We start from the raw sequence: 60,948 nt of genomic DNA on the forward strand, positions 1-60,948 counted from the left end.
TGACCTCAGGTGATCCACCTGCCTCGGCCTCCCAAAGTGTTGGGATTACAGGCGTGAGCCACTGTGCCCGGCCGATTCAATGTAATTCTAACAAAAATACCAGTAAGATATTTCATAGAACTTGGCAAACATTCTAAAATGTATAAAGAAGAGCCAATGACCAAAAGCTGAGACAAGGGAAAGTGTTCTGCCAGAAATGACATATTATAAGTAACTAGATTGTGTGTTATTAGCATGAGGATGAAAAACAGACCAACGGAACAAAAAGAGAACCCAGGAAGTGATCCACATTTAAAACAATGATATATGATAGATCTAGTATTGCAGATCAGAGGGGCTATCCATATAGGAAAAAAAAAAAAGTGAAAACGGATTTCTGTCCCATACCATACATAAAAATCAATTTCAGGTGTATCAGGAACCAAAACAGGAAAAGCAAAACTTTAAAACATTTAGAGAAAATACAAAAGAATATTCTAATGACCTGTGAGTAGGGAAAGATTTTTAATCAAGCAAGAAAAATACAAACCATGAAGAAAAAAATTAATAAAACTGACTAATAAAAAGAATGCTATTGAGTAAAATCACCATTAGGAGGGTAAAAAGATAAGCCTCAATCTGAGAAGACACTCGTGTTATAACTATGAATCATTGTACAGAATATGAAGAGTATGCTACAGAATAAGAAAGAAAAAAATGAAATGTACAGAAGGCTTAAACAGGCATATCTGTGAAAAGCAAATATGAATGGCCAAGATATCTACAAAGACATACTCAACCTCAGTATTGATCAGGGAACCGCAAATTAGAATGACAATAAAATAGATTTTCAAAAACAGAAGCCCAACAAAATCAAGCATTGCCGAAAGTTTAGAACCACAGATACTCTCATACATTCCTGGCAGGAGCTGGCTCAACCACATTAGAAATTAGCATTACTTCATGCACCAGATACTATTCACTGGTTTGCTCAACTTTTATTCCAACTTCTCCTAGGGTGCCTTCCTATATTTCAAAGGGCAGAAAACTAAAAACTCCACTTGCAAGACACCCTTATAGCTAGGGTTCCATATACGATTGAAGTTTGACCCATCCAATGCTCTCAGTGAGACTTGAACTGAGTTAAGTGAAGAGAGAGAGGCAGGGCTGAGGGTATTCGTTTTACTGGCAGGGATTAAAATGGTGGTTTCCCAATTTTAGAAGGTGATTTCAGAGCTGTGTTTGGTTCTGGAGCCAGCAGGTCTGACAGTGGCTTCTTGATTTAGCTGAAGTGGCCCCTAACTGTGCCCAAGGCACTGTGGCTTTGGAGTCAGATTGTATTGGCAGCTTTCCAATTCAAAACACAGCTTCCCATTGAAGGGAAAAGTGGCAGCTTTCTTGGTGGCTCAGTGTGGCTTTGGTGTGGCCTCGGGAATTATCACTAGAAGTTCAATCTTGAGTCTATTTCTTTAATCCTCCCAACAATTCTATAAACGATCAATCATCTATCATAAATCCCTTTCTACTTTAATGAATGAGGGTGCATTCTGCTGTTTGTCCTCTACCTGAATCAATACACCAGCAAAGTTGTACTTGTATATACTATGCAGCCCAACAATTGTTTTCCTAGGTATAGACCCTAAAGAAACTCTTGGATATGTAAACCACAAATACATACAAGGATACTTATCGCAGCACTGTTTGTAATGAAAAACTGGAGACAACACAATATCTATCAAGAGTAGCATGGACAAGTAAGTGGTAATATAATCAAGAGAATACTACACAAATATGAAAATGAATAACTTATCTGTGGATAAATTGCAAAAATAATGTTGAGTGAAAATAACTCGTAACAGGCTATACACAGTATGATTTGATGTATATAAGTTTAACACTAAACAATATATTATTTGGAGGCATAAACATATATATGTACCAGATAGATAGCTAGATAGATAGATAGACAGATAGATAGATAGATAGATAGTTGGAGGTACATCGGGTGCTATGTATTTGGAGGTACATCGGTGCCTATGTATTTGGGGTACATCGGTGCATATGTATTTGGGGGTACATCGGTGCATATGTATTTGGGGGTACATCGGTGCATATGTATTTGAAATTTTATCCCGGTGCATATATTTGAGAACTACATCGATTACATATCTATTTGAGATTACATCGGTGCATATGTATTTGAGGGTGCATCGGTGCATATGTATTTGGGGGTACATCGGTGCATATGTATTTGGGGGTGCATCGGTGCATATGTATGTGGGGGTGCATCGGTGCATATGTATGTGGGGGTGCATCGGTGCAATGTATTTGGGGGTGCATTGGTGCATATGTATTTGGGGGTACATTGGTGTATATGTATTTGGAGGTACATTGGTGTATATGTATTTGGAGGTACATTGGTACATATGTATTTGGAGGTACATTGGTGTATATAAATAAATGTAAATAAAATACAGGAAGCATTTGACACAGACTTCAGGAAAATCATTACTTGTGGCAGGAAGAGGCAGGGGTGTTACCAGAAAGGGTTATACAGGAGGCTTCAAGGGTACTGGTGGTGTGTCATTCCAAAGCTGTGAATGTGGGCTGGTATTCATTCAAGTTTGCAGGTATATCATATACTCTTCTGTACATATAATTTATTTGATAATTTAAATTATATTTAATTTAAATATAATTTACCATGTTAAAGAAAAATAATGAGAAGGCAAGAAAAAAATGAAAGTGTTAACACAACCAACCACATAATTTCAATTCTGTCCTAAAGCTATACCCACACATAAATGAAATGACTAAAGTATGAGGTTATTATTGCAACACTATTTGAAATAACAAGAGATTGGAAATAACATAAATATTTATAAATTTGGAACAATGGTACATTCAACATAGTGAAGTAGGGTACAATCGTAAAGTATATGAAAAAATTCTATCCATTGATGTGGTGTGATCCTCAGTGTGTGTTCAGTGAAAAATTCATGGTGAATAATAATGAGATTAACAGCTTTTTTTTTAAAAAAAGAAAAAATATATAATATAATGCTATTAAATAATATAATAGCATAATATAATAGTAATATACACATATAAATGGCCTTTATTTATAAAAAGAAATGCTAAAAGAATACATTAGAAACCGACAAAAATGATTACCTAGTCAACTCTGGACACATGACCTATGAGTTAGCCCTGCTCTGCAAGGAACAGTTTTTTTAAATAAAAGATAAAAACAAACAAGCAGAAAACGCTTACTTACAGGAGAGTGGCAGAATTGAAAAGAAGAGATTAGAGACAAGCTTCTCTAAGTATATGTCTTCATATAGTTTTAATTTTTAAACCATGTGAAGATTTTTACATACTCAAATAATAAACTTAAACCCTATGGGAAAAAAAATGAAGCAAATCCTGGAATTGAAAACAAACTAAACTAAATAAAACTAGTAATATTGTAAATAACCATCCAAAGGAAAGAGCTCCTTCTAGGGACTTTGAAGTTAGTATTTTATGCATGCTTGGTGGCATACTGCTGCAGACCAATCTTAAATTTCATTTAGCAGTTCTATTGCTAGTAAAAATATTAGTATGTTATTTTGAAGCAGTCTCTATTTCCCTCTCTTTCAGTGATAATTTTCTCTCTCTCTGAGAGAGTGAGAGAGAGAGAGAAAGAGAATGCAAACAACTAATTATGGTAATATTAGGAACTAAAATAACAGTATAGAGAGAAAAGAGATATAGGGAGAAAATCAAAGGTGTTAAATAAAACAATGCAATGTTGAATTGTTACATTTGGAAATATCGATACAAACTCATAATCTTTCAGCTATATATTTCCTCTCTCTGCCCACTGAAAGGGCCTGTGAAAACTCAGCAGCCATGAGCACACACAAAGCACAAGTTTTGGTAACTAAATACCATTTTTCCACTGAAAGGACGCAGAACTCCTTGAAGAAATGGCTAACCCAGGTGTGGGTTAAGGAATGCAGAACATGAATCTGGGCCATCTTGTGGCAGACACTAAGAAAACGTTCAAAAATTAGAGGGACATGTTAAAAGGACCCAGAAGCAAGCTCAAAGACGCTTCCACTGGATGCATTTTAGACAATTTCATATAAAAAACTACAATGACTGTAATTGAATAAAACACATTGAATATATTTTTTAAATCCATGAGCCCATATGACAAGAGAGTGACTATTATCTCAACTTCTGGCTCTGAAAATTGCAATTAAAGGGAAGGAAATAACAATTTATCTAGCATTTACAGGCAAATGCTAGCTAACAAATACAGAAGGAATTGTAAAATTAGAATTCCTTTTTTTTTTCTTGAGATAGAATCTTGCTCTGTTACCCAGGCTTGAGTGCAGTGGCACGATCTCAGCTCACTGCAACCTCCCGGGTTCAAGTAATTCTCGTGCCTCAGCCTCCCAGTTGCTGGGATTACAGGTGCCTGCCACCATGCCCGGCTAATTTTTGTAGAAAATCACCAGTAATTGTTTTCTCATAATTGATCCAAGCAAAAATAATCAATGGATGCTAAAAAGCCTTAAACACAAGTTGATGATGGTGAACTAGTTTTTCCCACAATAGCTAAGAATTATCCCACAGATTACTCCCCAGTCTCAAAGGTGAAAATGTAACTTTACAATGGAGATAGCTGGCTGTCAGCACCTTAAACCAATGATCATAACATCACTAATAGTAGGACACTGGTCAGTATGTGCCTCCTTATGTGGCACAGTATGAAGTGCACAGCATCCCCATGATGTTTCTCACCAAACAGGTTTAGTTTCAATCTAAGTAAGCCTTTAGTTTATTGTAACTTCCAGATACAGAACACAGGAGACAGAGGAACAAGACAAGTGATACTATGGAAAACCCATCAGACAAATCCAGAATGTGGACATTCTTAAGTAGCCCAATCTCTCTTCATCAAGTCGACATACTTGGGAGGAGGGGAAGGGAAGGAATGATTGTTCTAGAAAAAGAGGAATGCTCTTGATTAGATCTTGTTTTGAACAAACCAGATATATAAAATACTTTGGGGACAACTGGGGAAATCTTTTTTTTTGAGAGGGAGTCTCGCTCTGTCGCCCAGGCTAGAGTGCAGTGGCGCGATCTTGGCTCACTGCAACTTCTGCCTCCTGGGTTCAAGCGTTCTTCCGCCTCAGCCTCCCAAGTAGCTGGGACTACAGGCGCGCACCACCACGCCTGGCTAATTTTTGTATTTTTAGTACAGACAGGGTTTCACTATATTGACCAGGCTAGTCTTGAACTCCTGACCTTGTGATCCAACTGCCTCAACCTCCCAAAGTGCTGGGATTACAGGCGTGAGTCACCACACCCGGCCTAATGTGAGGAAATCTTATACACTGGAGCATAATTATTTAGTTGAGTTAGGTGTTATATTGTTATATAGTTATGCAGGAGAATATCATTTTGAGAGATATATGCTAAAGTATTTAAAGGTGAAGTTTTTTTATGTATGTAACTTTTAAATGTTTAGAAAAAATAGTATATACATGCATATATGTAATGTTTTCATATGAAGCAAATATGTAGCGAAATGTAAAAAAAATTGTTAAATATGGCCAGGCACAGTGGCTCACACCTGTAATCCCAGCACTTTGGGAGGCCAAGGTGGGTGGATTGCTTGAGCTCAAAAGTTTGAGACCAGCGTGGGCAACATGGTGAAATCCCGCCTCTACAAAAAATACAAAAAAAAAAATTAGCTCTGTGCGATGGTGCATGCCTGTACTCCTACTCCCAGCTACTCTGGAAGCTCAGGTGGGAGGATCACTTAAGCCCAGGAGGCAGAGGCTGCAGTGAGCCAAGATGGCGCCACTGCACTCCAGCCTGAGCAACAGAGCCAGAACGAGGGTTCTGAGTATAGATACATGTATGAACTAAAGAAAGCAGCTGGGCGTGGTGGCTCACACCTGTAATCCCAGCAATTTGGGACGCCAAGGCGGGCAGATCACCTGAGGTCAGCAGTTCAAGACCAGCCTGGCCAACATGGTAAAACCCCACCTCTATCAAAAATACAAAAAAAAATCAACTGAGTGTGATGGTGCACGCCTGTAGTCCCAGCTACTTGGGAGATTGAGGCAGGAGAATCGCTTAAACCCAGGAGGCAGAGCTTGGAGTGAGCTGAGATCGTGCCACTGCATTCCAGCCTGGGCGACAGAATGAGACTCTGTCTCAAAAAAAAAAAAAAAAAAAAAAAGCAAGCAAAAAAAAAAACCAAGTTATCAATAGTTAGAAAATGACACTGAAAACAGACCTATCTCACATTCCTGTGACAGAACCATTTCACTCTGAATCCACTGTCGGAAGCTTTGCTAGGTTGTTTGGACAACTGAGAGATTCTGAGCTTCCTGGAGACTGTCCCTCTCTCACTAGCAAGAATACACCAAAAAAGATGGCCCTCTGAAAATAGTTTTTAAAAGGTTCAAAATCGAAGCCCCCTCACAGGGGTTTAGCAATGACAGGTTCTGAAACTCAATTACTTGAAACATTTCTTCTACACCAAAGAAAGTTAAACCTCACCTTTGAAGGGTCTCAACTTTAATCATAATAATCAGTGATTCTGGGCTTAATCAGTCTTTGCAGAGTAATTGGATTTCTTTCTTTCTTTTTTTTTTTTTTAAGAGTCTTGAGTTCAAGTGGCCAAGGCAAGATGGGTCAAAGTCAGAGTGGTGGTCACCGTCCTGGAGGTGGCAAGAAGGATGACAAGGACAAGAAAAAGAAATATCAACACCCTGTACCAACTAGAGTGGGGAAAAAGAAGAAGAAAACAAAGGGACCAGATGTTGCCAGCAAACTGCCACTGGTGACACCTCACACTCAGTGCTGGTTAAAATTACTGAAGTTAGAGAAAATTAAAGACTATCTTTTCATGGAGGAAGAATTCATTAGAAATCAGGAATAAATGAAACCATTAGAAGAAAAGCAAGAGGAGGAAAGATCAAAAGTGGATGATCTGAGGAGAACCCCGATGTCAATAGGAACCTTGGAAGAGATCATCAATGACAATCACGCCATCGTGTCTACATCTGTGGGCTCAGAACACTACGTCAGCATTCTTTCATTTGTAGATAAGGATCTGCTGGAAACTGGCTGCTCAGTCCTGCTCAACCACAAGGTGCATGCTGTGAGTGGGGTGCTGATGGATGACACGCATCCCCTGGTCACAGTGATGAAGGTGGAAAAGGTCCCCCAGGAGACCTATGCCGATACTGGGGGGTTGGACAATCAAATTCCAGAAATTAAGGAATCTCTGGAGCTTCCTTTCACCCATGCTGAATATCATGAAGAGACGGGTATAAAGCCTCCTAAGGGGGTCATTCTCTATGGTCCACCTGGCACGGGTAAAACCTTGTTAGCCAAAGCAGTAGCAAACCAAACCTCAGCCACTTTCTTCAGAGTGGTTGGCTCTGAACTTATTCAGAAGTACCTAGGTGATGGGCCCAAACTTGTACAGGAATTGTTTCAAGTTCCTGAAGAACATGAACCGTCCATTGTGCTTATTGATGAAACTGGCGCCATTGGGACAGAAAGATATGACTCAAATTCTGGTGGTGAGAGAGAAATTCAGCAAACAATGTTGGAACTGTTGAACATGTTGGATGGATTTGATTCTAGGGGAAATGTGAAAGATACCGTGGCCACAAACCGAATAGAAACTTTGGATCCAGCACTTATCAGACCAGGCCGCGTTAGCAGGAAGATTGAGTTCCCCCTGCCTGATGAAAAGACTAAGAAGCGCATCCTTCAGATTCACCCAGCAGGATGATGCTGGCCGATGATGTAACCCTGGACGACTTGATCGTGGCTAAAGATGACCTCTCTGGTGCTGACATCAAGGCAATCTGCACGGAAGCTGATCTCATGGCCTTAAGAGAACTAGAATGAAAGTAACAAATGAAGATTTCAAAAATCTAAAGAAAATGTTTTTTATAAGAAACAGGAAGGCACCCCTAAAGGGCTGTCTCTCTAGTGAACCACAGCTGCCATCAGGAAAATGGATGGGAGATTTATGAATCCCTGAAAGGGATGAGGCTGGGGGAGTTGCCCAGAGGAATCCCTGTTCCCATTGATTTTTATTTGCAAAACATCCTGTGTCTTTTGGAGTACAATGTGTAAGTGCCCATTGGGTGGCCTTCTTCTGTTGGTCACTGTGCAGCAGTCTGCTTCCCAATAAAGTGTGTTCTTTCACCCCCCCCCCAAAAAAAAAAAAAAGTCTCGCTCTGTTGCCCAAACTGGAGTGCAGTGGCACAATCTTGGCTCACTGCAATCTCAGCCTCCTGGGTTCAAGCGATTCTCATGCTTCAGCCTCCAGAGTAAATGGGATTACAGGTGTGCGCCACCACACCTAGCTAATTTTTGTGTTTTTAGCAGAGATGGGGTTTTGCCATGTTGGCCAGGCTGGTCTCAGACTCCTGACCTCAAGTGATCCACCCGCTTCAGCCTCCCAAAGTGCTGGGATTACAGGTGTGAGCCACCATGCCCAGCCAGACTTCTTAAAAATAATATTTTCTGTATAAAGCAAGAGTAAGAAGGTGGTCAGGAGACTTATCAGATTGAAATGATCTCCATGAAGTCCCAGGAAGTGAAAGGAGACTTCTCACTTCCCACTCAGCTCTCCAGCCCGTGAAAACCACCCATCCCCATCATACATACTGCAAGGTAAACCTGAAGTCCAAAGTCCTGACAGCTTCTCACCTTTTATCCCCCAGGAACTGTAGTTAATAACAGCCACCCTGTATTAGTCCGTTTTCACACTGCTATAAAGAATTGCCCAAGACTGGATAATTTATAAAGAAAAGAGATTTAAATTCCACATGTCTTGGGAAGCCTCAGGAAACTTACAGTCATGGCAGAAGGGGGAGCAGCCTCATCTTACACGGTGGTAGGAGAGAGGGACTGTATGAGAGCACAAGAAAAACTACCATTTATAAAACCATCAGATCTCGTGAGAATTCACTCATTATCACAAGAACAGCACGGGGGAAACCACCCCCATCATTCAGTCACTTCCCTCCCTTGACATCTCAGGATTACAATTCAAAATGAGATTTCGCCAGGCACAGTGGCTCATGCCTGTAATCCCAGCACTTTGGAAGGCCAAGGTGGGTGGATCACCTGAGGTTCAGGAGTTCAAGACCAGCCTGGCCAACATGGCAAAACCCCATCTGTACTGAAAATATAAAAGTTAGCCAGGCATGGTGGCAGGTGCCTGTAATCCCAGCTACTCGCGATGCTGAGGCAGGAGAATCTCTTGAACCTGGGAGGCGGAGGTTGCAGTGAGCAGAGATCGCACCAGTGCACTCCAGCTTAGGCAATAGCATGAGACTCCATCAAGAAAGAAAGAAGAAAGAGGAGAGGAGAGGGGAGGGCAGGGGAGGGGAGGGGAGGGCAGGGGAGGGCAGGGGAGAGCAGGGGAGGGGAGGGGAGGGCAGGGGAGGGCAGGGGAGGGCAGGGGAGGGGAGAGGAGGGGAGAGGAGGGGAGAGGGGATATGGGTAGGAACACAAAGCCTAACCATATCACACCCCATTGGCCACCCACCCACCTCCTCCTCCCAGAAGCTCTTCCCTCCCTGTGAGTTGGCAGGTGAACTTCTGTTATTCCTTTCTGGCCACATCTCCCACCTCCTTTACTCTACTCTCTTCCTCTGGAAACTAAACATAAGTACTTCACAAGGCTCTCCTCTTTTCCTTAAAAAACTCACACTTTTTACACCTTCACCTCTCTCCTCCATACAGACGATTCTGTATTATCAGCTCACCGCTCACTTCACTCGAGTCCCAGACTCAAATTTCCAACTACCTGCTAGAAATCTGCACTTCATTGTGGCCGGGCGCGGTGGCTCAAGCCTGTAATCCCAGCACTTTGGGAGGCCGAGACGGGTGGATCACGAGGTCAGGAGATCGAGACCATCCTGGCGAACATGGTGAAACCCCGTCTCTATTAAGAAATACAAAAAACGAGCCGGGCGAGGTGGCGAGCGCCTGTAGTCCCAGCTACTCGGGAGGCTGAGGCAGGAGAATGGCTTAAACCCGGGAGGTTTCAGAGCTCGCAGTGAGCTGAGATCCGGCCACAGCACTCCAGCCTGGGTGACAGAGCGAGACTCCGTCTCAAAAAAAAAAAAAAAGAAATCTGCACTTCATTGGCCCATGGGTATTTTAAACTCCACCTGCTCAAAACTGAAAGCAAGACAACCCCCTGAAAAACTGCTTCTTCTGCACTTTCCACTCTTCTGTTCCTTCATATGAAAAAATATCCATATGAAGTACAGCACATATTCTCATCCCTGAGTGTACCATCCCCACTGCACGCAACTCAAAATGTCCATTCTCCTTAGCTGTTTTCTAGTGCCCATGCCACTGGTTCTGAACTCAGGGGATTATCTGCAAGCGTAAGTTCCAAGGCCCCATCTGCAGGTTTGCAAACCACTGCTCTCCGACACAACATTTTCTAGGTGAAATCAGACCAAGGGAATGCTTATACCACATCAGACAGTCCCCTGTTAAACTGTTTTCACTGGGCTGTGATTTGTTACGATACCCTTGGCTGCTTGAAGGCTGCTACAAACAGGCATATGATTAAAACTGCTGTTGTACTCATGCCAGAGGCGTAGCTAAGCGTGTTAACATTACATCACAGAGGGGGCCTTTTATGAGGCGGGGTCCCTGACTGATGAGCAAACAACCACAGGAGGGTCAGGCGAGAGGCCCAGTGGAGGGTAACACACACAGAGTTCAGTGACCTCCTTGTTCCTTGAGGAGAGAGGACCTATTCCTATCTAAGGACATTCCCGGAAGGCAATGGGTTTCAAACAACATCCTGGAGACTCATCTCAGGGAACTAAGCAGGTAGGAATGGAAAGGAGGAAATGGGAGGGGAGAGGAAGTCAGTCCGGGACCCCCATCCTGGCTTCAACCAAAAGCTTCACTCTCATATGCCTGATGGATGGAGCTGCAATGTTTTTGAACAAAAGATTCCATTTGAACAAAGAGCTCTGGGTTCTGTAACTTTAAGAGTTTGGGTCTGGTTTTTTTTTTTTTTTTTTTCCTTTTCATTTGTTTGTTTTTTGCCACATCAGAATTTATAGAGAATTTAAGAGTTTTAAAACTATAATTAGGCCGGGTGTGGTGGCTCACACCTATAATCCCAGCACTTTGGGACGCCAAGGCGGGCTGAGGTCAGGAGTTCGAGACCAGCATGGCCAACATGGTAAAACCCCGCCTCTACTAAAAAAAATTACAAAAATTAGCCAGGTGTGGTGGTGTACACCTATAATTTCAGCTACTCTGGAGGCTGAGGCACAGGAACCGCTTGAACCCTGGAGGCAGAGACTGCAGTGAGTCGAGATGGCGCCACTGCACTCCAGCCTGGGTGACAGTGAGACACTGTTTTAAAATAAATAAATAAAATAAAACTACAAATATAGAGGAGCAGACAGTGGCAAAGCAGATCAAAGACAGACTTCAGAAGGCCTTGAACTCTAATCTAAGGCATTCAGATTTTCACCTCAGGCTAATGGGGACTCGCCAAAAGCTTTTGTGGAAGGAACAGAATGGTGAAAGCAATGCTGAACAGAGACTAACTTGGTTACAGAGTTCAGGATGAAGACTGGAGTTGGAAGATAAAACAGAGGCACCAACTGCCAGGTGTTTTCTATAACAAGGGCCTCAATCAGGTTTTCTTAAGGAAAAGATGCATTCCATGAAGTCAAATATCCAAGAAAGAGGTATACATTGCATACAATACTTTATTTGATCCTTTCCACATTCCCCAGGGGTGTATTCCTGTCATCATGGGAGATGAGGAAATAAGGCCCTGAGACTCAAGTCATTTGTCCAAGATGACATAGTGAGCAAATGACTAAACTGTAATTCAATGCCAAATCTGTTTTTTGTTTGTTTTTTTTTTTTTAATTGAGACAGAGTCTCACTCTGTTGCCAGTGTGGAGTGCAGTGGTATGCAATCTCGGCTCACTGCACTCACTGCAATCTCCACCTCCTGGGTTTGAGCGATTCTCCTGCCTCAGTCTCCTGAGTAGCTGGGACTACAGGCATGCGCCACCACGCTAATTTTTTGTATTTTTAATAGAGACTGGGTTTCACCACGTTGGCCAGGATGGTCTTGATCTCTTGACCTCGTGATCTGCCCTCTTCGGCCTCCCAAAGTGCTGGGATTAGAGGTGTGAGCCATGGCACCCGGCTGTCTGTTAAACTTTTTACTGTACTGTATGACCTCCAGCCATCCCAATCCCTTACCTGGGCATTCAAGACCTTAAAAAATCAGACGTCTAAAATGTGTGCATTTTATCATATGCAGCGAATAATACCTAATTTAAAAGTTAAGCTGATCCTCAAAACACTTATTTTCTTGTTTTTTTTTATAGTAGTCATCCTAGTGGGTGTGAGGTAATATCTTATTATGAAACCTCATTTGTTTTTAACTTTTTTGTTCATTAGTATATTTAAGACTATAAATTTGCCTTTAAGTACTGCTTTAGATGTATACAAATTCAATCATGTAGTATTTTATTCAGTTCTATTTTTTTTTTCAGTCCAAATGTTATTTAATAGTATGCTATCTAATCTCTAAATAAGCACGACTTTATTTTAGCCATCTTTTTAAAAATATTAATTCTGTGATGACATTGCAGTTGGAAAACATTGTCAGAATGGGATTGATTCTTTGGAATTTGCTGAAGCTTCCTTTGTGGCCTAATATGTGATCTATTAACTGCAAATGTTTTAGGTATAATCAAAAATAATGTTTTCTGTTTATGTTGTGTACACATATATATTTATTTGAGACACAGTCTTGCTCTGTCACCCAGGCATGATCTTGACTCACTGCAACCTACACCTCCAGTGTTCAAGGAATTCTCATGCCTCAGCCTCCCAAGTACCTGGGACTACAGGTTTGTGCCACCATGCCTGACTGATTTTTGTATTTTTAGTAAAGATGGGTTTCCACCATGTTGTCCAGGCTGGTCTCAAACTCCTGGTCTCAAGTGATCTGCCCACCTTGTCCTCCCAAAGTGCTGGGATTACAGCTGTGAGCCACGACACCAGGACATGTATTTTTAATTGTATTTTTGCCCTTTCATATCCATGAATGAACGTTTCCAACTGCAACTGTTAATATTTGTACTTTTTCTATGCATCTGATATAGTCAAGATTGTATTGTAAGGTGTTATATGTTTATGATGATTATTTTGATTTTATACTGTTCCTTAAACATTTTTAAACCGTGAAATATAATTCACACGAAGAAAGTTTATAAATCTTATCTACATATTTAAAGCAATACTTATAGACACCCATATAACCACCACTAAGGTCAAGAAATAGGCTGGGCACGGTGGCTCACACCTGTAATAGCAGCACTTTGGGAGGCCAAGATGGGTGGATCACCTGAGATCAGGAGTTCAAGACTAGCCCGGCCAACATGGCAAAATCCCATCTCTACTAAAAATACAAGAATTAGCCGGGCTTCGTGGCATGTGCCTGTAGTCCCAGCTGCTTGGGAGGCTGAGACAGAAAGAATCACTTGAACCCAGGAGGCACAGGTTGCAGTGAGCCAAGATCACGCCACTGCACTCCAGCCTGGGTGACAGAGTGGGACCCCGTCTTAAAAAAAAAAAAAAGAATCAAATATTGTTAACTTTTTTTTAATTAACAGTTTTAAAAATAAACCCATCTTTCTAACCTTTTCTGGCACTAATCCACCTTCTCCACCAACCCTTCCATATACCTCACGCTTCTTCGGGATAAGGCTGTTTGTCACTATGCACTAATTCTGCTGTTCATTGCACCCAATCATTCTGTTTGTTTGTTTGGACAGGGTCTCACTCTATTGCCTAGGCTGGAGTGCAGTGGCACAATCTTGGCTCACTGCAACCTCCGCCTCCCGGGTTCAAGCAATTCTCCTGCCTCAGTCTCCCAAGTAGCTGGGATTAAAGGCACTCACCACCCCATGCTCAGCTAATTTTTGTATTTTTAGTAGGAGACAGGGTTTCATCATGTTGGTCAAGCTGGTCTTGAACTCCTGACCTTGTGATCCTCCTGCCTTGGCTTCCCAAAGTGCTGGGATTACCGGCGTGAGCCACGCACCCAGACGCACCCATTTTTATGGCTTCTCTTACACCTAGTGATGCCTCTCATGTGAGGGTCCCTTCCCCACCTCCCCCGCCAAAAACCTCCCCAGGCTTCAAACTGCAGCTAAGTGGTACCTCTGTAGAGTGTCCTTCACTCTCTCCTCAAGAGGGAACCTCTGCCTCTCTATTCTCTGTATCTTCACACCTTTTTAAAAAATTACTCTTAAGCCAGCTTTCATATTATTCTCATATTGTGGTTATTTTCTTTGTCACCTATTATATATAAACTCCTTGAAGACAGGACAAGGGTCTTAACCTCTGAATTTTCCTTAGCTTGACTCAGTGGGAGGCATATGGTAAGTGCTCAACCAATATTTTAAAGAAATGAATAGAATCTCTTCTTTAACCCAGTTACGTTTCATTAGTCAAGATAGCTAGCATTTTTTCCCTTTAAAACATCTCTTTGGCCGGGGCGCAGTGGCTCATGTCTTAATCCCAGCACTTTGGGAGGCCGAGGTGGGCAGATCGCCTGTGTTCAGGAGTTCAAGACCAGCCTGGCCAACATAGTGAAACCCTGTCTCTACTAAAAACACAAAAAATTAGCTGGGCGTGGTGACATGCGCTTATAATCCCAGCTACTCAGGAGGCTGAGGCAGGAGAATCGCTTGAACCTGGGAGGTGGAGGTTGCAGTGACCCGAGATCACGCCATTGCACTCCAGCCTGGGCCACAGAGCGAGGCTCCATCTCAAAAAACAAAACAAAAGCACATCTCTTTATGTTCATTTCTTTTCCATTTTGATTGCTGCTCTGCAGAAAGAGAGAGAGAGGAAGGATGGAAGGAAGGATGAAAGGAAAGAAAGGAGGAAGGGAGGAAGAAAGGAAGGGAGGGAGGGAGGGAGGAAGGAGGGAGGGCGGGAGGAAAGGAAAGAAGAAGGAAGGAAAGAAACTACATTTAGATCCCCTTCCCAGACCAATTACATGAGAATTTCTGGAGAAGGAGTCCAACATCCTTAATTTTCTCATGTGCCACCAGGATTGAGAACCACCACTTTTTTGGTCCCTTTTAATTTGACCAGTTTTATCTCTAAACCACTAAAACAGGGAGGGAGGGAGAAAGGAGGGAGGAACCCAGTGGCTTTCAGGGCACGTTTCACAGGCCCATCCAATCTATTCAGCTACTTCTTCCAACAGGTGCCTCTGCTCCTAGGCTCCTCCAGGTCCCACAGACACACTGTGCTCCCATCTTTATTCCCTGCTCCTTGCACCTGGATATTTCCCTTCTGCCCTCCCCTACTCACACTCTAACCATCCTTCCAAGCCATTCCCTCCTCCTCAAAGTTTCCCAGACCTCTGCTATCATCCCTTTCTAAATCCCTGTGTTGAAATAAGCATGATGACCATAGCTAATAACACTGTATTGAATGCTGGAAATTGGCGAGGAGTGTAGATATCAGGTGTTCTCACCACACACACACACACACACACACACACAAAGGTAACTGTCAGGAGATGGATATGTTAATTTGCTTGACTGTAGTATTCATTTCACTATGGATATGTATTGCAAAACATCACGCTGCACACTTTAAATATATACTACAAAAAAAAGAAATAAGACCTTCGAGTTGGCACAAAATCTAACACAATGGACTTATCCCCACCACCAGTCCACGCACTTGTCTCTCTAAGATCACAAATTCCCTGAGAACAGCGACCATGGCTAAGATTCTGTGGCCACAACCCTGGCCTCTTACCCTGTGGAGAGATGGTTTGCTAATTGAATGCTTTTTCCAGAGGAGGCCCTTTAACCTAACCCTCTCCTGCCACAGAGTAAATGAAGAAACAAGAAAGTTAAGTGACTTATGGGAAGTCACACATCTTGACCCAAATCTAGCAACCTCAAGGCTCTTCTCTGGTTGCTTATTCACAGCCATCTGTTTTTCTCATTCTCTCCACTGATTCCCCCTCAGGAGCGACAGAAGGCCCTTTACCCTCACCTTTCTCTCTCAGCCTTAAGAACTGTATTTTTCTCAGTGATAGGTCACTCAGCTGCCGTATTTGGTGGCAGAGCCCAGAGACCAGCACAGAACCTCAGCCCTCAGGGCAATTCAGCTGCTGCGGTTTTTTTCTGAAAGTCCTTCCCTGAAGAGTCATTCTTTGTGAGGGAGGGGGGTGGGGACCTTTCTGGAATTATTGCTGACATACACACCAAAGGTTGAGTTTGTCTTCTGGGTTAAACAGAGGAACCATGGCTCTAAATTGGCCAGGAAGAGGCTTCAGCTGAGGCTACAGGAGGGCAGGCCACCAGGGGAGTATAAAAGAAAAAAGCAGGCTGGGCACAGTGGCTCATGCCCGTAATCCCAACACTTCGGAAGGCTGGGGTGGGCAGATCACATGAGGCCAGGAGTTTGAGACCAGGCTGGCCAACATGGCAAGACCCTGTCTCTACAAAAAATATAAAAATTAGCAAGGTATGGTGGTATGCACCTGTAGATCCAGCTACTTGGGAGGCTGAGGTGGGAGGATAGCTTGAGCCCAGCAGGTCAAGGCTGCAGTGAGCCGTGACCATGCCACTGCACTCCAGCCTGGCTGACAGAGCAAGACTCTGTCTCAAAGAAACAAAAATGAAAGAAAAGAAAAAAATATATAACAGTTAAGTAGAAGCAGAAGCTTCCACCAGTTTGGAGGAAAAGCAACCTCTATAAACCAATGTGAAGCCAGGACAGGCAGGAAAGAGCACCTCTTGGGTAGAGAGGCTAACGGGGGCCCTGGAATTCAGGCTAGGAGCACATGTTCATGAGAGAATTAGAATTCTGCACTCCAGCAATAATGACTCTATAATCCCAAGTCACTGGCAGATGTTAAAGTGATTTCCATCCCCATGAGGTGCAGAGACACCAGGAATTCCCCCTGGATTTCTTCCTGGGCAAGGCTGTTGCCAAGGTCCCCAACTAAAGGTAGAAAGGGTGACAGTGGCCAGGGGAGTGAGAAAGACAGCAGGGGCCGGGCCCACACAGGTGGCCGCTGTTCCCATCTGCAGCAGTTAAGGCTTTGATTAGCAGCCCACAGCAGCCATGGCTGGGGACGGCCACCTCCCACCCGGGCACAAGCCGAAGGACACTTGTGACTGGGGACAGCTGCAGATGGTGAGTACTCTCATGCCCTGTGTCTTTCCACACTGGCATCTTCACTATCGTGTATACCCCTATTCACACCTGGAACCACTCTGCTAGTCCCCAAGAGGAAATTCAGACTGTTAGAATGAGATAATTTCAGAGCTTTAAATGGCTCCCATTTATGAGAAACTGGATGAGAGAGCAAAGCAAAGCATTCACGACTCACGTGCTACAGATGTTCAAGCCAGGAGAACTAGCAGGAAAGGGTTCTTTCCAGCCTCCACTCTTCCATTTACCAAGTATGTACCAAATATGTGGGCCTGGGCACTGTGGATGTGGCTCACCATTCCCACATCTGTAACATGAGGGGGTTGAGCAAAACGACTCTCTGAAAATAGCCCAACAATTCTGTAGTTACAAATCCTCATTTCACAATCATTAGGTGAGGGCTCCAATCACACAGCCAGTTGGGTCAGAGCAGAGCTGGAACCTGCCTCCCTGGATATGGCACTTCTCTGCCCTACCCGACATCTCCTTCCTTGCACCTGTGATTCCTAGCCACCTGCTGTCAACAGGAGTGGCGGGAGGAGGATCCTGGAGCCATAGGCTAGACAAAAGGCCCCAAGATGCAGGCTGCAGGCTACAGGCTACAGGCTAAAGGCTACGTAGGAAATTTCCAGATGCCAAGAGAAGGCCACTCTGCTATTTGTCAGAGCTCCCCCATGAAACTAATGAGAAGTCAAATTACATGGGCTAACTAAAGACCACTCAACTCTTATCTGTATTATTTGAATTTCATACAATCAAGCAGACATTTCAGTATGACTTAATTAAAAACTGAATACAGAGTCTTAAAACTTCTATCATTTAGTTTTTTTTTTGTTGTTTTTTTTTTTTTTTTGAGACAGAATCTCGCTCTGTTGCCCAGGCTGGAGTGCAATGACACAATCTCAACTCACTGCACCCTCTACCTCCTGAGTTCAAGGAATTCTCCTGCCTCAGCCTCCTGAGTAGCTGGGATCACAGGCGTGGGCCACCACACCCTGCTAATTTTTGTATTTTTAGTAGAAACTAAGTTTCACCATTTTGGCCAGGCTGGTCTCAAACTCCAGATCTCCAGTGATCCGCCTGCCTCAGCCTCCCAAAAGTACTAAGATTAGAGGTGCGAGTCACCACACCTGGCCTAGATTCATTTATTTTGGCTTATATTTAATAGGTAAATCACAGATATCCCATTGGAGGAACATTCTCACATAACTCCTTGTGGATAACAATCACATCTAACAGTGAAAGGATGCCGTGTGCCGGGAGTTTTGTGGATGTCATTTCATCTCATGCTTAGGGGACGTGTGGCTGTTACCAGCACCTTACAGATGCGAACACAGAGGGGTGGAGAGTGAGGTCATTTATTCATCCACACAGGGGAGGCATGGGGCCAGGATCAAACCCACGTGTGTTCGATAGACTGACTTCACAGTCCATGTCCCCGATCCCTTCACCACACTGTCTCTCGGTGGGTATTTACACCTGGCATTAATATGTCTCTCTAACACCATTACTGAAGTCAGGTTTTGACAGAGTAAGGAAGATAAGAGACAACATCAGAGCACCTGGGCTCCAGGCCCAGCTGCACCACTTATTACTTAGACGTTAACCTGTATGAACTGCAGTGTCTCATCCAAATAAGAACGATTCTAGATTATTGCTCACAGAACTGTTGTGAAGATTAAATCTCAGAACCCATGTACAATGCTCAGTGCAATGCCTGGTATATAATAAGCTCTCAACGAAAACACATAATCATAGTTCAGGACACCAAAGATCACCTGGGCCCCCGTCACAGCACTGCTGCTGGCCAGCCCTAGATTGAAGCACCATGCTCCTGGGCTGCCAGCTTCTGCAGATTTCAGCTACCCTGAACATTCCCTGCCTTAAAGGCAGCTTCCAGAAAGAGCACAGTTGATCCCAAGTTAAATTGTCAGGTAGACGACCAGCTGCCATTCATATGGAGCCGAGTGTGGATGCGTGGATAAGTTAGAGGATGAAGCTCTCCCTTTAGGGTCACACCACATGCTCCCCAGCAAACTTGAGGACTGACTACAGAATCCGTGAGTGTTCTGGCTGGTTTAGAGACCTCAGTTACCCCAGTTGCCCGTGCTGACAGCAGCAATCTTGATGCGCCACCTGAGTGAGGGTTCCACTCAGCTGTATATGATATGAGTTAAAATAGTTTTAAATTTATAAGTGAGTTTTTCACTTTTGTGTCTTAAAAGGCAAAGGAAATGACCTGTTTTTATTTTTCCAAAACAAAGTCCAAAAGGTATAGACTCTCCAGCACCATCTCCAATGGCATATTTCCATAAACCCTCTGCATAGGCATGCCCAACCACTCGCCACTCTGAAAATATATCGTGCTTTCTCACCCCTCTGTGCCTTTGCTCTCACCCTCCCTACCTGAGAATGAATCACTTCCTTGTCTCCGTTGAAGCATTTGGTTACTTCTTCCTCGCTTTCAGACCTTTTGTATAAGACGTCGCTTATGTCTTCCTACTAGACTGTAGACCACATTGAGAGGTGACAACGTGCTAGCACAGCCCTCGCTCTGGGCGCCTCCTCGGCCTCGGTGTCCACTCTGGCGGCACTTGAGGAGCCCTTCAGCCCTCCACGGCACGCTGGAAGCCCCTCTCTGGGCTGGCTGAGGCCAGAGCCACCTTCCTCTGCTTGCCGGGAGGTGTGGAGAGAGAGGCGTGGGCGGGAACCCGGGCTGGGCTCGCGGGCCGGTGTGAGTTCGGGCAGGCGCGGGCGCGGTCTTGGCGGGCCCAGCACACGGAGCGGCTGCAGGCCCAAGGCAGTGAGGGGCTTAGCACCCGGGCCAGCAGCTGCGGAGATTGCGCTGGGCCCCCCTGCACTCAAATTCTGGCCGGGCCTTAGCTACCTCCCCGCGGGGCACGGCTCGGGACCTGCAGCCCGCCATGTATAAGCTCCTCCCCCTGCGGTGAGCTCCCGCGAGGCCTGAGCCTCCCCGAGGGGCGCCGCCTCCTGCTCAGTTGCGCCGGGTGCCGTCGACAGCCCAAGGGCTGAGAAGTGCAGGCGCCGCTGGGAACTGGCTGGCAGCTCCGCCTGCAGCCCTAGGGCAGGATCCACTGGGTGAAGCCAGCTGCGCTCCTGAACTGGATGGGGACTTGGAGAACTTGTATATCTAGCCGGAGGCTCGTATGTGGACCAATCAGCACTGTGTGTCTAGCTCAAGGTTTGTGAATACACCAATTGGTACTCTGTATCTAGCTAACCTAGTGGAGACTTGGAGGACTAGCACTCTGTGACCCTGTGTCTAGCTCAGGGTTTGTGAATACATCAGTCAGCACTCTGTGTCTAGATCAGGGTTTGTAAATACATCAGTCAGCACTCTGTGTCTAGCTCAGGGTTTGTAAATACACCAATCAGCACTCTGTGTCTAGCTCAGGGTTTGTAAATACACCAATCAGCACTCTGTGTCTAGCTCAGGGTTTGTGAATACACTCTGTATCTAGCTAATCTAGTGGGGACTTGGAGGACTGGCACTCTGTGACCCTGTCTCTAGCTCAAGGATTGTAAACGCACCAATCAGCACTCTGTCAAAACGTACCAATCAGCTCTCTGTAAAGTGGACCAATCAGCAGGATGTGGGTGGGGCCGGATAAGGGAATAAAAGCAGGCTGCCCGAGTCTTCCAGCACAACCCACGTGGGTCTGTTTCCACACTATGGGAGTTTTGTTCTGTCGCTCTTTGGGTCCACGTTGCCTTTATGAGCTATAACACTCAGGGTGAAGTTCTACAGCTTCACTACTGAAGCCAGTGAGACCACGAACCCACTGGGAAGAATGAACAACTTCAGACGCACTGTCTGTAAGAGCTGTAACACTCACCACGAAGGTCTGCAGTTTCACTCCTGACGGCGAGACCAGGAACCCACCAGAAGAAAGAAGCTCCAGACACATCTGAACGTCTGAAGGAACAAGCCCCAGACACACCATCTTTAAGAACTGTAACACTCACCGCGAGGGCCCACGGCTTCATTCTTGAAGTCAGTGAGACCAATGAACCCACCAATTGTGGACACAACGTGAGGACAAGAAGCGCCTCCTTGTCATCTTTGTGTCCACCAGTTTACTAGAAAAGCTGAGAAAAGGAAAGAGGGTGGTTCTTAAGGTGTAATGCAGACACATTTTCGTGACTGCAATTGCTAGCCTTCCAACCTCATGATAAATATCAGGTCACTTGGCTAACTCACTCTTTCACGTATTGTAATGCATCATTATAAATTGCAGTAACCAAGATATTGACATACATTGTGTTGAAGAAGAACAAGTTTGACAACTTTAAACATTGCTTTTTATTCCTTATCATTTTAAATGTGTTATTTAAAATGCTTTTGATGCTTCTGATGCACTCCTTACTGATATTTATTGCTTCCTCTGCACAAGCACAAAATGCTGGCTCACTCTCAAATTCAATGTAGACCTGGGCAAAGTCATTAAATGCTGTGAGCCTTGGGTTTTTCCCATGTACTGTAGTAAATTCCCCTTGTTGGGTTTGTAATTGCAGGTGGTAATCAGAGAACACAGAGCCCCCAGAATGATTTTATGGGATTTCAGGCAGGCCACAGGCCAGCCTGGAGAAAAAGCAAGAAGAAGAACTGGCAATACGAGGGCCTTACCCGAAAGTTATTTCTGAAGAGAAACAATGGTAAGAACTTGCAGGAATCAAATTAGTTCGGATGTAGTAGGCAGAATTCTTAGACCCCTGTTATTTAAAAATAATGATTTTACCAATATGTAGTCAGAAATTGTTCAACATAAGCTTTCTGGTATTCCACAGTCATAATACCCTAGCTGTTCGGACAACGCCTTCTCTCTCGCAGGCTCTCTTTTTTCATTCTCTTTAAATCTTCTCCCATTTGGCTTCCCTAAATTAATTTTTTGTAGCCAGAGCTTCCATTTTATTGCAGTGGTTTCTTTTGTGTTTCCTATTGCTTTCTTTAATGACTTTTAATGACCTGAGACATCATTGGCTTCCTTTAATTTTCCACTTCCTCCAAGTCAGTTGATAGCACATCCTACACTCTGTGTTTACAAGTATCAGAGAAGGTAGCAATTTTTTTTTTTCCCTCATCTTCATGAAGGGCTGCCTGAATTCTTGACAGGGCCAGGTAGGATGTAAACGTGGTTTTCTACATTGCTAAGAAATAACAGGCAAGTCTAGATACCATGAGAGCTAGCAACCTGAAGAAGTCATCTGTTCTTTCATTTATTTACTGTGTATGGTATTGGGTGCACAAAAAGCATGGAGTGAGGTGCTTCAGGGTGTTTAGCAATGAGCAAGACAAAGACACTGACAAGGAGCTTTCATTCTGCAAGTGGAATAAGACAGGAGCTCAAACCGATACCAACAGGTAGCATGAAATAGGCACCCCAGAGAGGGACACAGAGCTATGGAAAAATCAAATGAGCGAAAGATTCCATCTTATAGGGAAAGACTTGGTGGAGGTTCAGGTCAGTTCTGGGAATTATGAGTTTGAAGTCATTGGGGCATTCAAGGGAAGCATGAGCAGGCAGTGGGAACCTGGGACCGAAATCAGGAAGAAAAGGGTGGGTAGGATATAAGGGGTCCAGAGTCTTTCGGAAGAGGTTGTCATGGCTGGAGCGGTGGGGGGCTCACACCTGAGATTCCAGTGCTTTAGGAGGCTGAGGCAGGAGGATCACTTCAGCCAGGGAGTTTGAGAAAGAGATTGTCCTCAGTTCCCTAATTTGTGTTCTGGCTACTGAGATACTTTCACTCCTACAGCTTCCAGAGCCTGGTGCAGCTGAGGCTTTTAACTGAACACATGTTCTGCTGAAGCTGGCTCATCCAGGATCCACCATAAGGGACTTCTGCTTAGGCGAAATTGCATTCAGTTTTTAAAAGAAAAGAGGGTCAGGCACTGTGGCTAAAGGCCTTTGGGAGGCTGAAGTGATGGGGTCGCTTGAGCCCAGGAGTTCAGCAACAGCCTGGCCAACATTGTGAGGCTCCATCTCTAAAAAAAATAAAATAAAAATTAGCTGGACACAGTAGTATATGCCTGTAGTCCCAGACACTCAGGAGGCTGAAGTGGGAGGCAGAAGCATCACTTGAGCCCAGGAGTTTGAAGCTACAGTGAGCTATGATCAGGTCATTGCACTCAAGCTTGGGCAACAGAACAAAGACCGTGACTTAAAAATAATAATAGTAATAAAATTAAAAGGAAAGAGCTTTTTGTGGTTTTGTTAGATTTTTGTTTTTGTTGCTTTGTTTTGTTTTTTCTTATTTTTTACATTGTCTTCACAGATGTCACCCTGTTAATTTTTTTTTTTTCTTTTTCCTTTTTTTGAGGCAGGGTCTCACTCTATCACATAGGCTGAAGTGCAGTGGCTCAGACGGCTCACAAGAGCCTCGACCCCCTGGGCTCAAGGGATCCTCCTGCCTCAGCCTCCCAAATAGCTGTGACTATAGGCACATGCCACCACACCTGACTGATTTTTTTATGTTTCGTAGAGATGGTGTCTCACTATATTGCCCAGGCTGGTCTCCTGCTCTCAAGCAATCCTCCTGCCTCAGCCTTCCAAAGTGCTAGGATTATAGGTGTGAGCCGCTGCACCAGGTCCCAGACATTCTTTTTGAGTATACCTAAGACATTTGTAATAATAGATTACGTATTAGGCCATAGACCAGGAAATAATTTATTATTTCATTTTTTCTCATTTTTAAGAATGTCCAGTTTTTTGGTGGTGGTGGTGGTGGTGGTTTTTTCCCTTTCATTTGTTTGTTTGGTTGGTTTTTGTCACCCAAGCTGGAATGCGGTGGCATGATCTCAGCTCACTGCAACCTCTGCCTCCTGGGTTCAAATGATTCTCCCGTCTCAGACTCCCAAGTAGCTGGGACTACAGCATGTGCCATGACGCCCAGCTAAGTTTTTGTATTATAAGTAGACACGGGGTTTCACCATGTTGGCCAAACTGGTCTCGAACTTCTGACCTCAAGTGATTAACTCACCTCAGCGTTCCAAAGTGCTAGGATTACAGGTGTGAACCACCATGCCCGAACCTCATAATTTCCTTAATCTTAAAAGTATAGAAAAGCTTTTTTTAATCCATATTCCCACTACCCAGAGGTAAATTCATTTATAGTACCAAACTTTTCTATTTGATTAATGCAACTAAGGCAAATTAATATTTGCGTGTTGATTCTATTTGCAATTTTTTTAAAAACAAAAATTGGATGATGTTGTAATTTTGGTATTATTTTCTTTTTCACTAAATTCTATATCGTGGCTTTTTGACATATACACGTATATTATCGTTTTAGGTTCCTGCTGGGTATTCCAATTTCTCGATAGACATTCAGGTTATTTCCCACTCCGCGCCCCCGCCCCCCGCCTTTTTTTTTTTTTTTTTTTTTTTCTCGGAGACAGAGTTTTGCACTTGTTGTCCAGGCTGGAGTACAGTGTAGCAATCTCAGCTCACTGCAACCTCCACCTCCTGGGTTCAAACGATTCTCCTGCCTCAGCCTTCCCAGTAGCTAGGACTACAGGCATGCACCACCACACCCAGCTAATTTTTTGTATTTTTAGTAGAGATGGGGTTTCGCCATGTTGGCCAGGCTGGTCTCAAACTCCTGACCTCAGTTGATCCACCCACCTCGGCCTCCCAAAGTGCTGAGATTACAGGCGTGAGCCACCGCACCTGGCTGGTTCACTTTTAGATAATACTGTGATAATAAACATCTTCATATGTATACTCTTGTGCAGGTATCTGGGTGTCTCTCCTTGCTATCCATTTATAGAAGTAGGATTACTAGGTCGAAAGATGTGGTTAATGGTATTAATACATACCGTCCTTAGATAAATTTAACATCGAGTCATTTAAAGTGTGGCCTCACCTTCCCTTCCCTCTAAGTACTTCCCACTCATCATGTGGTACCTCTTTCCCAGCTCTACACTTGTCTTGACCCCCATTCCTGCAAGGTTAAGCTGCCTACTAGCTGCCTATTAGCTAATCAACAGAATATTAACTTTGGATAGCTTTTAAAATTATGACTCATTTTCATGAAGATTAAAATGACTTCCAGAGCCAAGGAATGAAGCTATAATGAAGACAACAAAGACAGGAGAACAATTATGGGGGTTGATCCTTGGCTGATAGACTTGACTTCAAAGTCGACCATTCGCACCCCGGGTGAGTCATTTTGAATGAAAATCAGATACTCTGCCCATCTGTAATGAGAGATCTTCTTGATCTTTAATGAGCACAATCTCTTCATTGAAACAGTCACCAGAATTTGCATTTCCAAGATCTCTTGCCACTTTCCCCAAAATACTTTCTATGGCCATTACACAGAAAAAACTTATCTGTGCCTCCAAAGAAAGCTCAGCTTTGGACCAAATTATCCCCACTGTGTACAACTAAATCACACTCCTTCGGTCTCTGTATCTCTCTCTGTAGTTCATTTCAATGCTTCTAGCAAATCAACATTGTGACCCAATAATTACTAAGTCAATTAATCTTTACTGCATTATTAATCACAAACCTCACCAACTAACCTTGCAAGGTGCATATGTGGGCAAAGCCATGGAAGCTAGAGAGTTTCCTGGGAAAATCTGGGATCTTATTTCATGTCCTCACATTCCTCTGAAGGAAAAAAACCTGCAAACATGGAGTCAAAATCTTACAAATTTTGGAAGGCAGAGGAGTGGAAAAAATTCTTACAAATTTCACAAGGCTACAAAGCAAAACGGGGAATGTGGTCTTGAAAAATTCTTAAAACTTAACCAGAATGAGCGACAATTGATCTTTCTTTCCAATAGTTTGATGTTTGGATTAGTGTATTTCCGTTGCGAAATCTGATTTTCTATTATCCACTTACACCTAGTTGGCATGAAATAAATGTTTGTTGAAGTGAATTAAATGTAAGATGCTCGGGTCAATGTCTTTAATACATTCTTTATAGGGTCTTATATTTGGAAAATCATATTAACAGCCATTTCTACGAATAACATTTACTTCATCCATAGAAAATGTAAAGACGCTACCAAAGGGAGCCATCCTAAGATGCCTGAAATGAGTTATTAAATTCTAACTTAACCACAACCAATATTACTAATTTGTTTTAAATAACTTGTCCAACTCCTAGAAGGAAACAATGATTTGGGGAGCAGAAGTAGACCAAGAAAATTTGTATTAAATGGCAAGAGTAAAGGGATACACATTGGAAATTCTGGCTTCCTGGAGTGAACAGTCATCTCTCCTGCTAGAAAATAATATCTTGAATTGAAAAGCATTAGCATCATGGTAGATTTTAAACCCAATTAAATTTCCTTCTAAGTAGCCTATTCACTAAAGCAGTATGATAGCTGTTAATATTATCATTTAATAAACATATTTCTAGTAAAAATGAACTCCATTCCAACTATTACCACAGCGTAAGTTAAGATTTTTTCTCAAAATGTTAGCTTGGTTTGGGATTGCTGCTTTTCCTTTCCAATTGATTTGCCTCTGCCCAACTGAGAAGCTAAAAAAATACCAATAAATAGAGTTAGGAACACAGACTAATAAAGTATGCTTTTCATAATATGTCAATATCTTTTTTATTTCTCAGGATAACCATATTCAGGAAGGATAGGGAAACAATAAACTATTCTTTTAAATGCCTAACAGCATTTTTTCAACTAGGAACCATATTCAAACAACCTTATTTTTCATTATGATGCACATTGTCATTCTCTTCATTGAGAGTTTCCTTTTTTATTTTTTAAATTGACTATATTTTGCTAATCTTCTCTGTATCTTTCCAATTTTAACATGTGTGCTGCCAAAGTGGGCACTTTTTTGTGGGGGAGAGGGGCGTTGTTTTTTCATTTTTGTTTTTAAGACAGAGTCTTGCGCTGTCACCCAGGCTGGAGTGCAGTGGCGCAATCTCAGCTCACTGCAACCTCTGCTTCCCAGGATTCAAGCAATTCTCATGCCTCAGCCTCCCTAGTAGCTGGGATTACAGGTGTGCACCACCACCCTTGGATAATTTTTGTATTTTTAGCAGAGATGGTTTCGCCCTGTTGGCCAGGCTGGTATCCACTCCTGGCCTCAAGTAATCCACCCACCTCAGCCTCCAAAAGTGCTGGGGTTACAGGCATAAGCCACCATGCCTGGCCCAGAACTTCCTAAGAAACCCTTACACGTCACTGCTAGCTGTCTCACTCTTCCTTGGGTGAGTTCCCCGGATAGTGAAATGATTCAAACAGACACAAAATGGCAACATGTGCTCTGTCTGCTTCACAGCAGTTTACCTGAAGGAGAGTGAAATAATTCAAACAGACACAAAATGGCAACATGTGCTCTGTCCACTTCACAGCAATTTACCTGAAGAGTTTCGACACAGATTTTATCATAAATAAGAATTTCTGGTTTTGTTTTTGATTTTTTGGTGTTTTTTGTTTTGGTTTGGTTTTGGTTTTTGGGTTTTTTTTTTTTTGAGATGGAGTCTTGCTCTGTCGCCCAGGCTGAAGTGCAGTGGCCTGATTTCGGCTCACTGCAAGCTCTGTCACCGGATTCATGCCATTCTCCTGCATTCAGCCTTCTGAGTAGCTGGGAATACAGGCATGTGCCACCACGCCTGGCTAATTTTTGTATTTTTAGCAGAGAGAGGATTTCATCATGTTAGTCAGGCTGGTCTCGAACTCCTGATCTTTTGATCCACCTGCCTCAGCCTCCCAAAGTGCTGGGATTACAGGCATGAGCCACTGCTCCCGACCAGAGAAATATTATTTTTTAATAAACAACTTTAGAGGCCAGGCACAGTAGCTTACACCTTTAATCCCAGTACTTTGGGAGGCCAAGGGGGGAGGATCACTTGAGGATAGTTCAACCAGCCTGGGCAACATAGCAGGACCCCATCTCAACAAAAAAATTTAAAAACACTTTGGGAGGCCAACATGGGAGAATGGCTTAAGGTAAAGAGTTTGAGACCAGCCTCAGCTACTTGGCAAGACCCTGTTTCAAAAAAACATAAAGAAATTATTTATTTATTTGTTTATTTATTTATTTGTTTATTTATTTATTTATTTATTTATTGAGACGGAGTTTTGCTCTTGTTGTCCAGGCTGGAGTGCAATGGCACAATCTCGGCTCATTGCAACTCTGCCTCCCAGATTCAAGCGATTCTCCTGCCTCAGCCTCCTTAGTAGCTGGGATTACAGGCGTGCGCCACCACGCCCAGCTAATTTTGTATTTTTAGTAGAGAAAGGGTTTCTCCATGTTTGTAAGGCTGGTCTCAAACTCCCAGCCTTAGGTGATCTGCCCACCTCAGCCTCCCAAAGTGCCGGGATTACAGGTGTGAGCCACTGTGCCCGGCCAAAGAAAAAATTTAAACAACTAACAAAAATATGATCATAGAAATATTTTGAAAGATAAGAAAATGTTCTTCAGGCTGGTTGCAGTGGCTCACGCCTGTAATCCTAGCACTTTGGGAGGCCAAGGCAGGCAGATCACGAGGTCAGGAGGCTGAGACCATCCTGGCTAACACAGTGAAACGCCGTACAAAAAATTAGCCAGGCATGGTGGCAGGTGCCTGTAGTCCCAGCTACTGGGGAGGCTGAGGCAGGAGAATGGCATGAACCCGGGAGGCGGAGCTTGCAGTGAGCCGAGATCACACCACTGCAGTCCAGCCTGAGCGACAGAAAATGTTCTTCAAATACCAAGTAAAGATTTTTAAAAAGAGTACGTGCCACAGTGACCAACCCATCCTGGTTAATCTAGAACTATTACAGTTTTAAAACTAAAACTGTTTTTAAAGTCCACAGTTCATAGCCAGGCACAGTGGTTCATGCCTGTAATCCCAGCACTTTGGCAGGCCATGGCAGGCAGATGACTTGAGGCCAGGAGTTCAAGACCAGCCTGACCAACATGGTGAAACCCCGTCGCTACTAAAAATACGAAAATTAGCTGGATGTGGGGGCACATGCCCGTAATCCCAGCTACTCGGGAGGCTGAGGCATGACAATTGCTTGAACCCAGGAGGCAGAAGTTGAAGTGAGTCAAGATTGTGCCACTGTACTGCAGCCTGGGTGATAGAGTGAGACTTTGTCTCAAAAAATAAATTTAAAAAAGCCCACAGTCCTGGGAACACCCCACAGACCAAACTGAGGCAACTGGTTACCCTAGCAGAAGCAATCTTAGAATGAAAATATCAGAATCATCAGACCACTCCCTTTAATCGAATTAAACAGCCTTTATTGAATGCCTACTGTATATAAAGTACAGGCAGCCCTTCATACCCACAGGTTCCACATCCATGGATACAATCAGCCATGGATCTAAAATATTTGGGGATAAAACAGCAGTAAAAATAACAATACAACAATAAAAATACAAATTTAAAAATCATATAGTATAACAACTATTTACATAGCATTTACACTGCAGTAGGTATTATTTAAGTAACCTAGAGATGATTTAAAGTACACAGGAGGATGCAGTTATATGCATTGACTATGCCGTTATATCAGGGACTTGAGCATCTGTGGATTCTGGTATTGCTAGGGTCCTAGAACAATCCCCAACAGATACCAAGGATGACTGTACTGTGCTGAGCGGCAATCAGTCAGGGTCCAGACAGGAGACGGACACTACAGCCAAACTGGGCGATTTGAGGAGAGTGTCACAAAGAGTCTATTTACACAGGTGTGGGCATAGTTAGGGAAAACAATGAATAGAGAAGCATCCTGGGCTAGCAAGAGTGGGGGCCACCAGCACCTGAAAGGGCAGAGGAGGCTGTCCAACCTGAACTCACCACAACCCAGCAAGAGGCAAGCCCTCCCCTGCTTCACCCTACAGACTAGCACTGGTGCCTCCCACTGGGTGAATCTGACCGCAAGGCGGAGGAAGGGGGCTTGTTGATGGAGTCCTCGTCTGTCAGCACCCCAAGCCACGGAGCAGGGCCGAGTGAGTCCGGGGGCACCCAGAGAACACATAAGCCTGGCCCCTGCTCTTGGCAACTTAAAAATCTAAGGGAAACATCAAGACGTTATTTTAGGCACATACTGAGACAACTCACTAGTGCCAAAAACTGAGTGTTTAGGTCTAACCGGTCCTTGCAGAATTAAATCAAAATCAAGTTATTCATTCCTTGTGGCTCCTGACCTGGTCTGCTTTTGGTTGGAATGAATGAGCCCCGGGGGTCAAAAACAGAGATTTACGTATATGTGAAATTATTTTAGTCATCTTACGTATCTACGCCAGTTTGAGTCCTGCATCTCTCCCCTCATTTTTTGTGTGTGCGTGTGTGTGAGAGAGTGAGTCTTGCTCTGTCACCCAGGCTCTGGAGTGCAGTGGCGTGATCTTGGCTCCCTGCAACCTTGACCCTCCTGGGTTCAAGCGATTCTCTTGCCTCAGCTTCCCAAGTAGCTGGGACCACAGGCATGCGCCACCATACCCAGCTAATCTTTGTGTGTGTGTGTGTTGTTGTTGTTGTTGTTTTAGTAGAGACGGGGTTTCATTATATGTTGGCCAGGCTGGTCTCAAACTGCTGACCTCATGTAATCCACCTGCCTCGGCCTCCCAAAGTGATGGGATTATAGGCGTGAGCCACCATGCCCAGCCTGTCCCCCTGCCCTTTATAATTTCAAATGTGAGGGTGTCTTTCGTGCAGCATCTCAGGGCTTACCTTGTTGGGTTTACCCTGCAGTACTGTGGCCAACATCTTACCCTGAAGTAACCTGCTCTTATCAAAGGTGAGCATCTCTGTGCTTTTCCAAAATGTGTCTATTTTCGTCAAAGCCAAAAACAAAAGAGCAAATTACCAAGCAGCGTTTCACTGCATTTACTCTGTTGTCTACAACTCCTGACTTGCTAAGGGTGACTGAAATTTACAGGACGAACATCACAGGAAATCATCAGGAATGTGAGCTCCAAAATGGTTCCCAAGTCTTATTCTTTCCATCACCATTAGTCCAAGGTTTAGAGGTTAAAATTCTAATAAATGAGCCTGGCATGGTGGCTCATGCCTGTATTCCCAGCACTTTGGAGTACACAGGTGGGCAGATCACTTGAACTCAGGAGTTCAAGACCAGCCTGGGCAACATTTGTCTCTACAAAAAATACAAAACAATTAGGCCAGCGCGGTGGCTCTCACCTGTAATCCCAGCACTTTGGGAGGCCGCGAATCACAAAGTCAGGAGTTCCAGACCAGCCTGATCAACATGGCGAGACCCTGTCTCTACTAAAAATACAAAAATTAGCTGAGCGTAGTGGCGGGTGCCTGTAATCCCAGCTACTCAGGAGACTGAGGCAGGAGAATCGCTTGAACCAGGGAGACAGAGATTGCGGTGAGCCAAGATCGCAGCATTGCACTCCAGCCTAGGGGACAGGGCGAGACTCCGTCTCCAAAAAAAAAAAATCAGCCGGACGTGCTGGCACACACCTGTGTTCCCACTTATTTGGGAGGTTGAGGTCAGAGGATTGCTTGAGCCCAGGAGACAGAAGTTACAGTGAGCTGAGATGGCACCACTGCATTCCAGTACAGCCTAGGTGACGGAGTGAGACCTGTCTCAAAAAAATAAATAAATAAAAATAAAAGTAAACGAATAAATGTATCACAAAATTAGATTTCATTCTGTTAGCATTGAACTTCAGAAATTCCTCACACAATGATAGCATCATAGCAGCTAATGTCTCATGGAAAGACAAGTCTCCCTGTGAAGGGTGCTTATGATTTTTGGAAGACAAGTTAGTCTGAGACTCCATCCCTCTCTTGTGGGATGGGTAATAATGGGAAATAATGGGTAACTCCTTGATTGTTGTAAGGATTAAGTAATACAATTTCCAAAAAAATACCTAACACAAAGTAGCCTCTAAAATTAGTCTCCCCACCCTCAAACTTTCTACCTTACCCAAAGTGCATTTATACATTTAAATACATAGTTTTAGTCACTTTGTTTAGTAATGTTACATTTTAGTAACTTTATAAATATATTTTCCCCAAACCCTCCTAGAAACTCCAAATGTCTCTCTACTTCCTTGACACAAAGTAGCTATTTGCCAATACCAGGAATGAGGTGAAAGGAATAGGATATTCCATTGAACCAAGGGTTTCCAGAGAAGTGTGGGTTTCCTCCTTTCAACCTCTTCGATGTAATCTAAATCACTAAGTAATGACAGTTTGTCCAAAAATGTCATACATTCAGGTGAGGAAGAAGCGTAGGAACCTCATGGATTTATGGAAAGGAAACTTAAGAACTCCTCTCAAACACCATAAAAAAAAAAGCTTCTTGTCCATACATGGGGTGGATTTGCAACACAGCCTTCCACAGACTCAAGCCCATCTGTTGTTAGGAGTATGAGTTAGGACAGAACAAGGAGGAAAACTACCAAGTCATCTCTCTTCACACAAGTCCAGCCAAGTATTGACTATTTACTCAAAGCTTTCATTTCTCCTCCCTCTCTCTGTTCAGTCATTATCCCCTGCCTCCCACTCACCCGCTCCCTCCACCAAATGAAATTAAATTTCTCAAGTGCCTCCATCTGATACTGTGTTTAGCAGAAGCCCTGGGTAGATGTGGATTCTCTTTCTTGAATTTTCCCTGACAAACCGCTTCCAGCTGCCCTCTAGGGTGGGATGCCAGCGTGATAAAATACAGCGTCGTGTTTGCTGAGGATTTCAGCTGCCACCTGGGGGCTCATGCACTCAATGAGTGCTCTTTAGCAAGGCTGGTGGTGACATGGTGACAAACGGTATGTTGACTTTTTTCTGTCTGTGGTTTAGGACTGGTTGGTTTCAGTCTTGCTGGCTCTTTCTCCTGGGTTACCAACCTTTTCCACATTTAAAGGCTGTGACTGCCTCTCCTCCAGGGTTATTGCAGCAAGCTCCTTGCTTTTGACAGAAGCCATTTGTTGGTTAGGGGGTTTACAACCGAGACGACCTGCAAGTACACGTTTGATAGTTAACCCATGCTTCAGAATTTGCTTTTTTTTTTTCCCTTTTTTTTCTTTTTAAGGGTTCTTTCTTCAACTAAACAGTTTCTCTTCAGAGTGTTATCACTCCGCTCCCATGAAATGACTGCGACTGTTACTTCTTTTATCTCTGGTCACACCCAGCAAAATTAAGCTTGTTTGTGGGTGATTAGCAGCAGGCTGGTCCACGTCTGAGCCAATTGGCTGGATGCTTAGGTGGACTTTGCCTCGGGCTCACCCCTAAGGCCACTGCCTGTGCCGAGGCATTCCCAAGCCCCTGTCCCCCGTGTGGGCTTCCCTGCTGCATGTGGCTCTTCAGCCTCCACGTCCTCCTCTTCACTCCCCCATCCTTGCACAGACTTCCTCTTCCATCCCGCTTGCTTCTAGAACATTTCCAATTATTGCTTCCAGGTCCTGAACACTAGTGGCTGAACTGAAAAGTGGAAAAGATGATGAAAGCCAGGCACTGAGAAACCAGTTAATGAAACTCTTCAGAGGTCTCCAGAAAGGACTGATTCCCCTGCACACCTGACGAGGAATCTTGGACTCTTGCTTATTAAAGGGAAAGGAAGTCCATTTTACTGGAGACTTGTCAAGAAATTCCAGTGAGCCCCTGGGCGGAGGGCTTCAGTGGCCAGGGTAGCTTTCTGCTTTTGGTTGTAAAGAGATAGGAAAGTATCATCCTTCAAAGCGATGTCGTGGGCTCAGAGCCTTCTGTGCACTTTGCCATATTGTGCCCTCTCCAGTTCTCAAGGTCAGTTGGCCATTTGAAGTGGAACAATGATTTCTCTACAATCCAGCTTTAACTATTTGCACAGTTCCATGCCATTCCACTAATTTAGTACACACCAGGGTGTACCCAGGTTTCAGTCTGGTCTCGGTTCTACTTCCCAAGCCCAGTCTCAGCACACATCTTCCCAAAGATCTTTCCTCCCAGGTCCCAGTCTCCCTCTTAGGGTCAAACCAATTCAACCTAACCCTTATTTCATATCTACTCTCTGCCTACTCAGCCCAGTGTGGTAGTCAGGCACAGAAACTCATCAATTACAACACATAGTGAGCAGGTCAACAACAGAGTGGGATAAAATTCCCTCTTCTCCAAACACACAAACCCCGCTCTGTAGCATCTTTTTTTCCACCCCTGAAATTCCCCCAAACAGACTATCCCTTGTGCTGGCATGCAGCAAGATCCTAAAGAGGTCCTACAGCCTGTTTTTCTCAGGCTTTTTTCAAGCCTTTTTCCAATCTACTTTCCCTGAAACTTTATTTTGTGTCCATATACACACACTAGAATCAACAAGTTATACTGAGCATGCAAAGCCCACATCCACATTTCTAGACCTTGATACCTTCTCAGACCCCTGGCACATCTAAAGCCCAGACCAAATGGGATTACTGCCAGGATATACATTGCTTTAGAGAAGAGAATATTCATCACACCCAGGCATGGATCTGAGACATCCTCACATGTTCACATACAGAAGGCCCATTCCTTAAGTAATTAGAAATCCATCATCTAAAAAAAAAATTACCAAATCACATTTTGATTAGGATTAAAAGGTAGAGGCTGGGCATGGTGACTCATGCCTGTAATCCCAGCACTTTGGGAGGCCAAGGCAGGTGGATCACTTGAGGTCAGGAGTTTGAGACCTGTATGGGCAACAGGGTGAAATCCTATCTCTACAAAAAATACAAAAATTAGCTGTGCATGGTGGTGCATGTATGTGGTCCCAGCTACTCAGGAGGCTGAGGTGAGAGAATCACTTGAGCCTGGGAAGCAGGGGTTGCAATGAGCCACGATCATGCTACTGCACTCCAGCCTGGGCCATAAAGTAAGACTCTGTAAAAAAAAAAAAAAAAAGATAGAGACAGTAGTACAGTACCTTGAAATATCCAAAAACTCAAAAGCTTTTCTATTCTGAAAGCATCAGGCAATTTTCTTACAATAAATGTATTTTTCTGATGAGGGTTTACTGGAAATATTACCAGAACAAGTATCTCCAACCACTTTCAGTCTGTAAAATGATAAAGGTGGGTTCTTGGTGGCACAGCGAAACCAGCCTGAGATTACAAACCTTTGCTGGAGGTAAACTACAGAAGCGACCATGGAGACTTAATTCTGTGTTTTTCTGAGATTCTATAATTAGGTAATGTCATTTACATGCTTCCAAGTGAGGGAAGGAAATTCTTTGGAGACAAAGCGTAACGGTTCCAGTTCTGGCACCAAATGTCTTCCTGCTCAGCAAGTCCATTTTAAAGCCTTGTTCGTGAACTAAGCTGAGTTCTCCTACAGAGGCAGAGTGAAGAGTCAAGGAAATGTGAAGATTGGCCGGGCACGGTGGCTCATGCCTGTAATCCCAGCACTTTGGGAAGTTGAGGCGGGCAGATCACAAGGTCAGGAGTTCGAGACCAGCCTGACCAACATGGTGAAACCCCATCTCTACTAAAAATACAAAATTAGCCAGGCATGGTGGTGCATGCCTGTAATCAAAGCTACTTGGGAGGCTGAGGCAGAAGAATCGCTTGAACCCAGGAGGCGGAGGTTGCAGTGAGCCGAGATTGCACCATTGCACTCCAGCCTAGGCAGCAAGAGTGAAACTCCATCTCAAAAAAAAAAAAAAAGGAAGAAAGAGAGAACATACCTCTTTCAGCATCGCCTTGCAGGGTCCTCCCTTTCTCTGTGATTCCAACAGTATTCTCTGAAACAACACAGAAGAGTTGGCCTCCCTCCCTCGCCTGAACATGCAGTTGCAGTTCAATGCCTCACTCCCCACGCCATTCTGGTGGCTTTCCTCTGCACACATTCCACCTTGCTGTCCCTCTTAATTGTTAGCACCTATTTGGCAAATATGCTGGAAAAATATTTCCAAAAAAAGCTAAACGTGGTTGTTTGGAGTGATGAGATTACCGGTAACACTGTTGTTTGCTTCTTCTTTGCGTGTTTTCAACGGCTGGGCTTGGAACAAGTACAGGTATTCCTTTGCTCATTCTGTCACGATGCTCAGCATTGACTGTGCTGTTCTGACTAGTGTGACTACTCCATTGCTGGCATCTCCTGTGTCCGGAACATTACACTTCTGGTAATACACTACACGATTGTATTTGTCTTTTTCAAAACCACTTAACGCCTTCAGCTTATATAAATCTTGTAGCTAACTGAAGCCTCCAGGTCTTTTTCACATGAAGTGTTCACATAAATCATGGATCTCCCAACCTATTTTCATCTTTATGAGTAGTTAAGACATAAATCCTTCTTACAGTATTAAAGGGTGCTAGTGTATTAAACTACCTAAATAACAAGCATGCCTTTTAAAGGGGCTGTCGTGATCTAATTCAAATGGTAAGAATTCCAGGGTCTATGTCAGGTGCCTCTGGCTCCCTCTGTCTCTCATCCTTCCATTGTGGATCCATGAAACATTTCTTGAAATGTTGCCTCCTGGCCAGGCGCGGTGGCTCATGCCTGTAATCCCAGCACTTTGGGAGGCGGAGGTAGGAAGATCACTTGAGGTCAGGAGTTCGAGACCAGAGCCTGGTCAACATAGTGAAACCCCGTCTCTATTAAAAATACAATAATTAGCCAGGTGTGGTGGCATGCACCTGTAATCCCAGCTACTCAGGAAACTGGGGCAGGAGAATCACTTGAATCCCAGAGGCAGAGGTTGCAGTGAGCCAACATCGCACCACTGCACCCCAGCCTGGGTGACAGAGCAATACTCTGTCTCAAAAAAAAAAAAAAAAGCTTCCTGGAAAAAAATTAATATGCAAGAAAATTCAAGGGACTAGTAATCTGTGGAAGGGGAAGATGGTAATGTTTTCTTTCTTTTGGGCGTCGATTACATGAGGTCATTTTATTTTATAATATATTGTCTTGTATGAATGAAATAGTCCACGATACAAATTTTAAATATGTGATAATTTAAAAGTAATATGTAGAGTTGATTTAAAATTGGAAGAAATGGCTGGACATGGTGGTCCATCCCCGTAATCCCAGCACTCTGGGATGGGAGGCTGAGACAGGAGGATCACTTGAGCCAAGGAGTTTGGGACTGGCCTGGGCAACATAGCAAGATCCTGTCTCTACAAAAAATACAAAAATTAGCTAAGCATGATGACGCATGCTTGTAGTTCCAGCTACCCAGGAGGCTGAGGCGGGCGGTTTGCTTGAGCCCCAGAGATTGCAAATGTAGTGAGCTATGATTGTGCCACTGCACCCCAGCCTGGGCAACAGAGCCAGACCCTGTCTCTAAATTAATTAGTTAATTTAATTTAATTGGAAGAAATGGTTGGGCACTGTGGCTCATGCCTGTAATCCCAGCACATTGGGAGGTAGAGGCTGGAGGATCACTTTAAGCAAGAAATTCAAGACCAGCCTGAGCAAGAGAGCAAGACCCCATCTCTACAAAAACATTAAAAAATAAAAAATTCACTCGGCGTCGTAGTGAGTGCCTATAGTCATAACTACTCAGGAGGCTGAGGGGGGAGGATTTCTCAAGCCTGGGAGTTAGAAGCTGCAAATGAGCTGTGGTTGCATCACTGCACTCCAGCCTGGGCAACAGAGACAGATCTTGTTTTTTTTTTTTTTTTTTTAAAAAAAAAAAAAAGTAGGGAAAAAAATTCTCAGTATCCCTTCAATTTTGAGGGGGAAAAAAGGTAATGGTAAAAAATGAGGAGACAGCAATAGATAAGCAAATGAAAGGGAGGAAAAAAGATTTAAGATTGAAAAGGAAAATGAAAGAAAAGATAGAGGCCTGGAAGACAGGCAGAGATAGGAGGATTAGATGGAGTATTTGGCTGAACAGGGATGACAGAGGCGGTGAGGAGTCCCTGCAGCGCTGCAGAGTGAGAGAGAGAAACAGCGAAAGCTACTTCCGATCCTCCAAGAAACGTCAGCAAATCCATCCTATTCCTTAGCATTCTGCTTCAACCACCTAAGGCAGTCAGCCTCCCACTGCTGTTCAGCCTGTGTGGCCCAGAGCCAGGAAGCGCGTTCCCTCGCAGCTCTGGGTACAGATTCCCTGTACACATGAGTGTCTCCCTCCCGGTGACTCAGCTGCTCTGCTTTCCTCTCCTTCCCCAGGGCCTGAGCAGTAGCCTGCCTGATGACGATCAAGCAGAGCCCTGCAAGTTGCAAGAGGAATGTCAATGACTCTTCACTGAAACCTCCCAGGTAGGCAGGCAGTGACAATCCAGGGCTTTCCTGGCCACAGTGCAATCCTAACTTCAGGGTAAAAGCCATGTCCCTGTTCCCCCACAGCATGGCAAAATCATTTCCAGTTAGATTTAAAAGTTTCATGTTTTTAAAAAAATGAAACCATAAAAATGAATGTGACTCAGATAAAGTAAAAAAAAAAAAAAAAAAAAAAAAGTCAGTGGTCATGTGTTTTTAAAAAGATAGAGAACAAATGGATAAATATTACAGAAGACCAGTGTAAATTGTTTAGTGCACACCATGAAATACTTTTTTCAACCTCTGGCTCCAAATCTCCAAATTTTTGTCCCCTTCCTTACTCCTTGGGCTGAATAGACAGCCTTTTAATCACTCAGTTTTAAGAAAAACTTCATTCTGTTCATTAAGACTCCATCTCAGGTATGAAAAGTTCAGTAAGTGAAGGCAAAGATTAATTTTATATTCATTTAAAGGCTTTTCCCCTCCACCTAAGGCCAGGCTCACAGCCCCTGTTTTGGAAGGTGGGCTGTTTGCTCCTTCTGCATTTTACTAGTCTTCTCCTCTCTTTCTCTGCAGTTTCTTTTTTTCCTTCCTTCCTTCCTTTCTCTCTTTCTTTCTTTCTTTCTTTCTTTCTTTCTTTCTTTCTTTCTTTTTTTTTTCTTGAAACAGAGTCTCACTCTGTTGCCCAGGTTGGAGTGCAATGGCACAATCTCATCTCACTGCAACCTCCACCTCCTGGGTTCAAGCCATTCTCCTGCCTCAGCTACCCAAGTAGCTGGGATTACAGGTGACGGCTAATTTTTGTATTTTTAGTAGAGATGGGGTTTCACCATGTTGGCCAGACTGGTCTCGAACTCCTGGCCTCAGGTGATCCATCTGTCTCAGCCTCCCAAAGTGCTGGGATTATAGGCATGAGCCACCACGCCCAGTCCTCTCTCTGCTGTTTCTGACTCCTCTGGCGTTGTGGGGAAGGGACGGGAAAGGACTAGGGGAAAGGTGCTTTTATGTAAGTCATGCAGCTGTCCTGATAGTCAAGCTCTCTCTGGGAGGGTCCCCTTGTGTGGGCTCAAGAGACCTTTGAGGGTCTCTCCAGGGCACTGTTGTCTGATGCATACTGGGTCATCTCAGAGTCCCACTCCTAGGCTCCTGCCCAGCCACCCCCATCACAGCCTGGGGGATGTGAGGCAGGGGTCTCCGCACCAGCCAGCCACCTTGGGCGGGGCACAGGTCAGACGGCCTGAGTCACTGTCTGCTGCATTCACTTGGCCCACAGCACATCCTTCCACTCCACATTCCAAATGGAGAGTGTTGCTGCTCTCTCTGTCCGCTTTCTCTTCATCCCGCTGGGACGGGCTGCTCCAGCAAGACTTTTGCATTCAGAATTCTCTAGATGAAAAGGAGAGACCAGTTTCTATGTTCAGTCAGACTCCTAATTCAGTGAGGGGGAAGGGGAGGTCACAGGGGTGGGAAGTTGGGGGATGGGGATGGAGGGAAGATGGGGATGGGAAAGAGGACGGGTCCGCCTCTCTCAGAAACTTCCTCATTATTCTGTGCCAGTGTCAGCACCACGATGGGCCTTCAGACCCCAGCATCTCTGCGAGCAGTGAGCAAAGTGGGGCACAGCAGCCTCCCATTTACAGGTGGGTCTTGGTTTCTCCCAGTGGCAAGCTTGGAGTCCTTCATCTGGCAAGGAAGAGCCCGTAGGAGAATCGCCCCACACCACACTGTCCCTTTACATCTTTCCTGTGCTTGGGTCCGTTTGGAGGTATGGTGAAGCTGTGGACTCCTTAGAATGATGTTTTTGGCCGGGCACGGTGGCTCACGTCTGTAATCCCAGCACTTTGAGAGGCCGAGGCGGGTGGATCACCTGAGGTCTGGAGTTTGAGACCAGCCTGACCAACATGGAGAAACCCCATCTCTACTAAACATACAAAATTAGCTGGGGGCGTGGTGGCGTATGCCTGTAATCCCAGCTACTCGGGAGGCTGAGGCGGGAAAATCACTTGAACCTGGGAGGTAGAGGTTGCAGCGAGCTGAGATCGCTCCATTGCACTCCAGCATGGGCCACAAGAGTGAAACTCCATCTCAAAAAAAAGAAGTTGTACATATTTAATGTGTAAGTGCACCCCCATGAAACTATCACCACAATCTATGTTATAAACATATCCATCATCTCCAAAAGGTTCCCCCTGCCCTCTGTATTTACGTGCATGTGTGCACGTGATAGAGAGAGGGGCGGGGATGAGAGCACTTAACAGTTAAGATCTACCCTCCTGGTAAATGTATGCAAGTTCTGTTAACTACAGGCAGCATGCTCTCCAGTAGCTCTTTAGAACTCATTCATCTTGTATAAGGGAAATATTGTACCCTTTGACCAACACCTCCTGTTTCCGGCTCCCCTAGCCCCTGGCAACCATCATTCCACTCTGCGCTTCTGTGCGTTTGACTATTTTACATTCTTCAAGTAAGTGAAATGATGTAGTGGTTGTCCTTCTGCTTCTGACTTCTTTCACTTAGATGATGTTTTATTAAAACATGATATGACAGGGTCTAACAGTGATTTCTAACTAGTGATGAGTACAAAGGTATTTTGCTATATATGCAACAGCTGTATGTAATATGAAAACACGTGTGCTTTCTACTAGAGACTAAGTTACGGTTGTTGCTAGTACTACTGTAGTTTGTTGCCTACATTCATAATTGGGGGAGGTGCAACATTTCAGCTAGAGGATAGTGAAAATAAGGATGGAATAGTTTTCCCTTTCATGTTCACAACGTGCTAAGGACGGATAAAGAACCCATGCCCTAGACTGAGTACTGCCTGCTGGAGGGAATCCTCCCACAGCCTTCCTGGCCTCTGCTTATATAGGTCAGGAGGGTGCAGGGGACATGGCTGCAGGGCCGGTTTGGTGGCCTCTTGGTGAGGTTTGCAGAATCACCTAGCAACTCCCCTAGGAGTGGAGAGATGTTAAAGCCAATCCTACTGAGCTTTGGGACAAGCAGCTCTGAAATGACAGAACGAGTTCCCTAAATGGTCTGTTACTGTGACTCCTGTTTATGCTTGATGTTCACGAAATATTCTGGAATTGATACCCAAGAAACTGCTAACAGTGATGACCTCTGGGGAGTAGAGATGGAAATTGAGAGGAAAAGAAGGGAATTTCTTTTCATGTGAAACTCCTTTGTACTGTCTTTAAAAATAATAATAAACATCTTGTTTATATGATGAAAAACAAGTTGTAAAGACAACTGTGAAAGTTTTTCTGAAGGAAACCATACATGACTTTAACTGATTTGAGGCAAGTAGAAGCTTTCTAAGTATAAAAGTAATAAAAGGAATGATAGGGGAAATTGATAGATTTGATTACACACACACACACACAAAGATGCAAAACACAACAATGTCACAGACCAAAAATAAAAAACTTAAGACAAATTTGGAACAAAAATTAAACAAAAGGGGCTGGGCGCAGTGGCTCACGCCTGTAATCGCAGCATTTTGGGAGGCCAAGGCGGGTGAATCACCTGAGGTCAGGAGTTTGAGACCAGCCTGGCCAACATGGTGAAACCCTGTCTCTACTGAAAATTCAAAATTAGCATGGTGGTGCATGCCTGTAATCCCAGATACTCAGGAGGTTGAGGCAGGAGGATCCCCTGAAACTGGGAGGTAGAGGTTGCAGTGAGCCGAGATCATGTTGTATTCCAACCTGGGCAACAACAGCAAAACTCCGTCTTAAAAAAAAAAAAAATAGCCAGGTGCCTCAGCCTCCCAAGTAGGTGGGACTGCAGGCACACACCACCATGCCTGGCTAATTTTTGTATTTTTTGTAGAGAGAGGGTTTCTCCATGTTGGCCACGATGGTCTCGATCTCTTGACCTTATGATCCGCCTGCCGTGGCATCCCAAAGTGCTGGGATTATAGGTGTGAGCCATTGCACCCAGCTGGAAATGGTTTCTTAAATAAGACCCCAAATGGACAAATGTTTGAAAACATAAATTGAATTACATGAAAGTTGAAAACGTCAACACAATAACAGACATCTTAGAAAAAATTTAAGAAGACAAAAGCCTAAAGGAAAGTGTTTACAACAAGAAAAACAAAGCATTAATATACAAAACATGCTACAATTATTTTAAATCAACTTTAAAGAAAATACAATAAAAAATGAGTAAATGATACCTATGATAATTCACAGAAGAAACAGATATAGTCAACAAATACAGCCTGGGCTCTATGGCTCCCTGCACTTTGGGAGGCTGAGGCAAATGGATCACTTGAGTCCAGGAGTTGGAGACCAGCCTGGCCAACATGGTGAACCCCACCTCTACTAAAAATACAATAAATTAGCCAGGCATGGTGGTGCACACCTGTAATCCCAACTACTAGGGAGGCTGAGGCACAAGAATCATTTGAACCTGGGAGGCAGAGGTTGCAGTGAGCCAAGATTGCACCACTGCACTCCAGCGTGGGTGACCGAGTAAGACTCTGTCTCAAAAAAGTAATAATAAGTAAAAATAAAAATAAAACAAATGCAGGAAAAGTTGTACAGCTTTACCACAAACATGTAAATGCAAATAAATCCACATTTCACTCCCACAAATCATTTCACTCTCCCATACGATTAGAAAAACTTTAGAATTTTGATAAAACCAAGTGTTAGAGAGGATCATGGGAAACCAAAGATTCTCATGCACTATTAGGGGGAATGCAAACTGATTCAATCACTTTGGAGAACAATTTGGCATTATCCAGCAAAGTAGAAAATGAGTACAACCTCTGACCCAATTCTGCTTCTGAAGAAACACTTGTACATGTGTGCAAAGAGACAAATAAAGATGTTTACTGCAGCATTGCTTTATAGTAGAGATTAGCTGGAACTAGCTCAAATGTCTGTGTGTAGAAGAATGGATAAATAAACTACAATGGAACAATATGCGCAGTAAAACAAAGGAACCAGTTTATACGTAGCAACATTGAGGAATTATTGAAAATAGTGTTGTGGCCTGGCACAGTGGCTCACGCCTGTAATCCCAGCATTTTGAAAGGACAAGGCAGGCGGATCACCTGAGGTCGGGAGTTCGAGACCAGCCTGACAATATGGAGAAACCGCATCTCTACTAAAAACACAAAATTAGCCGGGTGTGCTGGCACATGCCTGTAATCCCAGCTACTTGGGAGGCTGAGACAGGAGAATCGCTAGAACCCACGAGGGAGAGGTTGTGGTGAACAGAAATCACACCATTGCACTCCAGCCTGGGCAACAAGAGTGAAACTCTGTTTCAAAAAAAAAAAAGAAAAGAAAAGAAAAGAAAAAGGTGATTGATACACACTAAATTTCTGACGGAAAGGAAATTGGGAAGGAAACAGGAGAAGTGTTATTGTACTTTTCTATACTTTAAAAAAACTTTTCCAAAAAAAGCAGTACATGTGAAATTATGAAGCAGAGTGTCTGACTTTTATTATGTACTTACTAAATTATAGCTATTCTTGAAGTTATCTATCAAGAACAGGTGCTAAAATGTACTTGGGTCCTATGTCCCAACTACACCAACTGGTGGCTTCTCCTCATTCCACACATGTGCTAACAGCAGGCTCTGTGTATCACACAACAACATGGTACGAGCCTTGAGCCTCATGTTAAGCCAGCGCTTCTCAACCTGGGGACAATTTTCACTGCCAGGGGACACTTGGCAATGTCTGGAGGCATTTTAGTTGTCACAGCTGGGGCAGAGGGCATTGCTACTAGAATGTAGAGTGTCGAAGCCAGGGAAGCTGCTGACCATCCTGTGACTCCCAGGCAACCCCCATCACAAAGAATCATCTGGTCCAAATGTCAATAGTGCCGAGGTTGAGAAATCTAATGTAAGCTCATAGAAAATAACATAAATAACCGTTGCATTGAATCTAATGTCCTAAATTTCACTATTTTTTCTGATGAGTCCTTTTTATAAATTATCAGACAAGTGAAGCCACATCTTCTTTCTAATCTTTCTTTCTAATATTGGAAACTGACTAGACCAGAGAGTGTGGGTGATAGAGCTGCTTCTGCCAAAACCATGGCCTCTGGTTTCTCTTCTCCATATCCACAGCAGGCAGAATGGCATCTGTTGGAAAGGGCATATACTCTATAATCTTTTTTTTTTTTTTAGATGGAGTCTTGCTCTGTCACCTAGGTTGGAGTACAGTGGTGCGATCTCGGCTTGCTGCAACCTCCGCCTCCCAGGTTCAAGCGATTCTCCTCCCTCAGCCTCCCTAGTAGCTGGGATTACGGGCATGCACCACCATGCCCGGCTGATTTTTGTATTTTTAGTAGAAACAGGGTTTCACCATGTTGGCCAGGCTGGTCTCTAACTCCTGACCTCCAGTGAGCCACCTGCCTCAGCCTCCCAAAGTGCTGGGATCATCCGTGTGAGCCACCGCACCTGGCCTCTATAATCATTTTAATTGGGCAAGATATTATGGAATTTTTTTTTTCAATCATGAAAATTAATCAGGCTTGCATTCTAATTCAGTCTAACCCTGGCTATTTCTAAAGCTAAAGGAAGCACAACACAGGTATTTCTTTCCAGCCTCCCAGGAAATAGTTCAACGGATCCATGGACCAGATGTCAAACCCACATCATTAAATCACCTTCTCCATAGTCTTAAAGTTCAATTGGCCACGTCATGCATGGAGAGTCTACCAATCATGGTTACGTTCAGCTTCATAGCAGAAAACTGCAAAAGACAAAGGCTTATACAAGATTAAATTTCATTTCTCTCTCAGTTAAAAGAAGTCTAGAGATAAGCAGTCCAGAGCTGCTTTGGTAGCTCCATGGCATCATCATGCTCCATAGCATTCTCTGTGCCCCTCATCCTCATAGTTCCAGACGCCGGCTGAAGCTCCACCAGCACATCCCTGTTTCTAAGTTCAAATCAGCAGGAAGGAGGAGGGAAGGGCATGCCTCTACTCTTTTAAGAGCCCTTCCAGGCAGTTCCTTGCAACCCAACTACTTTTATCTCATTGGCCAGAATTTAATTACCTGACCATACCTAATGGTCAAGGAGGCAGGGAAATACAGATTTCTAGCTGGGCAGCAATGTGCCTGGGTAAAAATCAGGATTTCTTTGCTAAAGGAGAAGCAAAGGATGGGTTTTGGAAGGCAGCTAGTAGTTGATGCCGTAGACTGCTCCTCTGGCATGCAGTGGTGCAATCTTGGCTCACTGCAACCTCTGCCTCCTGGGCTTAAATGACCCTCCCACCTCAGTCTCCCAAGTAGCTGGGACTACAGGCACACGCCACCACACCTGGCTAATTAAAAAAATTTTTTTTGTTTTTTATTTTTTGTAGAGACGGGGTTTCACTCATGAATACTCATGAAGGAGTTTCACTCATGAATACTCTTCTGCCCCTGTGTAGACCCAGGCATTTCCCATCCAGTTAGCGCATCTCAAAGTCCAGGATCTCTAGGTGATGTGCTCTATCATGTCTGCATGTGCCTCCTCATGGTCTGGTAATTTGCAAAGCAAAAAAGGTTATCTGCATGTACATGCAATATAATTGCTGGCATAGGAGCAGAATAAGCAGACACACAGAAAAACTCACATTAGAAAAGTGGGGAGCCGGGCGCGGTGGCTCAAGCCTGTAATCCCAGCACTTTGGGAGGCCGAGACGGGCGGATCATGAGGTCAGGAGATCGAGACCATCCTGGCTAACACGGTGAAACCCCGTCTCTACTAAAAAATACAAAAAACTAGCCGGGCGAGGTGGCGGGCGCCTGTAGTCCCAGCTACTAGGGAGGCTGAGGCGGGAGGATGACGTAAACCCGGGAGGCGGAGCTTGCAGTGAGCTGAGATCCGGCCACTGCACTCCAGCCTGGGTGACAGAGCAAGACTCCGTCTCAAAAAAAAAAAAAAAAAGAAAAGTGGGGAAAGGCTAGACGTGGTGGCTCATGCCTGTAACCCCAACACTCTGGGATTACTCAGATCACTTGAGCCCAGGAATTCAAGACCAGCTTGGGCAACATAGTGAAACCCCGTCTCTACAGAAAATAAAAAACAAAAAAGATGTTTTTAATTAGCCAGTTGTGGTGGCATGCGCCTGTAATCCCAGCTACCTGGGAGACTGAGCTGGGAGGGTCACTTAAGCCCAGGAGGCAGAGGTTGCAGTGAGCCAAGATTGCACCACTGCAGTTCCAGCCTAGTTGACAAAGACCCTGGCTCAAAAAAAAAAAAAGGAGGAAAGAGAAATATTGCAGGTATTTGTCCATAGCAATGATCAAATCCTGCTGGATAGGAATGGCAAGGACTTCCTTTGCTGGCAGAGAAGGTCATTCCTTGATTGAACTGCTGCCTTGGAGGAACTCTCTTGTCCATTGCCTGCATGGTCTCTGGCTTTGCCTTCTCGGGGGTTCTTCCTTGTCCGTTTTCCTCCATGGCTATATCTGAGATCCCTGGGCACTGGAGATAGGATCATCTTGAAGCAGCATGGTTTCCACAGCGAACTTCTTGCTGGTGCAGGTGCAGGTTCCCAGAAATTCTTTTCAGAGTTGACTAATCGGAAGTTTTTGCAGGCCAAGCTTGAGGTTTCTGTCCAAACATAGTAAGTTTCCATCCAATATCTTTGCTTCGAGTCAATTCTGAGTGTGGGTTACTACAGCCTAACACTGTGTCCAGAAACACTTCTCATGCCCGAAGGCTCTGATCTTTTATTTAGAGCTCTTTATGCTCTGCCCAATCTTTCCCTCTCCAATTGGCCTGGCTGCCTTGAGACCATTTGAAAGAAGAAAGAAGTTGGGTGAGATGGGAACACCCTTAATGCAATTTTTGTGTCTGGGCTTGTTTCCATTGTTTGGCAATGAACCTAAGAAGATGCTCAGAAAGTGCCTGGGGCCACAGCCTTATCTCCTGCCAAGGCTGGATGGGCTTGCACTCATTAGAAGTTGTATTTTTCATCCTACAAGACTCCCAGTTACAGGACTCACAGCCGAGTTTAGATTACAGGCAGAGTCTAATCTTTACAAAGCCATGTTTCCTTCCATCTCTGTTGGCAGGCAGAATAGCTCCAGATGAGTTTATATCTTTATCACAGTTTCTAGCTAAAAGCCACAAGATGCAATCAATACAAACCAAAATTTTATACTTCTTACCCTTTCCCCCAGCTACATCTTTGGTTTGCATGTTGCTTGCTTTATATTATTCAGGAAATGACAATTTTTATCAAATGTTTTGCTACAGCATAACAAGGGTCACTAATTTTCCAGCTGATAATATCTGCTCATCATTGCTCCATATCTGATCTTCTCCACTAACCCAATGACACAATTGGATTTTATTATATATATCATCCAACTCGTGGGTGTTGAATTTTATGTTGATTAGGATAAGGTTTAGTTGCATAAAACAGGAAAATGCAAAATACTAGGTGTTGAAACATAATACAAGGTGGTAACCCCACAGATGTGGCTTGTCAGATGTGTAGTATGATAAGAAACACACATTTGCTGATTAATTATAACTGTTCCTAGTAATAATTATAATAGTTCCTACTAATGACTTGTACCTGAGTGTATATGACTTAGATAAAAAACCTACAGGTGAGTGTGATAATAGCTTCTTTTCCTATATAGCTTGTGAGACTTTTCTCAAGTTGGAACAGAATTTAAGATGTTGTTTCTCATACTGCCCAAGGTAATTTATAGATTCAATGCCATCCCCATCAAGCTACCAATGACTTTCTTCACAGAATTGGAAAAAAAACTGCTTTAAAGTTCATATGGGACCAAAAAAGAGCCCACATTGCCAAGAAAATCCTAGGCCAAAAGAACAAAGCTGGAGGCATCACACTACCTGACTTCAAACTATACTACAAGGCTACAGTAACCAAAACAGCATGGTACTGGTACCAAAACAGAGATATAGATCAATGGAACAGAACAGAGCCCTCAGAAATAATATCACACATCTACAACCATCTGATCTTTGACAAACCTGACAAAAACAAGAAATGGGGAAAGGATTCCCTATTTAATAAATGGTGCTGGGAAAACTGGCTAGCCATATATAGAAAGCTGAAACTGGATCCCTTCCTTACACCTTATACAAAAATTAATTCAAGATGGATTAAAGACTTACATGTTAGACCTAAAACCATAAAAACCCTAGAAGAAAACCTTGGCAATACCATTCAGGACATAGGTATGGGCAAGGACTTCATGTCTAAAACACCAAAAGCAATGGCAACAAAAGCCAAAATTGACAAATGAAATTTAATTAAATTAAAGAGCTTCTGCACAGCAAAAGAAACTACCATCAGAGTGAACAGACAACCTACAGAATGGGAGAAAATTTTTGCAATCATCTGACAAAGGGCTAATATCCAGAATCTACAAAGAACTCAAACAAATTTACAAGAAAAAAAACAAACAACCCCATCAAAAATTGGGCAAAGGATATGAACAGACACTTCTCAAAAGAAGACATTTATGCAGCCAACAGACACATGAAAAAATGCTCATCATAACTGGCCATCAGAGAAATGCAAATCAAAACCACAATAAGATACCATCTCACACCAGTTAGAATGGCAATCATTAAAAAAGGTGCTGGAGAGGATGTGGAGAAATAGGAACACTTTTGCACTATTGGTGGGACTGTAAACTAGTTCAGCCATTGTGGAAGACAGTATGACAATTCCTCAAGGATCTAAAACTAGAAATACCATTTGACCCAGCCATCCCAAGGAGTATAAATCATGCTGCTATAAAGACACATGCACACATATGTTTATTGTGGCACTATTCACAATAGCAAGCTTGGAACCAACCCAAATGTCCATCAATGATAGACTGGATTAAGAAAATGTGGCACATATACACCATGGAATACTATGCAGCCATAAAAAAGGATGAGTTAATGTCCTTTGTAGGGACATGGATGCAGCTGGAAACCATCATTCTCAGCAAACTATCGCAAGGGGATACCATCATTCTCAGCAAACTATAGGAAGGGGAACATCACACACCGAGGTCTATCATGGGGTGGGGGAAGTGGGGAGGGATAGCATTAGGAGATATACCTAAGGTAAATGATGAGTTAATGGGTACAGCGCACCAACATAGCACATGTATACACATGTAACAAACCTGAACGGTGTGCACATGTACCCTAGAACTTAAAGTATAATAAAAAATTAATAATAATAAAAAAGAAAATGTGGCACATATACACCATGGAATACTATGCAACCATAAAAAATGATGAGTTCATGTTCTTTGCAGGGACATGGATGAAGCTGGAAACCATCATTTTCAACAAACTATCACAAGGACAGAAAACCAAACACTGCATGTTCTCACTCATAGGTGGGAGTTGAACAATGAGAACACACGGACACAGGGCAGGGAACATGACACAACAGGGCTTGTCAGGGGGTGGGGGGCTGGGGAGAGGGATAGCATTAGAAGAAATACACAATGTAAACGACAAGTTGATGAGTGCAACAAACCAACAGGGCACATGTATAACTATGTTACGAACCTGCATGTTGTACACATGTACCCTAGAACTTAAAGTATAATTAAAAAAAAGAAAAAGGAAAAAAAAGATGTTGTTTCTCATAAGGAGAAATCCAAAGATTTTATGATAATGTCGACTAATTCCTGACCCAGAAGTCTGCAGAGGCTGGTGAGGGAGGGGTGGGGAGCCGAATCACTACTGAGCAGGACAAAGGTCAGATGGGAGTTGGGAAGGACAGCATGGAGGGAAGCCATCGTGGGGGCCCATCAGTCCAGAATCTGACTATAAAATTGCTAAATAGCTCAGGCACGAAGTCTCACACTGCAATCCCAGCACTCTGGGAGGCTGAGGTGGGAGGATTGCTTGAGGCCAGGAGTTTAAGGCCAGCCTAGACAGCATGGTAAAACCCTGTCTCTACAAAAAATTTTAAAAATAGCCAGGTGTGTGGTGCTGCATGCCTGTAGTCCTAGCTACTCAGCAGGCTGAGGCAGGAGGATTGCTTGAGCCCAGGAGTTCAAGGCTGCAGTGGGCTATGATTGAACCCACTGAACTTCAGCCTAAACAACAGAGCAAGACCCTGTCTCAAAAAAAAAAAAAAAAATTGTCAAATTATGAGACAAAGAGAAAGAAAAATGCATGTTGACATCAAAGAGAAGTCCAGAGTCTTACTGCCACCGATTACTAAAAGAACCAATATTTCTTGTCACTATGTGCCAGGCAGTGTACTAAATTCTTTACACACCTTTACTAATCTCTGAAAACCTTATGAGGTAGATACTACTATGATCTTCATTTTACAGATAAGGAAACCGAGGCTAAAAGAGGTTAAGTTTTCCAAGGTCATAGCAGATGGCAGAGCCAAGACTTGAACTCAGGTCTCTCAGAGAGCAATGCTAATCTCTTAACCTCTATGATAAATTGTTTGTAAAGTAGATTTGAGCTTATTGTTTTTTTGTTTTTTTTTTTTCCCCCAAAGGAATGACTCTCAACTGTGTTAACTATTCAACACTAGCCAATCATTCATCACCTGTGTAATCAGTCTGGCGTAATTATGAGAGAAGACATCTCAGACATATATTTCTTTTCTTTTTAGAGACAGGCCCCTAGCTCTGTTGCCCAGGCTGGAGTGCAGTGGCATGATTATAGCTCACTGCTGCCTCAGTCTCCAACTCCTAGGCTCAAGCAATCCTCCTGCCTCAGCCTCCCAAGTAGCTAGGACTACAGGCAGGTGCCACTATACCTGGCTAATTTTATTTGTTGTAGAAGAGGTCTCACTATATTGCTCAGGCTAGTCTTGAATTACTGGCCTCAAGCAATCCTCCAGGCTCAGCCTCCCAAAGTGCTGGGATGACAGGCCTGAGCCACCTCGCCTGGTCTACCCCAGCCATACTTTACTAATTTGTATTTATAAGCCACATGTCATGGTCTCTATGAATAAAAACGGGGACAGGAAGAGGTTGGCAGTTAGGAAAATGAGAAAATAGACCAAGTATGATTTGAAGACCTCTTATTCCTCTCTTAGAAAACCCCCCTCTTTCCCTCTCTCCTTTCTTTCATCAAACACCTAGTGTTGGCCGGGTTCGGTGGCTCACGCCTGTAATCTCAGCACTTTGGGAGGCTAAGGTGGGCAGATCACTTGAGGTCAGGAGTTCAAGACCAGCCTGGCCAACATAGTGAAACCCCATCTCTACTAAAATTAAACAAACAAAAAAAGAAGTTAAATAACACTGAGTGCCCACACTGGTCAGGTAAAACACTGAGGAGTAGAAGCGTCACCAGGGTCAAAGCCAGCTCCGCACTTGTAGAACAGGGCGTCCAGTGCTGTCGGTTAAGCTCAGGTGTTGTGCCTGCAATGAGAGGCAGCTGGTCTCATGGGGAAATGAGGGTAGAAATCCTTTTGATGATGCCCAAGCTGAGGCCTGGGAGGATAAATAGAAACTGGCCAAGTGTGGGCAAGCAGGGGGGGCAATCCCAGTAGTGGAGACAACAGTGCAAAAGCCCAGAGCAAGAGAAACATATGTTCAGGGAAATGTTGGTGGTAACCAGAATGTGAGAACCATGGGTAGGGATGTGACAGGAATCAGCCTGAAGATGCCCGGCATGCTGCACTCACCAGTATGGACTTCATCCTAGCAAGATAAATGTTAGATACAAATGGGACCTCCAATTCGTGCTTTAGAAGGTTCATTCTAGCTGGCTGGGCATGGTGGCTCACCCCTGTAATCCCAGCACTTTAGGAGGCTGAAGCGGGCGGATCGCGAGGTCAGGAGCTCTAGACCAGTCTGACCAACATGGTGAAACCCTGTCTCTACTAAAAGTACAAAAACTAGCCAGGCGTGGTGGTGCACACCTGTAATCCCAGCTACTCGGGAGGCTGAGACAGGAGAATCACTTGAACCCAGGAGGTGGAGGTTGCAATGAGCCAAGATCACACCACTGCACTCCAGCCTGGGTGACAGAGCAGACTCTGTCTCAAAAAAAAAAAAAAAAAAAAGGTTTAGTCTAGCTGCAGGGTAGAGAATGGTTTGAAAGATGACTGCAATGAAGGAAATCAATGAGTCTATCAAGGTAATGGAGTGCTGAAATGGTGAGAGCCAGACCTAGGGCACAACAACAGGAATGGACAGTAATGGAGAGACTGCAATGCTGCTGAGGAGGTAGAGAGACCAGAGCTTGATGTGTGCTTAAGCCTGGTGGGTGAGAGGGGAGGCTGGGTCAGGTGCAACATCCAGGTACCTAGCTCAGACAATTAGGTTGGTGAGTGGGTCCAAAAAAACTGGGAGGAGAGAAGCAGGTTTGGAAACAGGTTCAAATCAAATAGAGCTCACAGGAATCCAGAATTCACAGAACAGATCTGGCCTGGAGAAGAAGCTGTGAAGTCACTGGCATAGACTAATGGGAGCCAGGGGAAGGATGAGATCTTCCCGGAAGAGGACTGTTGGCCTCCTGCCCTACACCCCACATAGGACACACTGGCCAGGTCTTCTCGCTGTGCCGGCCCCTCATCCCGTCTACTCTTGGGGGTCTTGCTCCATGCTCAGTTGCCCCAATCCCCATCCTAAATTAGTTCTGTGTCCCTTTCTCTCAGGGTCTCTCCTAGCTACTCTGGTGAATGATTTAATGTTAAAAATTCATCGGCATTGGTCAGGCAAAGTGGCTTGCGTCTATAATCCCAGCACTTTGGGAGGTCGAGGTGGGCGGATCATGAGGTCAAGAGTTCAAGTTCAAGACCAACCTGGCCAACATGGTGAAACCCTGTCTCTACTGAAAATCCAAAAATTAGCCGGGAGTGGTGGCGGGCACCTGTAATCCCAGCTACTTATGAGATTGAGGCAGGAGAATTGCTTGTACCTGGGAGTCAGAGGTTGCAGTGAGCAGAGATTGCACCACTGCACCCCAGCCTGGGTGACAGAGCAGGACTTCATCTCAAAAAAAAAAAATTAATAGACATTAATGTATTATTACCCAAAACATTTCTGAATTTTAATAGAAGAGAATCAATAGGATTTGAATTCATAGAAGAGCTCGGAGCTTTTCCTTTCTTTTATTTATTTATGTATTTGTGATAGGTGATTATTACTGAGGCGACCTGGCCCTCATGTCCCACTCCTGCCACTAGAACTCTCATTTCCCCAACCGTGTATTTTCCAAAAGTTGAATATTTCCTTTGCTTTTCATGAACAGGTATAAATTGCTTCCCAGGTCCTGATCCTTTTTACCTTAGAGAGCCTGTACCAGCACTTAGTGCATTTATTTATCTTTGTAATGGACAACTGCAATTGTGGCTACTTTAGCACAGGACACAGACAAGAGAGAACTAGAACTGTTTCTCACCAGTGCAAGGCCCTCGAGTCAGAAACATCTGCCAGTGGGTGGCAAAGAAGAAACAACTGTGTAGTCAAATGCCAGTACCCCAGGGAAGCTTTCCCACAGGAATCATTAGGGACTTCTTCACCATGTTCCCATGGCAGTATGGCATGTGTCACACTGCACCACAATTCTTCTGTTTTCAAGTCTGTCTTTCCTTCTATGTTGTAAGTTACAAGAAGAGAAATGTCGTACCTTCTCCATCTTTGTACTGCCTGTCCCTGTGCCTTAACACAATGCTGTAGATAGTAGGTGTTTAATAAATATCTGCTGGGTGAATGAATCTGCAGAGATATATACCATTCACAGGGCATGTCGGGGAGCGTCTCGACACACCAAGTCACACTGGCAGGTTTTCCAGGAAATACGAGATTCTTATTGCTACGTTGACCTCTTGCTTCTTGACCTTTGCATGTGCTGTGCCCGTGATTTGAAGCACATCTCTCTTCATTCCTAATTAGGTAACATCTACTTAGTCTTCTTAAAATTAATAACTATAAAGGCTGGGCCACAGTGGCTCATGCACTTTGGGAGGCCAAAGCTGGAAGACTGCTTGAGGCCAGGAGTTTAAGACCAGCCTGGGAAACACAGCGTTTTTTTCTAGGTAAAAAGCATCATTTTTCACCTGGAAAAAAACATGAAGAATACATACTAATAACACAGGCTATGTGGCAAATGTCTAACTGGGGGAGCTTGAGAAAGAGAATTCCAAGGGAAGAAAAACAGAAAGTGATGGCAAGACTTGGAGTAGGAGCACAACAGGAGTATGATGGCATTGGGAGATTCCAGGGAAGTTCGGGAAGCCAAGAGGATGAATGGACATGGGGGTAGGGGTAGGAGCGTGGGAGGTATGGGGACCAGCATAGGAAGACTTACATGGTTGGATGGAGAGACTGATGGCAAAGACACACACACAAATAAAACAAATTTTAGTAAAAGAAAATATAAAGAAAAGAAATCTTGGCAAACTATAAAACTAAAGATGGAAGAGGGAGAGGTAAAAAAGGAAAATGTGCAAAAAGCCAAGAAATATCTTAGCTTATAATTACTCGTCTCTAAAGGCTTCTATGAAATTATTCCCTCTGCTATTCAAAGCTTTCCTAAAATTCTGCTCTTCCTAGAAGTCTTTAGCAGCAGAGAAGAAAACATCTTACCTCCTATAATAGAACAGTGAGACTGTAAGGGATCTTAGCAATCACCAAGCTCCTTCGTTTCACAAAGAGGATGGAAGTTACTCCCCTGTAGACACACTGTTAGATCATCTTGGAGCCTGAGCCAAAGTCACAGTCTGTGTATTTCTAGAATAGTGTTTATTCCAACAGGTAATTGTTTTCTACTCCCATTTTCCCAAACAAATGACCTTCTCAAAAACTGGGGGGAAAAAAGTCTGTTTTTTAAAGTAAGTTAATAAACATTTCATTGTGAAGGACTAAGCAATAGGCCTGGGAGGCAAGAACTGGTTTTTGTACTTCTAGCACCTAGCCCAGAGCCTGGCACAAAAGTAGTTTTCAATAGGGTTTTGTTGGATGGATGGATGATGGATGGATGGATGGATGGATGGATGGATGGATGGATGGATGGATATGTGATGGATGGATGGATGAATGGAAGGGTGGATGGATAAATGTGTTCTATTTAGGGCTGCCACCACTATTCAGATAGTTATTCAATAGACTGTTTAAATGTTTTCTGACTTTAAGAGGTATTTGATCTAACTTGCTTCTGCATATGGGACAATGATCCCAGGTTGTTTTAAGGAAATCTTGGTAAATGATCTAATTAATAAATGAGATGTTTTTGAATAAGTTATAATCTCATCGGAAACCTAAGACATGGATATAAGCAGAAATGATTAGCAATACAGGAAAACAGTGTGTTAAGCGCCAGATGACTATTCTTGCAGATAAGCTGTAAGTAGAGCGATCTAAGTTGTTTTCTAAACTGGGTCCCCTTCAAGAGTCAAAGAGGGCGTTATTAATACACCAATCCAATGGGAACAAACAGGGCTGTATGGTCCAAGTCGGGAGTTCAGAGGAGAGGGCAGGTTTCCCATGTACTGAGGAGGTTTCTTGAACTTTGCCTGTGCTGTGCCCATAATTTGGAGCACATCTCTCTCCATTCCTACTTAGGTAAGAGCTACTTAGTCTTAAAATTAATAACTATAAAGGCCAAGCATGGTGGGTCATCCCTGTAATCCCAGCACTTTGGGAGGCTGAGGCTGGAAGACTGCTTGAGGCCAGGAGTTTAAGACAAGTCTGGGCAATAGAGCAAGACTCTGTCCTTACAAAACATTTATTTTACTTTATTTTATTTTATTTTATTTCATTTTATTCGTTATTATTATTTTTTTGAGATGGAGTCTTGCTCTGTTGCCCAGGCTGGAGTTCAATGGCATGATCTTGGCTCACTGCAACCTCCACCTCCCAGGTTCAAGAGATTCTCCTGCCTCAGCCACCCACGTAGCTGGGACTACAGGTATGCACCATCACACCTGGCTAATTTTTGTATTTTTAGAAGAGATGGGGTTTCACCATGTTGGCCAGGCTGGTCTCAAACTCCTGACCTCAGGTGATCCATCCATGTCAGCCTCCCAAAGTGCTGGGATTATAAGCATGAGCCACTGCTCCTGGCCATAAAATGGTTTTTAATTAGCTGGGCGTGGTGGCACATGTAGGTGGTCTCAGCTACTCAGGAGGCTGGAGCCAGAGGACTGCTGGAGCCTAGGAGTTCAAGGCTGTAGTGAGCTAGGATTGTGCCACTGCACAACAGCAACAATCAAATTAATATGTGTGATGTATGAAAAATAAGTTGGCGACGTGTGTACGAATGATAAAGTCTAGAAAAAAAAGATTCTGTACATACTGTAAGTATATAGACAGGAGTTTGTTATCTCATTTAAAAAAAAAATCACACGTGTCTTTCTAGAGGTTTAAATTTCAGATACTTGGTTTTGAGCAAAATACTCTTTTCTTTTCTTTCTTTCTTTTTTTGAGACGGAGTCTCGCTCTGTCGCCCAGGTTGGAGTGTAGTGGCGGGATATCAACTCACTGCAAGCTCCACCTCCTGGGTTCACACCGTTCTCCTGCCTCAGCCTCCATAGTAGCTGGGACCACAGGCGCCCACCACCATGCCCGGCTCATTTTTTGTATATTTTTCAGTAGAGACGGGGTTTCACTGGGTTAGCCAGGATGGTCTTGATCTCCTGACTTCGTGATCCGCTCACCTTGGCCTCCCAAAGTACTGAGATTACAGGCATGAGCCACCGTGCCCGGCCAAAATACTCTTTTTAATGGTTTAATGAGAGTAGCCTAGAGTTTATCTTTAAATGGTGGAAATGTTGGTAATTATAGGGTAGGTTTATACACTCGCTATACACACTGTGGTCTCTGGAGTCGCAGCATCAGCAGCACTTGGGAATCCGTTAGAAATGCGGATTTTCAGGCCTCACCCCCGACCTATGGAGTCAAATTTTACCTTTCAGTGAGGTGCCCAGATGGTTTGCAGGCACATTAAAGTTCAAGAAGTATTGGTCTGTACAACCTTCATTCTTTCAGAAGCATGAAATGTATTTAAGCATTTAAATATACCTTTCCTACTTTGCTCTTCTTCTCCTTTGTAAAATGTATTGATAGTATGCTTCCTTTTGCTTTTAAGCCATTTAAGTGTCTAGAACTTTAATGATAATAATGAAGACGGCTGTTGTTTACAAAGAAAACGGTAAGAATAGGATGAACACCCTAGTTTCCCATAATGCACTCCCCATTCAGGGGTAACGATGGACAAAGACTCAAAAGCACGTGATAAGCTGCTCCATTTTGGCACGAACCAGTTTTTAACTGTAATCAATCCATTTCATTTTTAAAACTTCTCCCAGGAGAAGAAAAAAGTGATAGAACAAGAAACCATACTTAGAAATGCAAACTATTCAAGGAAATCTTGACTTTCCGTCCTCATAAATACTGAACAAAAGGCTTTATCTTTCCCAAGTTGAAGGAATATTAACATGCTATGGGGGTGTCTTTCCTGCGACTGTTTTGCTGGCTCTGGGCCCGGCATGAATTTGGTAGTACTGGGCAAGGCCACAGCTGCATGCCGGCCTGCATTGCATCTCTATTTTTGCAGGCATTAAATAGCTTCTCCCATCTCCAACATGTGTTGCTGCACATGTGACCTGATGAATCAATCCCCTGTACAATGAAGCAAGAATAATGAGTCTGGGGCAATTAGCACAGGGACGGCGGATCTTCCTAGCAGACTGTTGCCCACGTTCATGTTCGCAGCACATCCCAGGTGGGTGCTCCTGAGAATTCCGCGAATGCCCCATTACCATCCTCAGGGCTGGTCATTGCAAGGATAGAGATCCGCTGCAGCTTCTGGGCAGCCGTTCCCTTCCTTCCCAAGATGAATGCTGTGAAGGGCGATGAGGGGGTTGTGAGTGCCTCCAAATAAAGGTCTTTTATAACTCTTTAAAGCTGTAAGTCATTCAGTCATGGTTTCTTTCGCCTACTGGCTTGACAACTTAAAAAATTTACATTTCTGAACTTGTACTTTAACAGGCTTTCATCATAACTTCAGGAAAGAAGAATTAGAATGGGGAAGATTTAGGTGCACAGATGGGGTCGAAATCAGGATAATATTGACTAAGCACCCTCCTGGGGCCCTCCTAACACAAACGATTACCCTGCCTCCTAGGATTTTATAGTTCAGATAGAACAGGTGAGCACTAAAACAATCATCTCTGTTATCCCGAAAGGCCAAAGAGGCAAAGTAGTTCCTAGTGAAAATCATGGAATATTAGCCCTCAAAGATATTTTAAAGCCCACCCCTCCTTTTTTGGTGATTGTCTACGAAATGAGGATCTTACAGATCCTGCCTCATCACATGGCGGTGAGGACCAAATTAGACACCCTGGGAGCTTGCAATTGAAAACTCTTTCATGTCTGCAAACCAAAATAATGTGTGTGTGTAGATAGGTAGGTAGGTAGGTAGATAGATACAATTTTTTTCTTTTTTAAGACAGCATCTCACTCTGTCAGCCAGGCTGGAGTGCAGCAGTGTGATCTTGGCTCACTGCAGCCTCAACCTCCTGGGCTCAAGCAATCCTCCCTCCTCAGCCTCCTGAGTAGCTGGGACCACAGGTGTGCATCACCATGCCCGGCTAATTTTTTTTATATTTCTGGTAGAGACGGGGTTTTGCTATGTTAGCAATCTGCCCGCCTCTGCCTCCAAAAGTGCTGGGATTGCAAGCGTTAGCCACTGTGCCTGGCCTAATTTGTGTATTTTTAATGATCTTTATTATTTTAAGCTGTAAAAATAGACTCAAAGGAGTCAAGTGTAACAACACAGGAGCTCCCTTAGCAGTGCTCACCCACCTGCATGCTGAAATGTATTAGGTAGTTTCACTAAGGAAACTTGGTTCTTCCTTTTGGGCTGTCAGTGCTAAAGATGTGTAATAATACAGAATGCCTGCACTCTGGGCTATCACTAGAGAATACAACTTTGAACTCCCTGCTGTTCAATCCCTTAGCAAAATACTGATTTTCGAGAAGTAATGTTTGTGAAGAATCGCCTGAAGGTTATGCAAATTCTCCACTCTGCTGGATATCCTAAAATTTACCTATGGATCAAACCTGATTGTCAGGGCACTGTGTATTTGGATCCCGGGTATTTGCCTCCTGGTAGTACTAACTTGACTGAACTGTGCTTACATGAAGGATATCAGACCCAACTCTAAGAAATGCATTATTATATTCAACACAAGGATTTTATGGAGAGCCCGATCTGATAGATTGCCAGATTACTCTTTATGAGGACTCACAGGATAAATTTCCATGGGGCTGCAGCTTCAGGAGAAACTTGGCTTCTACTGAACAACTTTTTAATCTTATGGTGAAAGCATCAGCCTCCTCCCTCTTTGCTCTGGCCACTAGGAAACTTGGGGTCAAATTTATTTATCAAATGGATTACATTGTTCTGTAACAATCTTGGCTTTAATGTTCTTATCCCTTTTTTCCCTTTGGCAACTTGTTTTATCTATGTAGTTGCCTACCTTTTGTAAGTCGACTTGTTTTTTATAATTAACTGTCCCTAGCTACTTGGGAGGCTGAGGTGGGAGGATCATTTGAGCCCAGGAGTTTGAAGCTGCGGTGAGCTATGATTGCCTCACTGCAAACTACAGTCTGGGCAATAGAGCGAGACCCTGTCTCTTAAGAAAAAAAAAAAAAAATCAGTTGTGATTACTTCATAAATTTCAATTGAATTGAGTCCCTGACATCATTTTCCAGTGAAGCCTTGAATCAGTCTTTAAGCCAACTATTTCCAGCAGCTGGACCTTGGAGATGACAGTCAGCTATGATTTTTCAGAGGCATATGTTAAGTCATGAATGCAAACCAATCACATTTTCAAGTCCATGTGGTTGGCAGATTTTCATTTCAGAAGACACATTTAGCCTTATAAGATCTCTTAAATTTATGAACAGACATTGAGGGGTAAATAGGTACTTGATCTTTGACACATAGTTCTTGGACTCACCAACAAGCAAAACAGTAAAATCTCAGTTATTTGGGTTTTGTGACAATTTGGACAAAGAGTGGTTGAAGTTTACTCTTTGCTTTCTGAGTATATTAAACAAATGAGTATAAATTGTAAGAAGGAGTATCTGGATATTAAAGAGCTATTTCCCAGCAGCTTTTATTCTTATTTGCATATTACAATGCCATTAGATTATCTTTATATTCTAGCACTGCTCTGATTGGTACTTTAATGTGCCTATTACAGACCCTTCCTATTTGTTAAATTAATATTTGATTACTATAATTTCCAAGGAAATCCATCCTTGAAGGTCATAAATATGTACTCTTGAATGACATTCTATAAATTAAAACATTTACTAATATGTATGGTCTTGAAAATCATTCTAAATTCCTGAAATCACTCTGAAATGTAATACAATGGTATATGCCTTTTTGAAACATTTGGAAATGTGTTTGCTTACTTTCTTGAAATGACCCCTGTCTTGAATTCCGGAATATTATATCCTCTTTCTTTTAGTTCTCTCTCTGATTAAGCCTTTGTCCTGTTTGTTGTTGTTTTGTTTTGTTTTGTTGAGACAGAATTTTGCTCTTGTCACTCAGGCTGGAGTGCAATGGCGCAATCTCGGCTCACTGTAACCTCTGCCTCCCAAGTTCAAACT

At 43.7% G+C, this 60,948-nt stretch overlaps 1 long non-coding RNA gene and 1 pseudogene across 3 annotated transcripts; both read left to right on the forward strand.

The window, feature by feature from the left end:
• The first annotated feature begins 6,279 nt into the window (after positions 1 to 6,279).
• Positions 6,280 to 8,209, forward strand: LOC101001856 (annotated as a pseudogene).
• A 2,196-nt stretch (positions 8,210 to 10,405) lies between these two features.
• Positions 10,406 to 58,226, forward strand: LOC103883427. 3 transcript variants are annotated; one of them, XR_004184185.1, is made up of 7 exons: positions 10,406 to 10,872; positions 21,817 to 21,957; positions 25,337 to 25,460; positions 33,636 to 33,978; positions 38,302 to 38,391; positions 39,949 to 40,031; positions 57,878 to 58,226. It is a non-coding gene; the product is annotated as an uncharacterized LOC103883427 (long non-coding RNA). The 3 variants fall into 3 exon arrangements; XR_004184184.1 differs by lacking the exon at positions 57,878 to 58,226 and having other exon boundaries at positions 25,354 to 25,460; positions 39,949 to 40,256; XR_004184186.1 differs by lacking the exons at positions 33,636 to 33,978; positions 57,878 to 58,226 and having other exon boundaries at positions 39,949 to 40,256.
• The last annotated feature ends 2,722 nt before the right edge of the window (positions 58,227 to 60,948 follow it).

This window comes from Papio anubis, chromosome 6 (genome assembly GCF_008728515.1).
Source record: "Papio anubis isolate 15944 chromosome 6, Panubis1.0, whole genome shotgun sequence".
In the NCBI taxonomy this organism is placed as follows: domain Eukaryota; kingdom Metazoa; phylum Chordata; class Mammalia; order Primates; family Cercopithecidae; genus Papio; species Papio anubis.